The following is a 72,089-nucleotide window of genomic DNA, read 5'->3' as shown; positions in this document are numbered from 1 at the left end:
TGAATCTGCTCATTGATAGATGGAATATTCTATATATGTCTATTAAGTCTAGGTTATTGATTGTGTTATTGAGTTCTATGGTTTCTTTGGTTGGTTTTTGTTTGGAAGATCTGTCTAGTGGTGACAGTGATGTGTTGAAATCACCCAGAATTATTATGTTGTGGTCTATGTGATTCTTGAAATTGAGAAGGATTTGTTTGATGTACAGGGATGCACCATTGTTTGGGGCATAAATATTTACTGTCGTTATGTCTTCCTGATTTATGGTTCCCTTAAGCAGTATGTAATGTCCTTCTTTATCCCTTCTGACTAACTTTGGCTTGAAGTCCACTTTATCTGATATAAGGATGGAAACCCCCACATTTTTACTGAGTCCATGTGTGTGGTAGGTTTTTTCCCATCCTTTCACCTTTAGTCTGTGGATGTCTTTTTCTATGAGATGAGTCTCTTGCAGGCAGCATATTGTTGGGTCTTTCTTTTTATTCCATTCTGTCAGTCTATGTCTTTTGATTGATGAGTTTAGGCCATTAATGTTCAGGGTTATTATTGAGATGATTCGTATTCCCAGTCATTTGGGCTTATTTTTGGTTTTTAAGTTGGCTTGGTTTCTCCTTTGAGTGGTTTTTCTCTAAGGTAGTTCCTCCCTTTGCTGACCTACATTGTTGTTTTTCATTTCCTCCTCATGGAATATTTTGTTGAGAACATTCTGTAGTGCAGGCTTTCTATTTGTAAATTCTTTTAACTTTTGTTTATCATGGAAGGATTTATTTCATCTTCAAATATGAAGGTTAGTTTTGCTGGGTATAGGATTCTTGGTTGGCAACCATGTTCTTTCAGAGCTTGAAATATGTTGGTCCAGGCCCTTCTAGCTTTTAGAGTCTGGGTTGAGAAGTCGGCTGCTATCCGTATTGGTCTCCCCCTATATGTAATCTGATGCTTTTCTCTCGCGGCCTTCAAAATCCTATCTTTATTTTGAATGTTAGGCATTTTCATTATAAAGTGCCTTGGTGTGGATCTGTTGTGATTTTGTGCATTTGGTGTTCCATAAGCCTCTTGTATTTGATTTTCCATTTCATTCTTCAGATTTGGAAAATTTTCTGATATTATTTTATTGAATAGGTTGTTCATTCCTTTGGTTTGTATCTCTGTGCCTTCCTCAATCCCAATAATTCTTAAATTTGGTCTTTTCATGATGTCCCATAGTTCTTGGAGATTCTGTTCATGATTTCTTACCATCTTCTCTGTTTGGGCAACTTTATTTTCAAGATTAAATATTTTGTCTTCATTGTCTGAGGTTCTGTCTTCTAAGCCGTCTAGTCTTTTGGTGATGCTTTCCATTGAGTTTTTTATTTGGCTTATTGTTTCCTTCATTTCAAGGATTTCTGTTTGGCTTTTTTTGAGAATCTCTACCTCTTTGTCAAAATGATATTTTGCTTCCTGCAGGTGCTCTTTCAGCTTATTGGTATTATCATTCATTGCCTGCATTTGCTCTCTTATGTCATGCTTTGCTTCACGAATCATCTTAATCACGTATAATCTGAAGTTCTTTTCTGACATTTCTTCTAACATACTGTCATTGGATTCTATTACTATATAATCTAGATTTGTTTGGATCATTTTCTTCCCTTGTTTTTTCATGTTGTTTATGTATCTTCCCCTCTAGCAGTGCAGTTCTGGGGTATTGCAGATCCCCCTATAGGCTTATAGTGACCCTATAGGTTTCCAAAACCTTTTCTTTAAGGGGAGATCAATATTAGCAGTGCCCAATTCAGACACTATGCAGTCCTGGACCAAATAGCCCCTATGAGGACAATAACAAAATTGTCATAATAAACAGAATGAGTTCAAATATTATCTTCAGTAAAACAAACAGGTTTGCAATAAGGTCTGCAGTTTCTAATGGAGGACAAAGAGGATGCAGAGGGATGTAGAATGTGGCTGTTAATGGGATAAGAAAAGATTATACAGAAGTTCTAGATTAAAGAAAGGGTGAGAGTGTAATCAAAAGAAATTGGATGTTAGCATGCAACAAAGGGAGAAAGAGACGCTGAGGGAACAGGTAAGCAAAAGGAAAAGAGAGCAAGAAAAGTAAAGAAATAAAAATTTAAAATATTTCAATAGGGAGAAAAAAGAAAATCTACAGTATAACAGTCATATAGTAATAAAACCTTCCAGTCTTTAGTAGCCTGATGCAGGAGAGGTACCTGACATTGAGCTTCTAGTCTCCAGCAGGCGTCTCAGGACGCGCAATGCATGCCTTTTATAAGCTTCTGTTTTCCTTCTCATGCAGTGGGAGCCAACAATATCCTCTGACCCAGCTCACCCAACAGTCAGTAAGACAGTGAGACCCTAGAAATTGTAAACTATAACATTTGCAAATGCCAGTCATTATTTTTAATCATTAGTTAATGTGCAACCAATAATAATGGCAAACTGTGTCCTTTAGACCACACCATCGGAGACCTAATGGTAGTGGGCACAGGGGAAGAATGAAGAGAGAGATCTATGAGTTTTATGTTACAAACAGGATTCCTGACATATATATGCTGTTTCTCTTTCTCTCTTTCTCTCTCTCTCTCTCTCTCTCTCTCTCTCTCTCTCTCTCTCTCTTTTTCATAGCAGACATACCTAATTCATCATAGAGCTCTCTTGAGGTCACAAGGATCATTGCCATTGTAATGGTAGAGAAGACAGAGGTGGGAAAAGCCATCACTAGAATAGGGAATAATATAAGCTCAGAGAGGGGACCATGGTCCAGATTCATATGATGCTAAGTCATCAGTCTGTTGACATGGGCAGAGCCACTTATATTTCCTGGTTCTGGTTCAGAGACAGAATTTTTCCCTAAACCTAAATTGACATCAGTGCTAAGCCATGGAGTAGAAGCTAAGAAGCCCCAGACTATACCTTTTAAAATCTTTTCTGGACCAAGATGATAAGTATACATCATCCCCAGACAAGAAATTTACAATGAGATTAGGTCAAGCTCTAGGTAACGACTATTCCCCCGCGGCCATCACTAACAATAGCAACCCCCACTAATGGATTAGTTATCTATTGCTATATGAAAGATTACCCTCAAATTTACATCATAAAATACAAATACTTATCATCTCACACAGTTTCTAAAAGTCAGGAAGGCAGGAGCAGCTTGTCCTGGTTCAGGGTCTCTCCTTAGGGTGCAATCAAGATGTCCATTTGGGCTATAATCTGAAGGCTCCATCGGGGCTGGGACTATGCTTCCAAGGTAGCTCCCCCACATAGCTGTTGACAGATGGCCTGAACATGCAGTCCTCTTCTTAAGGCTGCTTGAGTCTCCACTCAGCATGGCAGCTGCCTTCCCCAGAGGAAGTAGTACAAGACCAAGAGGAGGCAGAAGTGCCTTCTTCAACCTCACCTTGGAAGTCACACAAGGATAGGACTTAAGCTCCACCTAACTGAGGGAAGACTGTCGAGGAATTTATGAATCTATTTTAAAAACACCACCCAAACTACCATTGGAAATGCCTATGAAGCACAGTGGAAATTTGAGGTAGGGGAATTATGTAAGGTAAGATGTTCCACCTCAGTTTACGCTTCTATCTTCTAGATTTGTTTGACACTGCACAGGTACTACCAATGTATGGATGCAGCACTGCAGTGGGGGCAAACCAGAAGGGAATTGCTCTGTCATCTGTCTTTACAGAAGGGAAAACTGAGTACCATTGAAGAGCAAGTGGTTGGCCCTACCTGATAGGATGCTGGTTTCCTGACTCTGGAGCCAGAACATTTCCCAGTATTCCATGCAGGGCTGCTTGTAATGGGGCCATTACAGTTTGGATCTGGAATGCTTCTCAAAGACTCAGGTGCTAAAAGCTTGGTCCTCAGCCTGTGATTCTGTTGGGAGTTGGCAGAACCGTTAGAGGTGGGGCCTGGTGGGAGGTCTCAAGGAGCACGAACTTGAAGTGGATATTTTTTAATTTTCTTTTTTATTTTTTTATTGTAAACAAATGGGATACATTTTGATTCTCTGTACATGGAGTAAAGGCATACCATTCGTGTAATCATAAATTTACACAGGGCAATGTTGTTTGATTCATTCTGCCATTTTTTCCCCCTTATCCCACCCACCCCTCTTTTCCCTCTATACAGCCCTTCCTTCCTCCATTCTTGCCTCCCTCCTGAAACCTAACCCTAACCCTAACGCTAACCCCTCCCATCCCCTCATTATATGTCATCATCCGCTTATCAGCGAGATTGGTTTTTTTGAGATTGGCTTATTTCACTTAGCATGATATTCTCCAATTTCATCTATTTGCCTGCAAATGCCATAATTTTATCATTCTTTATGGCAGAGTAATATTCCATTGTATATATATATGCCACAGTTTCTTTATCCATTCATTAATTGAAAGACATCTAGGTTGGTTCCACAATCTGGCTATGGTGAATTGAGCAGCATTGAACATTGATGTGGCTGTATCTCTGTGGTATGCTGATTTTAAGTCCTTTGGGGATAGGCCAAGGAGTGGAATAGCTGGGTCAAGTGGTGGTTCCATTCCAAGCTTTCTGAGGAATCTCCATTGAACCCCAACTCCTTTCACTCTTTCTTTCCTTCCCAGCCACAATGAGGTGAGCAGTTTCCATCTGCCCATGTCTACACTCTGATGCATGGCCTCACCACAAGCCCAGAGCAACAGAGTCCACCAACAATGGACTGAAATCTCTGAAATTGTGAGCCAGAATAAGTCTTTCCTCTTTTTAAGTTATTTATCTCAAGTATTTTGTCACAGTGACAGGAAGCAGAACAACACAGGGCTTTCCCAAGATCAGATTGAAATTCCTATGAAGAAAATGAGCTCTGTGTGGGGGTGATTTGGGGGGAAACTGGGACAAAATGAAAGGGGGTAGAGATTCTTTGGAACTAGTATGACCAGTTTGGGCCCAGAGCCAGCTGCCTCCCTCTAGGGCAGGGCTGAGAGCACAGAGGCCTGGAGGAGCAGAGACGGCAGCAAGTCTCCAGCCATCTATGAACCCTCACTGCAGCCAGGTGGTAACTGTGTTGATGTTGGAAAACATTGACCAGAAATCCTGCTATGTGTCTATCCTTCTCAGCAACTCAGGACACAAAATGGGCTCAATCCAAGGACATAAATTAATTTTTTTTAAAAAGGGAGATATCTAAGAGGACATTTTATATTGTTTTCCAGGTTGTTTATCATGTATTTTATACATTTTATGCATCTTATGCTCCAAAGCATTTTCACATGCCAGTAGCACTTTGTGGATTTTAATTGCATATGTTGTGTAGGAGATGCAATTATAGAACCAAGATCATCTCTAACCTTCCTAAGACAGAACAGTAACAATAGTGGTAGATATTCTTCGATTGCTCCAGTGGGCTCTCAGTCCGCGGCTCCAGAGTGAGACTGCCGTGAATCCAAGCCTACTCCTACCACGCATCAGTGGGTGCCTTTGGGGAAAGCATTCGGTCCATCGATGCCTCGGTTTCCTACTGGGTAAATCAGAAATGATGATAGCACCTGCCTCACGAGATTGTTGGGAGAGAGGAACAAGTTACTGGTTGAAATCTCATGGGGCTTGGCGCATCGTAAGCACTCAGTGTGGCCATCCATCACTCCTGCTTCAGGGAACATTATGCAAACACATTGTCTCCAGGGTATCACAGGGCAGGGAATGCAATGAGGTGATCTTCCCAAGGTCACCCAGTAATCTAACCAACTTTCCAAACCCAGGAAGAAGAACTTAGAAGGTCTCTGAGATTTCATTCAAATAATTATTCCATGTGCTTCAGAAAGTTGGTCATGGACTATAAATGCATATAGAAAGCAGCCATGCTTTTATAGCATCCAATATAGAAGACCTGGATAGGAGGATGGCATTGCTTAGAATGAACTCAAGCTGCATCTTTACAACAGTCCTAGCTTAGTGCTATCGCCATCCCTGTTTTGCAAATGGAGAAAGTGAGGCGCAGAGAGTTTAAGTGACAGAGCCAGGAGTTCAGAGCCTGCTTCACCTCACCACCTTGCTGCATCCCAACGGATGGCTTTCTGGACAATGATGCTGGTTAAAGCGTGGAACGAGAAATGCTGGACGGATCTCTACCAGCAGCAAAGTACTTGATTCTCCACTGTACATCCAGGCATCCACATTCAATTACTATCTCTGTTGGCAGTCTGTGCTGTGTTCCCAGCAGAGAGCTAGGCACACAGGCATTAGTCAGAATGGCCATATTGCATGTTCTTTCTCACACCTGGCTGCCACTGTCACCTAAACTCGCTATGCACACTCTTGCCTTGTCCCCTGCCCAGCTCACATCTGTATTTGAAGAACACCTTCTTCCTCTTTCCAGGTCCTTCTCATGTCACCTCCTCTGTGAAGCCTTCTCTGATTTCCCCAGAGTTGTCCCATACCTCTATGATCCTTCTGATTTTTCACTTCTGGAATCAACATCCACACAGTACTCCATGGTTCCACCTATCCCTCTTCCTGCAATCTTTCAACAATGTGGGGCCACAGGGTAGAAACTGGGTTTGGTTCAAATTTGAACACACAGTGCCCAGGACAGAAATGACTCATGGCAAAGATTCAGTAAGCATGAATTGACTGAATGAATGAATGAAAGACCTTGTTTTGTTTTCTCCCCACCAAGAGTTTCTGTGATTCCATATGATATTTTTCTCCAGAACATGTGGTTCTCGGGCCAGAGAGAGGGTGGCTTTCCTGCCACTTCCGTTGTAAACAGCTCTGTAAGAGTTTGGCTTCCTGGAATGTTGCCTATCCTTTCCTCATAATTCCCTCCCTTCCTCCTTGTCTAATCGTTACAGGCTGTTACCACTTCATCCTTGTTGTCGTACTGTTCTGGCCGGGTAGACTCCCTCGCCTCAGACGAGGCCCTGAGCAACTGTCTGTGTTTGGGGCAGGTTTCTGAAATGGCAGCAAAGGCCAGATGGTGGGTTTTGGATGCTGGATGAACCTACAACTTCACGTGCTCAAGCCTCAGTCTCTTCGTCTGTAGAATGGAAAACCCAGGGCTTCCTCTGGAGGATGCTGTGGATTCAGTAAGTTGTAACTGTGTGACAAACTAGAACACAGGGGGACACAATCGACGCTCTAGTACCTTTCCCGGCACGTAGAAGATCTGCTTTTTCCTGGGATGCAATTCATCAGCCATAAAGCAGGGAAAAGAATACTTCCCGTATTCCAGTATGAAAAGTAAAGTATCTAGAAACTGCTCCAGTACTGCTAGATGCTTCCCCACCCAACCCTCTCCCTTGGCAGCACGTTGTTGGGTAGAAACCCACAGAGTAGATGTGCTTCCCCTGTGGCTCAAACCGCACTGTGCTGCACCTACTCGCTCCACAGAAGCACTCTGGACGGGACAGTGCTGGGGAACCCCTGTGGGCAGGGGCGAAGAGTCTCCTGGGGAGGCAGCCAGGCAGGCCTCAGGGCTGACACCTGCAGGGACAGAAAACCTCCAGACCGAGAGCAGAGGGGAGGGTAAGAGGAGGGACTCAAGACCCAGTCCTGCCTGGGGAAGTCAATGCAAGACCATTAAAAAGAAAAGACAAAAAAGACCTTAGAGTAGGAAAACCCAGGTTAAGTCCTGGCAGTGCAATTAGCAAGCTGATCGGCCTTGGACGAATTACCGAGCCCCTTTTTCTCATCCGTAAAACGGTGTGGATTATCCAGGTCATACGGTGTCAGCATCTTGAACAAAAATCTCACGAGATAGCATAGGTAGACACCGTTCATATCGCAACGTGGCATGCTGTTCAGAGGGGCTCTTTCAATAAGAGACTCGTAGCTTGATTTCACTCTCTAAGCCTCCTGGTTCTCTGCCAATCCACTTTGAAAGAGTCCCTTAAGATTTCATCTCAAAGGCTTTGCCCAAATCCAGAACTCTAGAGGCTGCAGGAAGATGATCAGCAACAAGGGAATTCTCTAGTGCTCATCCCGGAGAGTTTAATCCTTCGTCACCCTTATGGTCCCCTACAAAAGGTTGAACATGTAAGGACAGAAAGGAAAGAACCGTAGAATAATTAATAAGCTACTCCATTATTCTTTCTATCATAAATTATTATTTCAAGTCCTATTTTTAATCAAATTGTTATTACCATTCCATTTTCTTTAAAGTTTAATCATTTGTATTTTTTCCTTGGATGTGGCCCTTGACAGGTGGTGTCATGAGTAAATGAAATTGTATTTGAATATCCACACATGTTTTACACAGAACCTTGGACCAGTGCCCAGGCAACTCTTTCATGTGCTGCCATCCAAGAGGAGGTCTCATTTGAAAGCTAACAACTGATATTCCTTCACCAACCAAGTGTAAACAGAACTCTGATCCAAGAATTTGCTATTGTGCATCTCTGGTGGGCATTAACTGGTGTTGAATAATCCTGACTGATGGTCAGTGTTAGAGGATTCTTTTTCTTCTGTCCCCAAACCTTCACAATAAGAGTAGATGTTCCTTCATTGAAATCAATAGTTATAGGATACATACTTTGTAGACTTCTCTCCAATTCTTATACCAACATCACAAAGCAGTGTCTTTTTACAGATTATTCCCACTTTACAGATGAGAATGGTGGTAGAGTTACCTTGAAGTGACCTTGGACATCCATGGTGGTAGAACCAAGATTGAGGTAGATGTCTGTCATGGCTACTCAGCAAATCTTTTTTTTTTTTTTTTTTTTTTTTTTTTTTTTTCAATTGCCTACCATGTAAAGACACTTTATAAAGATCAGTGAACCAAATAGGTTTAGTCTTTGCTTCTACGGAGCTTATCACTTGGAGGTGAAAGAAATGCATCAGATTTACAGTTACTTCTTTCCAGTGTAGGGAAACATATGTTTGTGAGGTAACCCAGAGCTAGAGGATTTGGGTTTGGGGTGCTTGGGCAAAGGCAGGGTGATCACAGTAGATGTTCCCAGGGAAAGTTGTACATAACTGGAGTCTTAAGAGATGAGTGGTAGTAAACAAAGCATCAGGGAAGTTTAGAAGGGAGAGAGTCTTCCAAGCTAGGAAAGCAGAAAAGGCCATATTCACAGCAAGGGACAGGAAGAGGAGAAGCTATAGATGTGGGTCTTGATGGTGTGGGGCCAAGCAGAACTATTCAGGCACTCAGATTTTATCCTGAGAGTTCCATGGGGTCTCCTTAAACTCTTGCATGGTATCAGCCACATCAATGTCCATAGCTGCTTGATACACAATAGCTAGATTGTGGAACCAACCTAGATGCCCTTCAATTGATGAATGGATAAAGAAACTGTGGTATAAATACACAATGAAATATTACTCAGTCATAAAAAAGAATAAAATTATGGCATTTACTGGTAAATGGATGGAGTTGGAGAATATCATGCTAAGTGAAATAGACCAAGCCCAAAAAACCAAAGGCCAAATGTTTTCTCTGATAAGTGGATAATGACACATAATAAGGGGAGAGTGGCAGGGTCGGGGAAGAGAAGAATGGAGGAACTTTGGATGGTGTAGAGGAAAATGGGGTGAGATGGGTGGGGGAAGGAAAGATAGTAGACTGAGACAGACAATATTACCCTATGTATATGTATGTTTACATGAATGGTATGAATCTACATTGTGTACAACCATAGAAATGAAAACTTGCATCCCATTTGTGTACAATGAATCAAAATGCAATCAGTAAAAAATTTTTTTTGTAAAATCTTGCATGGTAAAAGACAGAATAGATCTGTGTGCACCAGCAAACTTCCCACCCCACCTGGCCTCCTCACTGCAACCTCCTCTGGCAGGGCGATTCATTGCAAGGTGGTCCATGGTCCAGGACAGGGATGCTGGAGACCGGGATGCAGGCTGTGACCATGGAGATGGGGAAGGATGAGCAAACCAGCACATCCTGAGCAGGCATCAGCTTTCCGGAGCCAGCAAAAGCCCAGTGCCTTGCGGTAAGGACACCGGAGTAGATGCTGTAAAGACGAAGGATGAGGAGTAAGAAACGGTCCCGCGGGCTTTGTTGGCAAGGGTGTGGGCTGAATTCCAGTGTTTGCCAATCTGGCCTTTTTTCTTTTCTTGTTCTTTCCTTTTCTTTTTCCAATCACATGCTTGAAGATATAAACTAAAGTATTCTCTTTTAAAAGTTTATATGGGATCGTAACCCTGTTTTATACATGGGAAAAGGCTGACTCCCTGTGGGTTTTCTGTATTTTCATATTGCCATAATTCAAACAACGTGATGAATCAACTCGCTGTAAATTCTAAAGCTGGGCTCAGGGAAGCTGAATTTTATGGGGACTTTATTGAGCTGTGCCCCCAGGCTGGGTGGTGTTCCTTGGGGGAAAAGGGTATTTGGGGGGTGGGATAGAGGCGGCAACTAACGTTTATTGGGTGTTCATTGTGTGCCAGGTCATTTGCCCCTCAAGAAATTAACATGAATGGTGTTTGGTGCTTGAGGAAAGCTTAGGGGTGAAGTGACTTGACCACAGATGGACACCAACTGTCAAGTGTCGACCTGGCTCACCTAGCCAGGGCTCTTTCCCTGATGGTGCACACCCTGCAGGCAGAGAGCAGAGACTGTGGTGTTTTCCACTGTCTTGGGGTGTTTTCCCTGTCTCTTCAGCTTTCCCAACTTTATTGTTCAACCTGAGCAAGTTTCTTCTAGGAGCCTGAGCACGCCCTCCCCCAGGTACATAAGGGAGTGAGTGGGGGGTTCCCGTGAAGTCAGTTCAAAACCTCTCCAAGTTCAGAGCCAACAGAGCTCTGGCTACTAGCTCTAACTCCAGGTCCAGGGCTCATTCCCCACCGCCCAATGCTTTAGTTATAACTCAACCAAGGAATTGTGCATTCCATCCAGAAGTCTCTGCCAAATCTGAGCAGGTGAGGGAATAGTCAAATCTTGGACTCTCAAAGGCAGCCAGAGCGCTACTTCTTCAGAGAAGGTCAGCATTACTATCCATCCCACATGAGAAACCAAGACTTGGAAACTTGGAGTACTGTGCAGAATATTTAGCAACACAGTCAGATTTGAAAGCAGATTTCAAAAGCACAAACCCCCAGCACAATCTTCAGCAATAGTAGATGTTCGGAACACACCTGTGTCCTTTTTTGCTTCCAGCTCTGCGATGGCCCTGGTCTCTATTCCTGAGAAGAGGACATCTATTGGCTCTTTGGCAGAGTGAAAGCAGCGGCTCCCTGGGAATTGGTGCCCACATCTCTAAGGTGTTCTGTGAGCGGACCCTTTAAGGAATTAACAAGCCCACATGTGGTGCAGGGTAGACTGGGAGCCTGCACCAAGGAGCCATAAAGACTTTTAAAAGAACTTTATGGAAGTGAGCCCTCCGGCGGGGTGGAGTCGGGTGGGGTGGGGTGGGGCAGGGTGGAGAGCTGAGCAGATCTGAGAGGTGAGAAGCAGCCCTGATGGAGGAAGAGGACCTCAGAAGAGGCCGTGGCCTCCAAGGGACAGCACTGAACTTGACATTTAGCTGTGCATGAGAGAATCTGAGCATCACAAACACTCAGAAAGCAAAAATGAGAAAGGGAGCAGGGAGGACAAGAGAGAAGAAAGGACTGGTCCATCAGCCCATCCCCACACAGCCCTCCCTCTGCCCTGCATCCTGTGACCAGTCCTCTCGTCCCCTAACTGTCCATGCACTTTAGGTAGTTGTGCTGTTCCCACAGCAGGGTGTGTTTCCCTCTCTTCTCTGCCTGGGAAATTCATCATCCATTTTTCGGGTCTCAGGTCATGTCTTCTCCTCTGTGAAGTCTCTCCTGCCTCCTCTCCCACCTCCACCGCCCTCAGACGTTCACACCTCTCAGCTTTTACAGCAGTCTATGTGCCCCAAGGAAGCATTTTATGACATGTTACGATCGCGGTAGCACAAGTAGCATAGCTGTTATTTAAGGAAGTTCTTCTTTTTCTCTTTCTTCTGTTTTTCTGGGCTTGGGGAGGGTGGGGGCAGGGTTGTTTGTTTGTTTGTTGCCAGACATAGTGCTAGGGTCATTTTATAAATATGTCATTTATATTTCATTGCTATGACATAAACCGAGTTTTGTTTTCACAACCTTAAAACTGAGGGAATTAAGACTCCAAGAAGGTGGGATCTCATTGCTGTGTCAGGGACAGGGCCTGCATTGAGGGCAAGGTCTGGTTCCCGCTGCTCCACCAGAAGGAGGAAGTCATAATAGGCAATGAACTCACCAGCAACTGAATGTCACCGCTGAGTGAGGAGGCCCAAGTGTGAGTGACACGGGACTTGAAGCCACCTTTTGGTTTTACTGCAGCCACCTCAGAACATCACTACCCAGGTGCCCAAGTGAACCCTCAGGATGATGTGAGCTACTACACACAGGGACACAAAGGCCTGGAGGAGCATGAGCTGCCTGGGCATCTACCTGCACTACTTCCCAACCCCTGGAGGACCTGCCTGTCCCTGCTTGCCAGAGTTGGGTGACTGGCTCACGGTTTACCCCTGCTACAAGGACAGCCTTTCTGTGCCTGCCTTTGGAGACAGAGGGGTACCTAACCTCTGTATTTCTTGGTCACACTCTCCCAATTAAGCAAAGAAGCCAACCGGAGACTCCTTGAGCCAAACTAATTGCATCCTAGCGGGCGCTGTGCCTGCCAGCCTCAGCCTGGAGTCAGGTTTTATAGGCCACTCAGCCCCACACCCAGGGTTTATGATGGAAATACTGACAAAGCTTCACTGATAAGGCTGCAGAGGACCCAGGAGACCAGAAAACTGAGCAACTTTCCGGAATCCAAACCTGGCCTCCACTCCAGGGGCCCCTCGCCAGCCCGGATTCTGAAGCAGTCACCAACAGGACCCTGGCATGGGGCTGTTTGTTTCCACTTCATTGCGCTCCGGAAATTCAGTACGATCCCTTGCCGGGATTGTTAATGACAAGTTTCTCCTTCAGCCTCACCTGGTATCCAATTAGTTTTTCCGATCTTTGGACTACTCAACCGTGCATTCATTTGTTCAATCATTTATTAAATTCTGAGCTCCTGCACAGGCCCATGCTGAACACGAAGAAGGACAACTTGGCTGATTATTTTGTAAACTCTACTGTTGGGCTCAGTTTGCTCCTCCTGGTGTTGATGGAGTGACTCCCTTGCCCTCAAGCCTGCCGCATAGCGTGTACATGACTCTGGGGGTGCCCCTCCCATGGACCATGATCACATGCAGGGCCTCTGCTAGATACTCATGGAATGGGGAAGAGGAAAAACCAAAGGGAAAAAGGAAAACACTATACTCAGTCTAGTACAGAAGGAAGAACAGTCAGAATAAATAAGGCAGCTGGGTCATTCAGCAATTCCCCAGACCTTAGAGCCATTTTTAATCTGTCTTTCTGTAACCAAACACAATGTACTTGTCCCTTGGAGAGCACAAAGCCAATAAGCACAACCAGGAGACAGAAGAGTGAAGAAAGGGCTATTTCTGGCACAGAGCAAGGAGGGCACTTGTGATACCCCCAAAGCAGTGTCTCCCGGAACATAGGAAGCAAGGGGACTTTACTGGGGAAACTTACAATGTTTGTGTTGGGAAGACTCGTCATCACATGCCAAGACGACATGTAACAGAACATGCTCAGTTTGAGATCATGCTTCTTCATGTATCACATGTTCAAAAACGGTGGATGGGAAGGCCCCAGAGCAGAGAATTTAGAAGTATAATGAGATTATAATGAGCAAGTTTACTCTAGGTCACCCAGAGGAATGATTCAGCTATTTTGGCTGATTTGGTTCAAACCAATTCCTTGTGGTTGAAGAGCCTTATCTGAAACAAACAAACAAACAATAAAAAAAACTTGAAGGCATGTTAGCAATTACTTAAAGGAGAAGAAGCTTGTTTTCCTTGCAAACCCAGGTTCTTGCCCCTAAAATTCCTACCTAGCAGCTCACATTTCCAAAACAGGACAATACATAAATAAATAAACAAACAAACAAACAAATCATTCCCTTACTTAAAAGAGGGTTTCTCATACTTGGCCCTGTTGACACTTCAGTCAGATAATTCTTTGCTGTAGGAGGCTGCTCTGTGCACTCTAGAATGTTCAGCAGTCTTCTTGGCCTCTACACACAAGATGCCAGGAGCAACTCCTTCCTCACCATTGTAAGACCCCAAAACATCCCCAGATACTGTCAAAAATCCCAGGGGAGGGAGGAGAGGAGAAAAGAGGACACATCATGCCCGGCTGAGAGTCACTGGTTTAGAACAATCTCCTCCCTCCATTTCCTCCTATCACTTTCCAAATGAAGACTCAGACAGAGATTTTTAGTGAAGATTCTCATAACCTGACTGCTGTTTACCCATTTGACCCCGTACACCCCCACTCCTCCATGTCCCCGCCAGGCACTTTCCCCTGCATGCAAACACCATCCTATCCCACCTCGCATCTTGCCTGGTTTATTCTCTCTGTCCTTTGAGACTCCGCATGGGTCCCCTACCTCGGGAAGGCTGTACTGACCCCTCCTGGCTCTCTTAGCAGTTCATTCAGCCCCCCCGCCCCCCGTGGGAACTGTGGCATCCAGGCATCACTCCACCCCCACACTTAAACCTGCAGGCGTATCAGTTCTGATGAAATGATCGGTTCATGCGTTTGTGAGCCACGGGGGGCGTAACGAGGCATCCAGGCACTTAGAAAGTCTGGCTCAAAGCTGTTTATTTAGCAATTGCTCTATCTTATTTAAAAGAAAAATTTAAAAACTAAAATAAGGAAAAGCCCACACCCTCCATCCCATGCCCTGCAGAAGTAGTTATAATTTTTGCCCAGACCCCCAATGCTCTCCACTCCACTGCCAACCAGTCATCTGGTCTTGGACAAGTCAATCCATCTGCCCATCTCCTCAGTATCCCAACACGGAGGGTCTCTTTGGTCTTCCTCTCTCACTATTGTGTTAAGGCACAAATGTGCTATTCCGTGGTAGTGCTTAGTAAACTATTAATTCTGTGAATCTGAAGGGTTTTTATTCTACTAAATAACAAGATCCTTGAAGAATTAAACTGAAACATTAGAAGAATCCCTTTTACCTTATATGGAAACTTGACCATATACTGGATGGGAACAGCATTTTATTTATTTGATTCTTTTTTCTTGTTTCTAAAAATAAGATTTTCTGTTTGTTAATTCCTATCCTACCTGGACTCTTTGTATTTCAATTCAGGAATTTTGAATTTCTACCTGGGCTAGAATTCAAAGAGTTTCTTTGATTTTTTTTTTTTTTTTTTTTTTTTTTTGAAGCAGATCACACCTACGACTCCTATGACTGAAGGATATTTTTCTAATAGCATAGCCTGTAGAATCTTGAATTTTAAAAGTCGTACGATGTGGTAAGAATGTGGATCGAAAAGTTTAGGAGAGGAGCTGCTTCTAAAATGCACTCTCCATTTCAGAGAAGAGATAAGTTGCATTAGGTTTAAGAAATGAAGTTGGAAGAAATCACCTAATAATTTAGCCCTGATATGGGTGAAACCCCCAGTGCCTGTGAATGTGCCCTTATTTGGAATGAATGTCTTTGCACATATCATCAAGTGGAGATGAGGTCACACTGGATTATAGTGCAAGCTAACATAGCTGCATCCTTTTAAGAGAAGAGGAGACACAGACACAGGGAGATACCACTGAGAAGACAGAAGCAGGGTCTGGAGTGTACAGCTGTAAACCAGAGAACATCAGGGATTATGGCAGCCACTAGAAGCTGGGAGAGAGGCAGGGTTGGGGCACCTCCAAGGGGAAGCAGCCCTGCCAACAAAGCTGGATTTTCAACTTCCAGCCTCCAGAACTATGAAAGAATAAACTTCTGTTGTCTTAAGACACCATCTGTGGCACTGTTAGGACAGTCCTAAGAAATTAACACAGGCACCCTATTAGAAATCATGACTGTTTCCTTGCACAAAATCCTCCTCTGCTCATCTGATGCTCTTCCATTGTAACACCCCAATGCACAGAGATTGACAATGGTGGGTGAAATCAGACTCCAGGTGGAAAACACTTAGAGAGTAGGGCCTACTTTCCATCCACTGTTTCCTCGGCCCAATCATCAGGAAAGCACAAATTAAATGCTGGGAAGATCCAGACTGCTCTGAGGGCAAGCCCTGATGAGATCCAAGGAGCTCTGGGTGGAGGTTGAGCAGGGGAATCCATTTTTCTGCAGTACCAGAAAGACAAAGTCAAAATCTCATCTGGAGCATAAGCCAGAAGATGGGGCTGCTGATCAATGGGCCAGGTGCTAAGACAGAGGAGCGAGGAGGAACCAGGGTCTGACCTGACTATCACAGATGAGGTACCCCACCTGGAGTGTATGGGCATGCACACACTAGGGAGGACAGTTGCAGTTATAATCACTCGGGTCAGTGGTGGATCACATATATGACAGCAGTCCCATAAAATTTACAGCAGAGCTGAAAATTTTCTATCACCTAATGTCCTAGTTAGTTTTTTATCACTGTGGCAAAATGCTAGAGAAAATCAATTAAAAGAGAAAAGAGTTATGTTGGCTCACAGGTTGAGAGGTTTCAGTCCACGATCCCATGGCCCCATCACTCTGGGCCTTTGATGAGGTGGGACACCATGGTGGGGAGCACAGAGTGGAGCCCAGCAGCTCGTTTTATGGGGGCTAGGGAGCAAAGAGAGAAAGGGGCCATGGACGAGGTATACCCTTCAAGGACACACCTCCAGTGACCTACTTCTTCCAATAGTGACAACCTCCCCCATCTCCTAAAGTCTCCGCCACTTCCCAATGGTACCTTTGCAGACCTTTTTTTTTTTTTTTTTTTTTAACCAGGAATTGAACCCAGGGTCACTCAATCACCGAGTCACAACCCCAGACCTTTTAATTTTCATTTTGAGACGGGGTCTCACTACGTTGCTTAGTGCCTTGTTAAATTGCTCAGGCTGCTTTTGAACTCCTGATCCTCCTACCTCAGCCTCCAGAGCCCCTAGGATTACAGACTTGCATGATCATGCCTGGCTCATGCCACCAGCTGGGACCTGAGCCTTTAACACACGAGCTTTGGGAGACATCCCAGATCCAAACTTTTAACAGGCATTAATCACGTGTTTGTGGTGATGCTGGTATAAAACCTACTGCACTGCCCATCATATGAAAATATAGCACAGAAAATTATTTACAGGACTTAATAATGATAATAAACACTGGTGTCATTGGTTTATGTATTTACCATAGTACACTTTAATTATTATTTTAAAGAGTACTCCTATTTTAAAAAAATGTTCACTGAAAAACAATCTGCTGTGTTAACTGTGTCAGCAAAGCTCTCAAACATCTTGCATTTACTGCATCTCAATTGCACAAGAGGCCCCACCAGGTGATGGACCTATGCCACCCTGGCTTGTGTAAGTTCACTCTGCAATGTTGACACAATGGCAAAGTCACCCAATGATGCACTTCTCAAAACGCATCCCCATTGTTAAGCAACACAACTACACTTAGCCTTCTGGCTATTCACTAACTAATTCCCATTCCTAGCTCCTTCTGTATGTAGACACAGACACCTCCTTTTGCTACCACAACTGAAGATGAGAGATGCTCTATCAGGACATGCCTTGGAAGCTGAAGCTCAATCACGGATGCCTCTGCAGCAGGAGAGCAAGTCGTGAAAAGCTGAAGTCAGATTCCTTCAATCTGATCTAGCAATAGGGAGTCACAGTGAGAGCAGAGGGCGGGCAGGGCCACTGGATCCCCCAGCCCATGTCTCTGGGGGAAGGCACTTTAATCAGAGCAAGGCTACTGGCCTCTTCCTCTCTTGCCCGCTAGCTTTTCCACGTGGGAAGAAGTGTAACATATGTCATTATCAGGTTTAAGAAAGGAATTAAACATGCTCAATTAAACTAGCCCTTCCCCCCTTTTCAAACCAGTTCTGCTTAGAAGAGCACACAGTATTTCTCTGTGCCATTAATTTTCTGTGGCTGGTTCTGGTTCAGGGTAAGACCTGTAGTGTGTCTGCTATGCCAGTGGTAACAAGAGAGCCAGAATTCAGGAGTGAAATCAAGCAAACCCATTTGGCCTCAGATCTAAAGCCACATTCTCCAATCGGTTTTATCAATAATGAATGCAATTTTTTTTAATGATACGTGATTATCATCTATCTCTCAATAAGCTTTGAATTAAAAGAGGAAGAAGAATGTCAATTTATTAGGTTCCAGAGAACTCAGTGGGGGAATTCTAAGCACTAATGTCATCATTGTTTGACAGTTGAAGATGATGTTGATTTTGGAGAAAGAATCTGCTGCTGTCCTCGAGTTGCTCCTTACTGAAGTAAATCATTAACATCTGACTGAGTATGCAGTGACCAAGTTTTCCATACTAAGTACTGACAAGTAGCAGAAGATGTTTGCTTTCACCTGGTAGACACAGCAGCACACTTGTTTTGTCTTAAGGAAATAGCAAAACTCCTGGTCTGTGTCACAATTTAAGCCACAAAGACCTTGAACACAGTCACCCCCAGTAGCAGAATTTTAACCTGATACATTAATTGCATCACTGTTTAGACCAAACAGAAACAGCAAGTATGATGATACCTTTGGCATGATATGATACAAGCAAGCCAGGGTGTGGAGATAACCTACAAAACTGCAGACTTCACTTCTGTGAATTCCATGAGCACCAGCATTTTAGGCATATTACAACATTTTCTCAAAGATGAATGTTAGGCTGCTGTGCCTTCTACTTCCTACCATGCAAAAAGGAGCACAATAATTGGTCGTCCTTGGAATTTTGGAGGCAACATTACTTAGACATGCTGTATTAGACCATTTTGATTGTCATCTACCAGCTTCAAGTTCAGATCTGACATGTCCCCCAAAGACCCATGTACTAAAGGTTTGATCCCCAGCCTGTGACACTTCTGAAAAGTGGTGGAGCCTTTAAGAGGTGGGGCCTGGTGAGGGGAGCATCTTGCTCCCCAACACACTCCCCACCGTGGTGTTCCACCTCGCCACAGAACCAAAGGCAATAGGTCCAGGCAACCATGGACAGAAACCTCTAAAACCAGGAGCCAAAACAAACTCTCCTCCTTAAAAATTGTTTTAACTCAGATATTTGTTATAAGAAACAGAATAATGCAATCAGAACTGTGATTCCTCCACAGCGACTTGGTGGATCCAATAGTACTCACGATGTTTGTGCCAGATTTGGATGCTCTGTGACCCTTGTAACAAGTCTCCCAGTGAAAATCACAGTAAAAAGTCCTTGAAATGTGAGGGCAAATCCAGGGCCTATGTGCCAAATAATAATGCATCTTTTAAAAAGCATCATTTGAATTGATATTGAGTCCGATTGGGGACTGAATGACTGAATATGGGACATAATATAAAGCACTTCCCCAAGTTCAGAATCATGGACAAGGAGTTATCCAACCCACCCAGCCATAAAATTGATCATGCCTAAATCATGGGTCCTTAAGGCACAAGCTGAGTGCCACACACCCCAAATGCCACCCTTGCCCTAATCCCTCTTTCCCAATAATCCACACATTCAGTTTCATAGGGAGATGCCTCTGACTAGTACACCAAGATGGAAGCACTGTGGTTATTTGTAGTTCATTCAGCAGCCATCGAGACAGGAAATCGATGCAGGAAGCAAAACATTGAGCTTACCTTTGTCTCTTTTAGGAAGAAAAGATGAAAAAGCGAGGGAGGGAGAGGAGTCACGTGCACAGGATGCATTTGTTTGAGAATGCACCCCTTGCCAGAAGCTGCTATGCTCCAAGTGACGTGGGGGCAGTTGAAGAATCAGTCCCCACACAGGTTGACTAGCACCTTGCCAGGTGGGGGCACCATCCTGCAGAGAGTGATAAATACTCTGAACAGGGGAATAATCTATGGTTCTCTTGTCATCACAGCCAGAACAAGGTGTCCAGAACCAAGAGGTAGAAGAAAGGTTTGCGCTTCCGATGTCCCACTGTGACTTTTGTTCCCATTCCTACAACTGAGGGCTCTGCTAGCTCAGTGATTTTGAAGGAAGCTATGTTTTGAGGACAAATGCTTCCACGAGGGTCATAAAACCAGGGTTTAACACAGCCATCAGATGCCACTGGGAAGACAGGCCAGGAAGGAGGGTAGTCCCACCACGTCAGCATGCTTGATCCTTTTTGTGAAGGAAAAACAGGATTGCTAATTATGGGAATATGGGAGAAGTAAGAGAGAATTTAGGGATCCCCTGGGTGGCTCCAAATTCTGACATATCTAGTAGTAGACGTCAGTGGAAAAATTCTGCAGCCTCATATCAAGAGCTCATATCCCTCAAAACTAAACACTTGGGCCACCCACCAGGCAGACCAGCAAAGGACTGGCTGAAGACAAAAAGCAGAAAATCACTGGAATGAAATAATGAAAAGAAGCCACAAACAATAGTCATGCAGAAATGAAGAACACATCTTCTCTCTGTGTTTCCTCCTTCGGTGGCAAGCCTTTGTGCACTTTACTGAAGTTTCCTCTTCTTTCCTCTCCATTTTTCCTACTATTAAACATGTGGATAATAGAAATAGTGAGCTTTATAAATTAATCTGTTGGTTTCAGAACAAACGAGAGGCATAGGCTAGATGCAGTAACTGGCTAGGTTTGGGGTTTGGGTCCTTTGAGAGGAGCCGTTTCCCATTGTAAGAAGGCTCTGTGTGTGTGTGTGTGTGTGTGTGTGTGTGTGTGTGTGTGTGTGTGTGTTGGAAGAACAGTACAGAAAGGAGTGTTTGAATAGAGGTGGGCAGCCACAGAGCTAGGCATAGGGAACCTCAGTTCTGGACGGCTACCCAGCAAGGGCTCTTCTTAACTGTAAGGAAGCCCACAATGAGGAGCTGCCCATCCTCTCTGGAAGCCTAACTGGGCAGAGGGGAACCCCACCCCACTTTTTCCCACCCAGCAGAATGAGGAGGAAGGTCATGCATGGTCTCTGTGTTGTCCAGCATCTGTGACCAGGGAGCTGATGATGGTGTAAACTTCTCATCTTCCAAAAGTTAAGATCTGTTTCTTGCCCTGGTTTCCCCAACAGTGTGAGTTCCCCTGATTCCTCTCTGTTTTTGAATTTGGTCCTCCAGTATCTGCTGAATCTGGAGCTTTCATTACCCTTCCAATAGTTCTATGGGGAAGGAGTTTCCAGAGTCAATCTTCGTTGCTTGCAACTGAAAGCCCTTACTGATAGTAGTGTGGTCCTGGCTAGAACAGAGGTCAAGAGGAAGATTTAAACAGACAATGGCATATGTTCTAACCACTGTGTGGAGTGTCTCATGCCTTCTAATGCATGTGAAAATCTCATTTTGTCTTTATCACAACCTATGAAGTCAATATTATTCCTACACCCATTTTAAAGATAAGAAAACTGGACTGGGATATAGCTCAGTGGTAAAGTGCTTGCCTAGCATGGGCAAGGATATGGGTTGGCTCCCCAGCTCTGCCAAGTAATAGTAGTAGTAGTAGCAGTAGTAGTAGTAGTAGTGATAACAGAGAAACTGCAGCACAGAGATGCAAGTAACTTCTGCAAGTCACACCGCTAAAACATAAAGTATTGAGAACCTCAAGGCAAGAGTGTAGGAAAGAGCATAGACTTTAAGAAAAACTGGATCCGTGTCCCCCAGAATCTCATCTGACCCACAGTCTCCTTCCCTTCCTCTTGGAAGGATGCTTTCTCCAAGCATCAGTCCTTGTGGGAACCAGAGTATACTGACCAGCAGCAAGGTTCTACCAGGTTGTCCTGGCCTGTGGAGAAGAGCTGTCCTTTCATCCACACAGGTCTTGGGAGCTCACTGTGGCTCTGGACACCTGACCTGATAGCTGGCTTCCCTAAGACATATGACATACCATCTCCTCCTAGATTCTCTAGCCCCAAAACCACAGTATTCCACCCCACCACCCTCTTCCCCAGCAGACAAATGGGTTGACCTGTTTGCTGCATCCCCAGGAGCTTCAGGAGTGGGAGGGGCTGTAGGAGATGAGAAGTTAGGCCATGCACCACGCTCCACTCACATGCCATGGCTGAGACATGTGCAACCTATTAGGCCTGGCCGGAGGGTGGCAGTTCCCTATGTGTAAGGAGCCTGCCCAATGTTTTATAGCCCAGAGCTGTCTGTGATCCTCAAGCCTTCCTTGACTCCTGGCCCTGAAAAATCTCCAAGACTTCAAAGCTGCTTTCTTATTATAAATCTTGCAGCCTGGGGAAGTTCTGCCCACTCATGCCAAACCACTAGATCTGTGACTCATCCAGAGGTTTCCAAAGCTTCCCAGCTTTAATGGATGTTTCCTCTCCCTCAGTACCCTTTGGAGTTCTCACTAAGTGAGCTTACTTAGCCAGGTAGCAAGTTCTGTCCAAATACTATTTATCCTCTGGCACATCTCCAGGAAGCCTTCTTGCTATGGTTTGGATTAGGGTTCCTCCAAAATCCGTGCGTTGAAGGCTTGGTCACCAGCCTGTGGCACTCTTGGAAGGAGGCACCTACTGGAAGGAAGTTAGGTCATGGAGGCATGCCTATGAAGGGCTTTTGGGGACCCTCTCTCTGCTTCCCAGCCACCATGAGGTCAGAGGCTTTGCTCCACCACATGTTCCTGCCGTGATGTGTTTTCTTGCCACAGGCCCCAGAAGAGTGGACTGAAACTTTTGAAACTGAACCAAACTAAACATTTCCTCCTATAAGTTGATTATCTCAAATATTCTGTTACAGTAATGGAAAGCTGACTTACACACTCCCTCAGGCTGGTTGGGTTCCCTGTGGACCATTGCCCTTCCTCTAGCAAAGCACAAGGAAACCCAAGCACCTGCCCGGAGTGCCTGCAGTCTTCCAGCCTGTGGTTCTCAACAGGAGGGATTATTCCCTCCTATGATTATTTATGTCTAGAGACATTTTTGGTTGTCACCACTGCAGTGTGTTACTAGAATCTAATGGATAGGGGCCAAGAACATCCTACCATATACAGGAAAGTCCCTAAAACAAAGAATAGTCCTGCCCAAAATGGCTCAGTATCAGGGCTTGTCCTGTGGACAAGTAACCTGCACTGTCAACATGATCCAGCTCTCTAAAGGGCTCTGCACTCTGTTTAATGCCCTGTTGTTAGGATGTTGGAATTTCTTAGTAACCTTTGAACAAAGGACTTGATATTTTTTCATCTTTCCCTGAACCCCACAAGTTACGCAGTCAAGAGTGTCAAGATTAAGAAACCCTGGGTAGGTGCTGCAAAAGGGATGTAGAAACGAAAATGCCACTCCTGCATTCAAGGAGCCAAGACCAGTGATGGAGAGAGATCTCGTGCTTCCCTGGCCATGTTCTGTGACAGGGTAAGCTTGAAGAAGGAAGTGCCTGGACCACCTTGGAGCATCAGGGAAGGCTGCTAGGCCAAAGGGTCACTTCAAGAGTTACCCACGAGGTGCACAGAGGAAGGAAAGTGGTTCCACATGGTACATTCAAAGACATCAGGCTCTAAGAAATTGGGAGCTTTTTCAGGGACTCTAGGCAGTTCTGTGGCCAGCAGACAAAGTGTGATGAAATAAGAGGTAAGAGATGAGTCTGGTAGGTTAGCAGTACCCAGGTCCCAATCACAACAATGAGTTCTTGAAGGCTTTTAAATGAAGACATGATCAGATTTCATTTCAGGAAGGTGATCAGACATAGCATGGTAAATGGATTGGAGAGATGGGACGTTGAACAAGGACACCAGGTGGGGCTGGAGCAGTAAAGGGCTCAGGATAGTAGGAGCTGGGTGAAGTAAGGCAGCAGCAATAAGGTGAGGAGGAAGAAACAGACTCAAAAGATGACAAGGTAAAATGGGATTCCATGACTGTTGAATGAATATCATCCATAAGATGCCTTCCTTTACTATCTCTTTGCTAATAAAGGACGTGGCATTTCCTCATTGTACAGTTGAGGAAATCAATACTGAAGAGAGTAAATAACTTGACAAGGTCCTACAACCAGTGAGGGGTAGAATCAACCTGGAAGGTTGGCCCATCTGGTACCAAAGTCACTGTCTCTTCACAAGGCCACATAGCACTCTTGCAAGTGTACTGAAGGTCCACCAGGCAGCCAAGGACACATCCAGGCCAGGTGCCCTTCTTATCTCATAGTGGCAACTCTGTTTCTCAAACCATGTGGTCCATTATCTACAACACAGGGATTAAAGACCAAGCTCCTCTCTTCTTTTTTTAATTTATATTTATTTTGATTCATTGTACACAAATGGGGTACAACTGTTGTTTTTCTCTGGTTGTACATGAAGTAGAGTCGCACCACTTGTGTAATCATACAAGTACATAGGGTAATGATGTTTGTCTCATTCTGTTATTTTTTCTTCCCCCCAGCCTCTCCCCATCCCTCATTTTCCTCTATACAATCCCTCCTTCCTCCATTCTTGTCTCCCTCCCTCCTCCCATTATGTATATGTCAAGTTTATCTCTTGGTACATAGTAGAAACTCATAATTATAACATAATAATAAAATAATTAGTTATGAGAAAGTCTCAGTAGAAATGTGAAAGACCAAAAAACTATTTTTAATCAATATCACTAAGAAATGCAAATTAGAATCCAAATGAGATTCCATCTCTGTCTATCAAATTAACTGGTGTTGAATATCTTGGTCCACTCTTTCTGAAAAGCAATGTGACATTATTTACCAAGTGACTTTTTAAAAGTATACCTTTTGCTGAATACTTGATTATTTCCATAAGAATCTGGGTCAAGATTTATGGGCAAATATATACGGCTCAACTATTTTTTTTTTTTTAATTTGAGAAAAACAGAGAGAGAATGGGGCAATTTTCCAAAAACTGGCAAATGAGTAATGATATAAATTCAAATGTTGGACTATTAATTCTGCAGGACTTTAAATGACATGAAAAATTTATCACAATATGACACTAAGTGAAAAAAGAATTCAATAAATACATACCATTGTGTATACAGTAAAATCCTCATTTTTTTTGTACACAGAGTTCCTAGTTGGGGCTTAAGCCATATTTACCCTTGGGATTGGGATATGTCTAGAAATGGCAGGTGGAATGATGGGATGGATCCGGAGGAATTATCCTGGGAAGGAAGTCATCATCTGGAGGGAAGAGGCCAGGCTGACAAGCTTACCCCAGACACAGAGCTTCTTAAGTCAGAGGGTGGGGTTGTTCTGAGGAAGGCAGGGTGCTCGTCACTCAGCTCACAGGGGCCTCAGGACTTTACTGAGCTTGAAGAAAAGAGGGTTTTCTGCTCTATGTAACAAACAACCTGAACATTTAGTGGCTTAAAACACCAGTTTGTCACTTGTACTCATGGTTCTGTGAACTGACTGTGCTTAGCAGGCTCCCTTCTATGGTTGTCCCCTGAGATAGGGCTGTCAACCAGAGCACTGAGATATGGACTCTCTGTGGATCTTCTCATAATGTGGTGGCTGGATTCTGAAATGAAATGGCCCAAGACTGAACAATACAAAGGACCAGGTAGCAGTAGCAAGCTTTCTCATGACCAAGCCTTGGAAGGCTCAGAATACCCTTTTGGATGCATCCTGTTGGGAAGTAGGTCACTAAAAGCAGCCCAGATTCAAAGGGCAGGGGAAAAGTTTCTACCTCTCCATGGGAAGAGTAGCAGGCACTTGCAGGAGGGAAGACAGGAGGAAGATTTTGATGGTGGCCATCATTCAAGATCTGTATTACAAATTTTTTTCAGTAAAGAGCTCTGCAGGGCTTTGCTACATAAGACCAAAAGCAGGCGTTCACACTCCAAAGCATAAGCCAAAAGGAGGTAAGATTCCCCAGCCTGGCTTTGGTGCCCTGTAGCTCCAGAGGGCATGAGTGTGATTCTGCACCTGGAGAAAGGCTGCAGGGCAACAGAGGGGCAGGAGTGCCTGGCTGCTGAGGACTTATGACTCTGCCCAGGAGATAAAGTTCAATGGTGGGCCCTGGAAGAAGTCAGGTACATTCCTGGAGGCCTCCACAATGCCACCACAAGGGCCACAGTTCTGAAAGTGCAGAAAGTGGAGAAGTAGTTCCTGAGTTATTTGAGAAACCTGTTAGCATCCTAGAAATAATTTAGGTGGCTATTGCAAGAGGGACAGGATGGGGGTCCTGTAATTCCAAAAAGAGGTAAAATATAATAAAATACAAGTATTACTATTAATACCAGACCCATTTTTTTTTAAATCCCAGCATATGTGGTACAGGTTATATGCCTCAAATATATGAATATTTATGTTGTAGGAACACACATGTTAACATACATATGGACACAAACAAAATGTACTTAGAGTAGAAGACTGGAAGTTGTATTCCAAAATTCTAACTGTATTTTCTCTGATATCAGGTACCTTCGAAATCAGGTTGGTGTTTTTAATTCTTTTCTTTATTTTTCTGTATGTTCCCAATTTTCTGTGATGAACACATTGCTTGTAGAACTAGAAATAAGTAGAATTCTAAAAGAAAAGCATTCATCTTTGGTGAGGGTACTTACTTAAATGAGATTATAGGAGAAAGAGGTGTACCCCTGGCCAGGCCCTCATTCTGGACACACCAAACTTGACAGCCCATGGCATCTGCCAGAGATTCAACCTTCAGTGAGAACAGAGAGCCACAAGCATAGTAGGTAGGAGTTACTAGAAAAGATGTCTGGGATGACCCCAGGAGAATGTCCACCAAGCAGGTCATCCTGGGGCATCCTTTCCAGACCCTTGGAAGATGTGTTTTGTTGATGCATATCCACAGGCATCTCATTTCCATAACTTTCTTCCATTCACCTCCATCAGCATAGACCCCAGGAATCCTCTTAGTTCAGCCCTAATCTTCCAAAAGTCTGATGGCATCACTTCTGTCTTCCAACAGCAAGTTCCTCACTGTCCCGTGGTTCTCTCTGCTGAAGTGCCCTATCCTCCACTCATTCTGGTAAACTCCCCACACCTCTGAGGGCTGGGTACCTGCAACAGCAACACCTCCTCTAGAAGCCCCTTCAGACCTCTGCCCTCAATAGCCTGGAATGACTCCAAGTCCAAGCTGGTTCCTGTTCACACTCCCCTTTCTTGGGCACTTTCCATGCTGAATCCTCAGGGTCTCAGTTATCTTCTAGCCCCATGCCAAGCATCCATAAAGGCAAAGCCAATGCCTGACTCATCCTCATGCCCCAGTACCAGGTCTGCATGCAGGCTTGCTTCCACATCCCCAGGTACCCTGCCCCTTGAGGAAGCCACTCTGTCTAGATTCAGACTCACAGATAGGAGTTGTGTTTGTCAGTGGTATAAAAAGCTGAAGGTTGCCAGACAGAAAATTATTAGGACAGTTGCAATGATTTATGAACTGTCTAAAAAATAGCAGTTGGAAGAGATTCTCCTGACAGTTTTTTTTTTTCCAAAAATATCTCTAGAGGGACAGAAGTTTGCTCAAGGCACTCCTATAGCTTACCTCATTTACTCACCCAATAACCCAATCAAGGGAGGGAACAAGGGTTCAGGAAAGTGAAGTGGTTGTCCTAAAATGCACAGCATGTAAAAGCAGGCTAGTACTTTCTGGATGGATTTGAAGCCCAGGCTTTTCCCTCTAGCCCACAGAAAGATGAACAGTTAGCCTAGGACAGATTTGTGGGTTTCAATAAGACCAAAGCTATCTATCCACACAGGAAATGGCAGAAGGAAGGCACTGATCCTCCTAAAATGTCTGACCTGGTATGTCTGCTTCTTCTTGCTTTTCATTACTGCTGCTATGGACTGACTGATGTCCCTCCAAAATTCACATGTTGAAGCCCTAACCCCAACATGACTACATTTGGAGATGGGGCCTTTAAGATAATTGAGGTTAAATGAGGTCATAAGGGTTGGCCCTAATCCAATTGGACTGGTATCCTTAAAGAAAGGAGGAGACACCAAAGGTCAAAGGTCAGTCTCTCTCCTCTCTCTCTCCCTCCCTCCTCCTTCCCTCTCCCTCTCTCTCTCTCTCTCTCTCTCTCTCTCTCTCTCTCTCTCTCTCTCTCTCTCTCTGTATGTGCACACAGAGAAGAAGCTATGTGAGAAAACAATAAGAAGGAGGCCATCTGCAAGCCAAGAAAAGAGATGTCAGAGGAAACCAAACCTGCCAGCACCTTGGTCTAGGACTTCCAGCCCCCAGAATTGTGAGAAATAAAGTTCTGTTTGTCAAATCACCTAGTCTGCATTATGTTATTACAGCAGTCCTAGCAGACTAAGACTCCACCCAAACAGGAAGAAGAATGTGTCCTTCAATCTGTCTCTAACCTTTATTACCCCTATGGAGCCAGGTAATAGGAATCAAAATTGGAGTTGGTCAGTAAACCTAAGGATAAGACCCCTTTGCTTTTCCTGTTGGAGATGCTCAGATATTCCTCCAACACAAAAGCTGGGGCAGCCAGAACTGTAAGCAAGTAAAAGGCCCAGCACTGACCACTAATCAGTCCTATTCACAGTGCAGCAAGTTCCTCCCTAAACTGGTCACAGGATCTCAGCTGATCCCACTGCAGTAGGAAGAGGCAAACAAAATTTGGGTGCCTGCACAACAGCCCTGTTAGAAAACTGTATCCATCAGAGAAGTCAATTTAACCACAGATAGTTTAAAAGAAAAAAAAATTAAAGCTTTAGTAAAGAATTACTTAGAGAGGACTAAGGTCCACAGGAAACAAATAAGAAATCATGAGACACCCAGACACTAGCAACAACAGGGGATGTTACCAACCCTAGATTGAAGGGACAGGAGCAAGGGAGAAGACAGCATTGGTGAAGCTGAGAAAACCAGTGCCCACACAGGAAGGCCACACAGGAAGGTCCATGGAAGGGCCACCCATGGACATGAATGGACAAAATACTGCCAGAAACATGGTGCTGGGGAAGAACAGAAAAACCACAAACCTCTCTCTCTCCACTACCTACCTCCTGCCCTACCTCCTGTCAGTGCCTCCTATGAACCAAACAAGAAAATTGTCAACAAGGGAGCCCTAGAAATGCAGTTCACAGGGTTGACCTCCCAGAACAAAGAGCAAGGCAAAGAGCATCAAAAATAGATCCAGGACCAAATGGAAAATTACCCACATGCATAGGTACAATTATTGTCACAATTTTTCAGATAAGAAAAGGGAAGTGGAGAAGTTAGGTATTTGGTCAACATCATCCAAACACCAAATTATGCTTTCTAGAAGTCACTTAGACAGAGGAAGTCTGTTAACTGCAATAGGCAAGTCAATAGCATGGTAAGCACCAGGAGGCGTGTATGTACCTTGAGAGCACATGACTGCGGATAGAAAAATGGTGGTGGGGAGGATGGTCAGGGAGACTTCCCATAAAAGGCAACTCTTGAGCAAACTCTTCATTATGGTTTAGATCCCCCAAAGTTCATGGGTAAGACAATGGAAGAAAGTTTAAAGCTGAAATGGTTTGGTTATGAGAGCTTCAACCTAATCAGTGAATCACTGCCCTGATGGGATTAACTGGGTGGTAACCAAAGGCAGGTAGGGTGTGGATGGAGGAGGTGGGCTACTGGGGGCATGCCTTTGGGATGTACACTTCGTGAGCTCAGCTTAGTCTTTCTGCTTCCTGGTGGCCTTGTCCTCTATTCTCCCACCTCTGAATCTTAATAATTCTCTGATTCTGAACTGTACAACCCAATACCTAATTATTTTTGCCGATAGTATTAGTCTCATAATCATTTTGTGCAGTATTTTTCTCTCTGGCAATCTTTATTTATTGATTTATGTTTTAACTGACACACACACAAAATATTCTCTCTAGATTTTTAATTATTCTCTATCACTCCTAACAAACAGCAGTTAATACAGATTAACTCTGTATTGTTTAGAGTTCCCTTTGGGGAATGATAGACTCTTCCAGAGCACTTCTAAGTGATCTCTGTAGCTCCAGGGTCCTGGTGGCCAAGTTAAGATGTGAGTAGGCTGGTTTATCTGTATCCCACACAGACTGCCCCCTGTTTTGACTTCTTTGGACAAGGACCCAAATAACGTGTCTATCCACCAGGAAAGCACACAGTAAACACCATGAACAGCAGCCAATACTATTTTCATTTTTATTAGCAACTGCTTCACTGTCAGTTCCTTGAGACATCAATCAGTCTGTAACAGCATTTCCTGACCTTTATCGTTTTTAAAAACCATAATGGAGGAAAAATAAAGCTATAGATTCTTTTTCCTCTGAAGATTTGAAAAGTAGAAGAGTGCTCTGTGCTGGGAATTTGTTGCTGGGTGGCCCATCCAGAAGACAGGGAAGGGGAGAGCTACAACTCTTGATTTCTCCCACTCAACTTCATGATTCCGAGCAAAGCCATTCTTCACTGACAGTCATTCCAATAGGCCTCTCCCAAGCCTTTAAGTCAACTGAATGGCCACCAGAATGAAGGAGAACCTAGTTTCCTCAACTGAAAATAAGTTCCCCCAATGGAAGGTCAAGTGCCTTGCCTTAGTTACTTATTACAGTCGGAGGAGAAGCCACAGTTTTTTCCAAGAAAGTACTGGTATTGAGAAGGAACAAACTGGAATTAGAACATATAAGCAAAATGTCACTATTTACAAAATCCCATGACACTGAACAGCTGTTCACTAAGGGTCAACACTTTCTGGGAAACAAGAGTTCAAAGATAGTTTACTTTAAATAGTCTTAATAGAATGAAAGGAATTATCTATTAGTATATTGATTGATTCTTTCACTCATAGATTCATAAGAGTAGCAGATTCTGAACGAAATATTCTTATTTTCCACTTATTAAACAACAGTCCGGACTGTAAAAGTCAACTCCGATAAGCTGGAGAGCTCAGAATTCTGGATAGGTATTCATTTCAGGATGTCATTTCCAAGCCCCCTCTCTCCAGGATCCAGGCCACAAGCTCTATGTGTTCCATTGAATTCAACCTTGTGGCCCAGATAACCTGCATGGTGCTTTTTACACATAGTATTTGCCTGACAAATATTTGTCAAATGATTGGATGAAAGAGATCTAGAGTGAGAGTCATTCATGCATGCATGTGTTCATTCATTTATTCAATCTCTAACAATATCTGGAAAGGCCCTTTATGTGGGGCTTTATAAGGAGACCGAAATAATAAACTAAGCATGACTGATCTCATCCATGGGAATGGGAACTGGCTCTGCCAGGGTGGATGGGTCATAGACACCAGAGAGTATATCCCAGTGTGTGGGTGATTGGAAACTGGATGAAAGTTCAGGTGAGCAGACAAAACAAACCATAAAGACGGGCAAGAGAAACCCAAGACTAAACTAAAGTCTTAGCCTGACAGGTATGGCTGAAGGAATTATCTCAACTGTTTTCTGATTTAGGTCCTCTTCCCTCTCCTCCCCCTCCTCCTCCTCCCCCTCCTCCTCCTTCTCCTCCTCCTCCTCCTTCTTCTTCTTCTCTCTCTCTTCCTCTCTCTCTCTCTCTCTCTCTCTCTCTCTCTCTCTCTCTCTCTCTCTCTCTCTCTGTCCCCTTCACCCCTCTTTTTAATTTAATTATCTTGGGATGAAAGTGCCTCTCAGGTAAAGATCACCTCCATTTCCTGCAATTCACCTGCCACCACAGGCCTATTGATGTCTGCTCTCCATCTTGGATCTACAACCTCTTCCTCTTTATTCATTCTGCTTTCATAAAGGTGACCCAGATTCTCTGTTCTTAAATTTAGAATGCCTCACTTAATTCCGTACTCTGGAGTTATTTCCTGATTTCTACCTGCCTTCACCCTCAAGGTGCCTACTACAGCATCTTCACTTGCTGCCTTTGCTTCTCTACCTCTTAATCACTCCTCAAACCACTAAAATGGGGTCTCTATACCAGCACCTCAAGGACTCAGATTTTACCGATGTAATTTACTAAGATCAATACATACATCTCAGTCCTTGTTTTTCCTGACATTGAAGCTGATGAGCGGATTCACTAGTTCCTAACACTAGCAGGCTTGTTTTCCACTGTTTCTGTTTTGCCTCATTCTCCAAATAATTAACCAATAAAGTCAGTCTTGCCTGAAATGAAGAATAAGAAAAACATCAAAGGACAATGTCAGTCATAATACCTTCTAATCAGTGATCTTCTTTGGGGGTTATAGGAACCAGGAACAGCCGGGCACGTGGTGACCTGTGGACAACATTGAAGCCAACATCAAGAGAATTGATTCCTACAAAAATTAATGAACATTCTGGTGCCCACCAGGCTATGGCTAAAGTTAGACTCCCCAGAAATCCCATATAAGCTCTGCACCTGGGACTCCTGGCAAGATGGAATGTGAGTGGAAGACTTCCATCTTCCAACCACCAGCTTGCTGCCAATAAAGCTGTTTCCCCATCACCCTGTCTCTCATTACTGGTTTCATCAGGTGGCACTGGGACCTGAACTTTCACATTACAACCTTAAGTCTTTGCCACTGTTGACCAAACCTTCTTAAAGTTTTCTCCCCTGGGATTAGATGATGTCATTCTCAAAGGAATTTTTCTCCCACTGTTTTTCAGGTCTTGATTCTTAATTGCTGAGATTCTCAAAGTTCTCCCTCCAACTCTTCTTTCTTCAAACACTAGGTTTGAAGGTTTCCTAGAAGGACTCATTCGCATCCATGACTTTGAACAACATCTGTATGCTTGTGCCTTGGAAGCATTGTCTCTCTAGCCCAGAGCTTTCTCCTAAACACCAAACCATGCACCGAGCCGCCTGCTGGACAGTTTCACCTGGATGCACCAGAAGCAGTTTAAATTTGTATGTTCAAAACTGAACTTGTCATCTCCTAACTCTGCTTCTACACCCTAGCAAATGTCACCTCCATCTACTCAGGTACTCAAAACTGGCATCATTGATGGTTCCTTCAACTCCACTCGGCACCAAGATCCATTCATTCTACTTCCTTAAAGACTTCCAGTTCCATCCAGTTCGCCCAGTCCCAATATCTGCTGCCTTTTCTTCAGTTTTTTGACTTCTTCCCTTGGAACTACAGGGAAGAGAGAGTAATTTTCTCTCCAGTCTTCCTACTTCTTAGTTATGAGGGGCACCTGTAAGATTAACAAGAAAAGAACAAACAGAAGTTTAATAACATATATACATAACATATATACCTCATGCATTCATGGGAGAGACCTGGAGAAATGAATCCTTCTCAAACAGACAGCTTTGAATTCGGTTTAAATACCATTATCTCCTGAAACAAAGAAGGGTGTGGGGAAGACTGCTTATGGGGGATTCCCAAGAAAACAAGTAAAAAGGATAAGATTTCATAAGGTATGCTATTGTTTTAGTCCGCTTTTATGTTGCTGTGACTGAATCATCTGACCAGAACAACCCTACAGAAGAAAAAGTTTATTTGGGGTCTCCCAATTTCAGAGGTCTCAGTGCATCGACAGCAGGCTCCATTCCTCAGGGCTCGAGGTGAAGCAGAACATCATAGCAGAGAGTGTGGCAGAGGGAAGCAGCTCATATGATGATCAGGAAACAGAGAGAGAGAGAGAAAGATTCCACTCACCAGATACAAAATATATATCCCAAAGGCACACCCCCATGACCCACCTCTCCAGCCACACTCTTTCCACCTTCAGATACTGCTTAGCTAATCCCATCAGGGGATTAATTCACTGATTGGGCTAAGGCTTTATAACCCAATCATTTAACCTCTGAATGTTCTTGCATTGTCTCACACATGAGCTTTTGTGGGACAGTTATGCAGATTTGAGTCAATGCCCTCTCCATGGATGAGTCTCTAATGATTTGGAATCATCTTTCTCTTCTTGAAACAAAGAGGGAGACACCCTTCTGAATGAGGATTTCTTTTTTAGCTGTAAATTTCCCTTGCAAAGAAGTGACTTCTACTTTGTTTATATAGCTTCTCCCATATCTGCAGTTTCTCAAAAATAAGCATTTCAACATCTCAAAAATAATCAGTTCAAAATAATCTTTATGCCAAAGAGGCATTATTTTAGAGTGGCAGATTCTGGTCTCCTGCAGTAATATTTTGGGGCACCATATTCTAATCCCCTGTTCAACCAAAGTGATCTAAGAGCCATAATAGACCATAAAAGGAATTTCTTCTCTCTCCCATCTTCAATTTGCTTAAATTCTTCCGCAGACTTCTCTGAAGAGGGGAAATTTCAAAGTCCTCAACCAGCATCTCAAGGCCTGCCAGCCCCACCTCCTGCCCTTTACCCATTTGTTTGCAGTCCCCAGACCTTGTGGCATCTTTTCTGGGCTTTGCTTCAGCTAGCCCTTCTGTCTACAGTACCTGTCTCTCTCCCCTTCTACGCTCAGCAATCTTTAACTCACTTCTTTAACCTAGCTCAGATATTGCCTCTTCAGAGCAGGCTCCCCTGACTCTTGGGCTGACTGAAGGACCATCCGTGTGTCCTTAGGATCTAACCCATTGAGGTCTTTCCCACATAGAGGGCCAAAAACAGTGAGCAACTAGAAGGGGTTTAATCTCAATGTCTCTAGCCTAGAGTCTTGTACACATGAAGTGTCAATGATTTTTATATGTGAATGACAGATGGCAGGGAAGGGAGGAGAAAGGGAAGGAGAGAGGAAGGAAGGACAAGCTGAGTGAATGAAATCATCTATAACTCTTCGTTTTGCTCATATTATATATCCATAATGCCCTCTAGTGCCTGTTGGTAGGTTTTAGAGGATGCTGGGCAATTGGCAAACATGTATTGAGAGCTAGACATGGAACACCAGTATTGGATGCTAACTGAACTCACGTCTAGCTTACAGTCTAGTAGAGCAATAACATATACACCAAAGAATCACTCTACTCCATGTGCTAAAGAAAGCGAAGGGCCAGTTAAAGCAGCAATGGGAGGAGTTAAAGAGTTAATGAGCCAGTTAAAGAGTATGGGAGGAGTAACAGATCAAAGCCCTGGCAGCCACTGGCTGGCACATTTGTCTAGGCTTTCTAGGTCTCAGTTCTCATCTCTGAACAGGGGTGATGATGCCTACCTCTCAGGATTGTCAGGAGTTCAAAGAGAAAATGTTCGCCCCAGGCATAGGTATTAGGAACTCAGCAAATCTACCTGCTTTCCTCTCCACCCTACCCTGTGCTCTCATGACTCTCACACCCTCAAACCCACTAAAACCAAGTTAAAATGGGAAGCCAGGTCCATCCACACCTAGGGAGCTGGTGCTTTCATGGGGTAGTAAACGCATGCCCTTGGTTTTAAAGACTGGTAAATCCCAGGAAGTCTACATGACCCCAGGGAAGAAGCTCCTGTGAACTATAGGTCATCTCCTCTGCAGATGGTGACAAGTTGGATGTGTATGTAGCTGAAGCATTGTTCCCCTTCTTCATCTCACCAGAATTATGAGCCCTAGATTACTGTCTTATAGCATCTGGAAGTAACCATGGCACTGTCTCTTTCTACATCTTCAATTATTGCCCATAAGCTACAGGATACAACCCAGCTCCCTAGCAGGACATCAGAGTCCCCTGAGTCCTAGATTGTTCTCTCCCCCTACAGCCCTTCTGCACTCTCTACTCCAACCACACTGAGTCTTTACAGAACTATGTTCCCAAAATACCTTGCTCCCTAACATCTCTGGAGCTACTTCCTGTCAATCTCTCTTCTTAAAACTCTGTCCTCAGTTCAGTGCCTGGCAAAGTCAACTGTGTTTGCCAAGGACCAGCTCAAGCATTGACTCCCTTGAGTGACTCCCCCAGGCCAGGTTGGTTGCCCATCCTGGGTGGTCCCTTCAGATCACTCAGTCCATTCTATTGCTACTTCTGATTACCTTTTTGTCTCCCATTTGACCTGAATTTACCAAGAGCAAAACCTTGGTATTATCCAGGGTCGAACCCTCCAGCCCCACACAGGGCTCCAAATGCAGCTCAAGTTCACTGGACTGAACAGAACTGCTGGCCACCAGGTAGTCACCTTCGCAGGCTCCCTGAACTGCTGGCACAGTCAGGTTTGCCTGAACCACGTCTGGGATCATTGCCATTCTGGTCACCAAGTGGTACTTACACAACCGATCCATCTTTTGGGTTGACCTGTGCCCACTGTGAGGTCATGTGCTCTGAGAAGAGCAGCGTCAAAGCCAAAGGGGTGTGACCAGAGGAAACGGAGTCTGAGCAAAGACCCAAACTGAACTTTAGTTGGAGGCAATGCATACAGTACAGGGAATATGTTCTTTTAAAATTTTATGCAGGATCTACCCTGAGCCAGGGCCCTTCTGAGTACCTTGATCCTCTAGCTCACTTAATCTGCACAAATGCTCTGTGAGGCTGGTTTTATTGTCACCTTCATGGCACATATGGGAGAACTGAGGCACAAAGATATCTACTACAGGGGGTTGGTGAGCAGGGTGTGTGAGGAGTGGGGCCTGGCTCTGTGATCGGCTCTGGAACTACCGTAGTGAACAAGCAAGGGTCAATCCCTGGTTTTATGGTTTTATAATGCAGTGGAGAATTGAAATAACCTCACATAGTAATAAATGGGTATACGCCATGGAAAGTGCGAGAAGGGAAATGCCCTTGGTGCCATGAGCCTAAAGAGAAAAGATTGTCTAATAAACATCCAGGGTCAGGAAGTCCCATTCTAGCTGGGATAGACAAAGTTATCCAGACAAAGGACAGAGGGGAGAGGGCTCCAGGCAGAAGGAGCAGCATGCACACCATTCCTAGGTGGGACGTTTCAGAAGCTGGAAGAGGCCAGTGTGGCAGAGGAACACAAAATAAGCCTGGAGAGGTAGGCGCAAGTCAAATCACTGAGGACTTTAGGGCAAAGCAGGTGGAAAGGAAAGCAATGGGAGCTAGAAAGTATAGTCAGAGGCAGATCCTGAATGCAGCACTTAAAAGTTTGAGATTTATCTTTGTTGTACAAGGAAACCAAGATAGGACCTTGGGCACATCACTTTAAAGATTAAAAATAAAAGCAACCTAAAGTGCATGTGTTTGGTGGTGGGAGGTTGTGGGGCAGGGTGGGGGAGTGTGAAATGATTAGAAAGAGAGTGAAAACAATCATCCAAATGGTCCCAGCCTGGAAAGAGTTAACCCCTTCTTGCCCTTGATATCTTCATCAGTCCCAAATAATAAGCTATCATTTCTCAGTGTTCTGCAAGGTAGCATTTAAAACTGAAGCAGGGCAATAAATCAGGCACATATAATTTGAGCCCTGAAGTATAGTAATTCTTCTTTTAATGCAACATCTGGTATAGATAATGCAACGTGCAGGGGGAGGGAAGTGAGGGCTGCAGGCCCCTGTCGCTTTGCAAGCAGGGCTGGGAGCCCGGTTTCCCTGCCATCTTCCCAGCACCACTGTGGACTTGAAAAGGACTGTTATTATTACTCCCTTGGCTGGTCCAAAGGGGAGTCAAGTTAATTATAGACTTGTTTGTCGGTTATTAATTAAACCACAGCTAAACATAAAATCACAGGGGAAGTGCCATTTCCCGCCCTGAGCTTCCAGCTCTGGGAGCTAACGCCCCTGCCTCTGCTGTCCACCCAGTGTCCTGTTTCCTCTGCAGATTTTCTCAGGAGGGTCCCAGGGCCTTTGCCCTGTGTGCAAGCAAAATCTTATTTTTAGATAGGGAGGGAGGCAAGATTGAAAGCTCTGAAATGGCAGGGGACAATAAGAGGAAGCTTGCAGACACGGACTGGTCAAGACACGCAAGGCTTGGGGGGTGTGAGGGGTGCCACATCCTCCTGTAACTGCAGCTTCCAGGTCCTCCTGGGCCCTCAGTGGGATGTCCCCAGCTTCTCCAGCATATGTTCTGTGAGGCAGCACTACAGAGAGGGTGATTAGATGGACAAGTTTTGTGGCGCATGGACCAGATCTCCAAACTTTCCCCCGCTTACTGGATCCATGGCATTGGACAGGTTACATCTCTGTGCTTCCATTATCTCCTTTCTAAGTGGAGATGCTAATAGCAGCCACCCCAGGTGTGCAACGAGCATAAATGAGACAAGATTTGTCCAGAACTCAGCAAGGTGCTTGGTATATAGTTGCCAATACACGCTAGTTTCCTTTTTCTTATTCCTCTATTCCTCTATGGAAACAGATTTTGTGTCTTGTATCTATCACAAAAATATCCAATTGTAGACGTTGCATCTCGGACCTCTCATCTCTAAAACAGAGTTCCAATGAATTAAATTACATAACGGGAGCATCCCAGTGCCTAGCTCCAACATATGGTAGTTACCTAATTACTATGTTAGTTACTGCCCGTTACAGCAGGAATGGATGGCATGGTGGAGCCTGCACTGGCATCAGCTTTGAAAACAACCCTCAGTATAATTAAAGAAGGGATTATCAAACTGGTGTCTGTGGCATAAGAAAAAAAGAGAGATGCTAATTAAAGCATCGCACCAAACCAGCCTCACTTCCTCTTGAAGTTGAGACACTGAACAATCAAATCAAGAGCATTTCATAGATGTGGTGCAAAGACGGAGAATTTGCCAGATTCCTTTGCAAGATCTAGACAATCAACTTAGCCTCCTCAAAATCCTCCAGTGAGCATGTTCTTTCCTTGCCCAGAGAGAGCATGGGCCATCACTGTCTGATTAACCTCACCTATGCTGTTTCTTGGACAGGAAGAACCAAGGACAGAGCTCCGACCACCAGCAATTTCCCAAATAGACACCTTTCAGGGAAATGTGCAGCTTCAACAAAACTCAAGGGAATTACGACTTGACTTATAAACTCCAAACATGGTGCCCTTTGCACCTCCATGTATTGCAAACTAAAAACTGTTCATTCAGCACCAAGGTTTCCCAATCTACCCATGAGAGCAGGTGTAGACAGCATGGTGGAGCCTGCACTGGTAGCGACCTTGCAACTTGAGTCGATGGGTCTTTGTAACATCATTCAATTCCATTCCATTTTTCTTTTCATTTGTTATTGCTTTAGAGACATTGTTTTCACTTTCCACTCATCTAGTAGCAGTCATGAGACTTGGGTTCAAGTCCTAGTTCTTCTGTTAAGATTCCTATACTAGAGATGCTGATGATACACAGTGAACAAGACCTATGAGCTCTCCATTTAAAAAAATGTATAACTATTTAATTGCAATTTTGCCAAACATTGAGAGTTAAGAAAACATACAACAGAGGAATTCACTCTGGTGGCTTAGTTAAAATCTCCCAAAAACCTTCTTGCGAGTAATGCACAAATTGTTATGCCCGTTTGAGAGGTAAAAGCAAAGCCAGAGAGATCATATAATAGACACAACAACACCACTTTTGTAAGAGAGCAGAAAGAGGGAGGGAGAAAATAAGGGAAGGGAGAAATAAGCGAGAGAGGGAGGACAAAACATTTGTAAATTTCCCAGTGCTATATGTATGAAAAGGTTATGACAACTGTCATTTCTGTGCTCTGGCATGCCAAGCTAGAGTTTCCATCAAAAATCCAAGGCATGGCTTACCTTAGAGTTTCCATATTGCTTTTCTTTCTGTAGCCTTCTGTAGGATAGGAAGGGAGAAAGACATGGGAGCTGCATGTCTCATGGTAGAAATAAAATTCTTCTTATATGAACTGCTAACATGAACAAATTATTCAACCTCTCCAACTGTACTCCAAGTTTGCAAGAAGTGAACAATAGGTGGGAATATTGTTGGTATTAAATGAAACAACATATATACAGCCTGATACATACCAGGTGCTTCAAATATAGCAATTTCCCTTCCCTTCTCTTCCCTTCCTTTCCATCTCAAGGGGTCTTCATTTCACAAGAAAGGCCAGCATCCTAGGATCCTGGGCAGGATGTTGCTATTAGAGGTGTGCCCTGCCTTATCAGTATGTGGCTCTGGTCTTGGCTCCAGGGACTTAAAAATCTAAAAAAAAAAAAAGAACTGTAAACAGCACACCATCACTCCTAAAGTCCCACTTGCTGTTCAAGCCTTACCACTTGTATGAAATTACAGTTGTTTACTTCTAAGAAAAAGGAAGATGGGGGTGGGGAAGGGCAGTATGGAAAGGTTTTGTGGTTTTCATTTGCAGCTCTGAGAGTTTATGACTAGCCTAAGAAGAAAATACCTTCCCCATCCTCCAAGAGTTGAGCACGATGCATTTGCAGTTGCCCTTAAACACAGAAAAGCTTGAGGCAGGCATCCAATGTGGAGCTGACAGTTGCATGCCAACATTGTAAAGATCCAGTGACTATGGAATTGTTGCATCTCCTAGGATCCCATAGGAAAAACTGATTCAACCCTTTTCCCTGAAAAGCTGGCGTGTGTCTTCCTGATAATGAGAAAAACATGTCCCAATCCCTAGCCTCTGCCTAATTTGTGCTAGGTGCCATTTGGCTGTGATTGGGCAAATAACACAGTAACAACCTTGCACTTGAAATGCACAGATAAACCCTCACAAACTAGACGTTTAGAGAGGTACAGAGTTAACACATTCAGTGGGAAGTAATGTTTATGATTAAGCAAGTACAATGTGCTGGGGGCCTTCACGGTACTGGAGCTACCCTTTAATTTTGTATTTGACCCTTCCAATGACACTGAGTGGTATAACTTTCCAGACACCTGGTCAGAGACAGACTATTTATACAAGGACACTAGAATCCAGAGAACATACATGCTAGAGCAAACTCACCTCTGATTCCAGATCCCAATCTTATCTGTCACGTAGTCACCAAAGAACATGAAAAACAAAATTACTACAGAAGGAAGAAGAACTCAAAATTCACAGCATGGCTGGTAAAATTCATTATTGGGGCAAATCACACTTTATTTTTCTTAAATTATAACCTGGTGACTTAACGGTCCCCATGTCCTCAAGAAAAGGTTATAATATGGGCAGGATACTCCACTGAAACAGGCAAGGAAGCATGTAATTAGTTTTAGAAAGACTTCCATCCAAGATGATTAAGTCAAGTTTGGCACATGAAAGGGTAAGCTTCAGTTATTGGAAAATTTTCTTAGGTGACACAGCTCATTTCCTGATGAAGCCAGATTAATGGAACATTACTGAACCTAATTCCTCTAGAAGTAAATGACTCACCTCTCCTCCTGCTGGGCCGCCTGGAGCTTTCCCCTGTGCTTGGCCTTCTTCCCTTTCTCAAAATCCAAGTGCCAGGATGGGGAATTCAGCTGGTAGAGAGAAGTAAACAAATCAATCCTTTTGCCTTCCTGGTTCTCCACTAATTAGGTCTTAAACTAAGTTGTATCTGAATAGCCATAATATATCCCCTTCCCACTGAGTTGCAGAGAGAGAGATTTGGAGCTTATTGAGGGAAGTCATCCAGATGGCCAGATGGGCAGGGAGTTGGAAAGAACAAGACTAAAAGGTGGCGTCAGGGAGGTCTGGGGTAAACCTTTCAGGATGTTCAGAAAGCATGAGGATGTATGTGTATGTGTATGTGTTAAACGATAAGCAATTCAGTGCAAGGAACACTCAAGGGTTGGGTGGTCAAGAGTTCGATTCCGTGCTTCCTGGTTTCTTTCCCAGACCCCCCTCACACTTGCTCAATAGGCTCATGAACGAAATGGTCACAGTCACAAAGAAGGTTGGCACTGCTATAGCAAGATCAACTTTGGTGAGAAGTCTATGTTACGGAGCAAGTGTCCAACCCATCACCAGCAAACTCCATAGCTGAGCTTAGGGTATGGCATCATTTCCAGTCATCACACAGGCACTGGTGTGATCAAACCCTCAAATCCTGGAGGAGGCAATGATATATCCTCACTGGAATAGATTCCAATATGTCTGTGGACATCCCTGACCACTATGTTTCTAGAAACACCATTTATAGATGGTAGCATAAGAATACCTTATTCTTTCATCATGGAACCCTACATGTATTTCTTGTGACCCAGGAATAATTTTACAAGAAATAAATGAGACCATGGGTTCATGACCATGAGTCTTACTATGAACTTCAAGAACAGTCTACTAGAATAACAGAATGATCTATTAAACTTGATAATATGGTGTTTTCTAGATGACAGTTCTCACAAGGTTGAAGTACTGTGCTACACAATGCAGTGTATGTTCTGAACGACCAGTTCATAGTCAAAACCATTTGCTGACAGACAGAATTCTCAGGTGTAAGAGCCAAGCAGTGGAAGGAGCTTCTTTCACCATTATCTCTAATGACCCATTTACAAAAATTGTACTCCCATTCTGCCAAATTTGACTCTGATGGTTTAGCAGTCTTAGTTTCCAAGGAAAGAATGTTTCTGCTAGGGGACACAACAATGGCTCCATGAACTGAAGTCAAAACTGCCACTTGGCTGGTTGGTGCTTCTCACACCACTGAACCAAATTGACTAGTGGTAAGAGTTATTGGAAGATTTAGGAATCCAGTACATTCATATCTGCTATGAGTTTAGATCTTCTACCACTGGAGGTTAAGGTCACATGATTAGCTAAAGAATCTTGACCAACTGAAGTTTCTGATTGAGAGCAAAAAAGAACATAAATTTAGAGGGGAATACAGACAGATTTAATATAATATGTCCTTGCAGTCACTGGCAGAAATGAAGAAAGTTGCAACTGTGCAATTTCTCATCTTCAGTAGTCCCAATTTCTTTCTAGCTTCTGAATAAAATCTAGGTGCACTCTTCTGGCTAGCAAAACCTAGGTGCAAGAGACGCCAGGAAAGAGAATGTCTTATCTTTCCACCTTCTTTAGTGCAAGACAAGTCTGCCTATTGAGATTCATATAATAGAAACTTTAGGTATAAGGAGGCTCTGAGCAGCCAAAAAAAAAAAAAAATGACAAATCTACAAAGAAATATATATTGAACATCTTCCATGGATCAGGCAACATTTCAAATGAGATTTGAAGACTATGTGGGGAGTGAGGCACATGGCTAGGAGGAAATGGCATTCCATACAGCACAGCATGCGCAATGGTTCCGAGCAATCTTGGGAATGCCAATCATTCCATGAAATCGGGATGTTGACCAGGTGTTGTTTATAGTAACAAAGTAACAAAGTGGCCAATATTCATATGGTAGGACTATAACTCAAATAAGTGTCACTCTTGGGCCATGCCCAGTTCCACCAACACAGGTGCTCCCCTTCCTCCTTGCTGGTGGAGTTAGATGCTCAACCAGAGGGCAAGAGACTGAACTTCTGAGCCCGAGTCATCATATACATGAATAAGTAGTGTGGTCAATCCAGGGTTCGACACCAAGGCTTGTCTCTGACATGGCAGTGTGGAGCCCGAGGCGATCCCAGAGTATTCACCTGAAGGACATTCTTAGTTAGCAGCAGGTCTTGCAAAATATTCAGTCCCACTTTTTAGACCCAAGCAAACCCTGGCTACAGCTCTATTTTAAACCCAAAACCAAAACTTCAATTTCCTTTATGGGAATAAAGAATGGTCCATGAAAGAATAAAATGCTACTGACCACAGGGAAGGGGAAGAAAAGAAATCTGGGGAGCAAAGCCCACAGCTGCTTCCCCAGGAAGTCCCATTAATGAGGACAATGGTCAAATTGTTCTCCCTGCAGAAAGAAACCTTGCAGTCCCCAACCTGGAAGTCACTCGCTGTCTTTTTCTATTTCTTTCCTTGAAATACAATTTATTGGGAATTCTGCCAGATCTCCAGGGGGGAAACAAAGGGCTGGCAGTAAAATGAAACACCTAATTAATGAAGAGGACTGTTCCAGCGTTGCCAGAGAGCTTTTTTGCAAGACTCTGGCTCCTCGAAGAAAGGAGTTAGGGGAGGGAGGCCCTAGGAACACTGAGCACCTGTAGCTATTGTGCTTCTTAAGGCTATTGTGAAGCTCGAGTTCATTCATCTAAGTGCTTGGGAAAGTACACAGGGTGTCACAGGAGTCTCAGCTGTCCTCGGCGTGCGCCAGGCAGTCAGCTCGCACACATCATCTCCGGTCATCCCTGACAGAACGATGGGATCATCACATCCAACTTGCAGGCGGTAACATAGAGGAGCCGAAGAGCTTTCCACACACTAGTCTACCTTACCAAACGACATGGTGGAGACGAGACTCGTCTTGATAGTTCTGCAACTTTAAACCTGAGATATTTCCAGAATATCATTCCCTGTGATGAAAGGGCTTCTCATCATTTTGTCCATCCGTAGCCTCAGGTGCCTCACCATTGGCCTCTATCTACGTAGGGCCCACAATTCCCTGCGTCTGTGCCGGTCAACACATGTAGCTCAGGCGGTGCGGACAGTGGGAGAGGACCCTGGAGCAAGTAATCCTGTGCAGGCAGTGTCTACAAGGTAACAAGCAAGAGAGAGAAGATCAAAAGAGGGGTGGACATGAGGGAAAGGAGATTAGGAAGAGAGTGAGAGGAGCCGAAACCAGCTCCAGTTGCATTTATGGATCTGTGTATACATTAGTATCCAGCCTTGATTTTAAGAAATAAAACCACAAGATCACTTGTGAGTGTGGTTTGGAGAAGCAAAATTTCCAGCAAGTCCCCTTACATCTCACCCTGGCGACTTTTTCAACTTATTTATCATTTTTTTTGGAACAATAGAAGGACTTGGCAATCCACCTGCTTCTTCCTCCACCACTTGCCTCCTAGGACACTATACAAGCCAGCAGGTTCCAAAATGCTTCACATACAGTGGGTGTTCAAAATGCCCAGGGGGCCAGGGGACCAGCAGGTCACCCCAGGACTCCCTGTAGATTGAGTCAACTTCCAAAAGTAGCTACCACCCTGGGGACTGGGAACAGTCTGTGCCCTTCCTTCCCCTAGGAAGGCCCTCCGCAGCCGCGAAGGTCAGGCTGCAGGCTCCTCCCAGTTGCATCGCGTGCATGGTGTGTCTGTGAGTGTCTTCCCGCGGGGACGCGTGCATATGAAGTCCGTCCCCTCACCCCCAGGCCCTAAATTGAAACAAGCTGGCTGCAATCGTGAGCGAGCCCAGCTCACACCAGCTGGCCCCCACTCGCAGCTTCCAAACCGCTGTTTCATGTTCAGATGCAAATGACCATTTCCGCTCTAGAGCAAGCCCGAACTGTGTTCCAGTCTGCACGGCAGGGGAGGGGAGCAGGGGCTCTGGAGAGACATTTGGCCCAGGCTGTCAGGATGAATTATGCCACCCTGAAGATTTCCCTGAATTCAGAAACTGGTCAGTGCTCAATGAGAGGGGCTGTTCCCCAAGTCTCCAAGCAGCTGTTCCTCTACCCCACCCCTCGGTCAACCCCCAGGACCAGCATTCACAGCCTGATCCCAGGATTGCCCAGCCTCTGAACCCACCCTCTTGTCCCCAGGTATACTCTCTCCAATCCATCCTAAATGCCTGCTGTCAAGAGATTTCAATCATCACTTGAAAATCAGTTACTGGATACCTGTTCTGTGCCAGAAAGTGTTTAGTCAGAGGGTACAGCAGGACAAAGGGGGAAAAACACCTAGCCTACTGATATCACGTCACTCCCCTGCTCTCACTCAGAAGTCCTCAATGGCTCCCCATGGCCAACTGAATAACAACTAGACTTCCTAATGCATGCTAGGCCCTCCAGACTCAGACAAAAGCCTACCAATCCAGCCTTAGGTTCCTTTCTTCACTGTTTGCGATCAATCATAAGCCTGCTGAAAACCTACCCACTCTGCAAGGTCCAACGCAGTGCCTCCTTGGAATCAGCCAGGACTCCCCCTTCCTTTGTGTTCTCAAGGTGCTATTTATAGTGAGGAGAAAAAGCAAAGGTCACCCCAAAATCCAAATTTACCCTTTAACAGTTCCATTCTTCTCAGCCTAAATCTATGCTGAAGCAGGTTGTGGTAAACACAAGTCAGGTTCCTTGTGGGGATTTAACTAAAGTCTATTAAGGGCCCATTATGTACTGTACCACATACTCATATAGTTTGTCTCTACCCATTCTCTATCTTCTCCTGTTTACAGATAAAGAAACCAAACTCAGAGAGGTATGTTCATTTATCCGAGGTCACACAGCTAGAAGGTAAAGGATTCTTGCAAAACCAGACCTGATGACTTCTGTTGCTCGTTCCCTAGTCATTTCCACCTGGAGCACGAATTCTCATGTACAGAGTTGTAGGATAAACACTGGGCAACTACGTGGAGCATCCTTTTCATTTACTGGTAAGAGACTTAAATGCAATGTGATGTCAAGAATATCTACATTAAAACAAGCCCCAGATGTTGCACATTATGGAGTGGAATTTTAAGAGTGCATAAATTTTAAAGATGAATGCAGGTCTTGCAACCCATTTCACACCAGAGGAAGGCTGCTCTGGGCCACACTCCAGGGCCCCCAGATGGTACCCATTCAGTCTCCTGTGCCATGAGGCCAACTTGTATAGAAAAGCATTTTTTTTAATATTGTCATTCCTGAGCAAACTGGGCATGCTCTTCCCTCCTGAGAGCCAAGCCCTGCATGTGGCAGGTGACTGACGGATGTTGTTGGCTGAATGATGTGTTAATGATGAGTTGATTCCTCGTCTCTTGTAACATCTTTGGTCCTCTAGGGACCTCAGCTGTCCCACCCCAAAGAAATGAATAAGGGTAGAATGTTGGCCAGGAGGGGTTTGCATTGTAAGGGACCTGAAAGAGAGACTCCATGCCCCTCAAATGACTCCAGGCCACATGATTTGGAATAGATTCTAGTTGGTATAGACTAGGATCGAATAGACTCTGGAGAACATGTGGTTTTGTTTTGTTTTTTGTTTTTGTTTTGATTATCTGGCAGAAGTAACTCAAATATAATATGTAGCACATGAGCCACTGCGCCTGTCCGCTCCTTACCTCCCCTGCCCAGAGCAGAGCCCTTCACAACACTGCACACAGGCAGCTGGCACCCGTACGTCAGCGTGGGCACAAGAAGCAAGTCTGTTCACCCTGCCTGGTCTGCACCCAGTCCTTTGATCAGGAGACCACTGCAGTTTTTTGCAGATAAGTTCAACAGGGGCTGACGAGGACCTGCTTTGCATATGCCCCCGGGACCTGGCACTGAGTGACCGCTAATGAGAAATCAGGGCTTGTCATTTCCTCTGTAACACCCTTCCGTGGCTCCACGTTCTTTACAGGATGGAGGCCACATTCCTTTCCTGATGCTTGGGCTTCTTCGTGTTCTGCCCCTGCTGGACTCCCAGGCTCTTCTTGTAGCACACCTACACTATGAGCCTGGCCATCTGTCCTTCACGTTCCTGCCCGTGGTCTGGAACCAGTGCTGCCCTCCCTTGTCTAGATCAGTGGTTCTCAAACTCAAGCATGCAACACAGAGGACTTGTTACAGATCACTGGCTCCCAGGTCCAGAGCTTCTGATTTAGTAGGTCTGGGTTGGACCTCAAGAATTTACACTTCTCCCAATTTCCCAGGTGACTCTGGTGCTCCTGGTCTGAGGTCCACACTCTGAGAACTATAGCTCTGGGTGACTCTGGCCCACTGTCATGTTCAACTCAGGCTTCACTTCCTACAGGAAGCCCACCCATGGAACCAGCTCTCTCCCTGCCTGCCATGGAACCCCTTTTTCCCCAACCCCATCATTTCCTCTGTCCTAGCATAGAACGGATTATGCAGGATGCAGGAGTTACCTGCCAATGCGCCTATAGACCCTCTGGATTTTAAACTCCTTGAGAATTCCAACTCAACCTTTTTTTTTCCTTTGTGATACCAACTGTATTTATTTATTGGAAAATTCTTGTTTTTCTATCTCTTTATCTGTGCATTAGAATTATACAAAATAGTGGGACTCTTTGTTTCATATTCTTACATGCAATACAATATGACCATATAATTTGGCCAATATCATTCCCCAGTATTTCCCCTTTCCTTCCCCTTTTCTCTCCTCTGGTTCCTTTCTTCTACTCTACTGGTCTCCCTTTGATTTTCATGAGATTTCCACCTACCTTTCTTTTCCTTTTTCCTTTCTGGCTACCACATATGAGAGAAAACATGCAACCTTTAACTTCCTGATTTTGACTTATTTTGCTTAATGTAATGCTCTCAAATGCCATCCATTTTCCTGCAAATGATATAATTTCATTTGTATTTATGGCTGAATAAAACTCCATTGTTCATATATACCACATTTTCTTCCCTCATCTGTTGACAGACACCTACTCTGATTCCATAATTTGGCTTTTGTGAATTATGCTACTATAAACACAGGTACACATGTATTGCTACAGTATGACTTTAATTCCTTAGGATAAATACTGAGGACCGGTATAGCCGGGTCATGTGGTGGTCCTATTCCCAGTCTTTTGAGGAACCTCCATACTGATTTTCACAAGAGAGTACTCATTTACAGTCCTACCAACACTGTAAAAGTATTCCTCTTTTCCCACATCCTCTCCAGCATTTATTATTGTTAGTACTTTTGTTGTCTGCCATTCTAATTGTGAGATGAAATCTCAGTGTAGTTTTGATGTGCATTTTCCTCATTTCTAACAATGTTGAATATTTTTCATGTTTTTTTGGATATTTGAATTTATTCTTTTGAAAAGTGTATGTCTGGTTCATTTACCCATTTATAAGTGGGGGTTTTTTTGGTGGTAATTTTTTTTCATTCTTTATGTATTCTGGATATTTATCTTCTGTCAGAAAAGTAGCTAGCGAAGATGTTCTCCCATTCTGTAGGTTCTTAATCATTTCCTGTGCTGTGCAGAAGTTTTTTTGATTTGATGCCATCCCATTTCTTAATTCCTGGTATTACTTCCTGAGCTTTCGTCAACGATGTCTTCCTTGTCTTCCTGCCCCAAATCTCACAAGGGCCTGGTAAGAGTCAGGGTTTGTTAGACCCTGCTGCCTGAGTACCAAGTCTCCTGTAAGCACAGGGCAGATGCAACCTAACTTAAGGAAAGGCAGTGACGGATAAGAGGAGGCTTTCGCCACACGCCACACACCGGCCTCCCCTACCTGAGCGCTGCTGCCTCTCCGCCCAGGTCTCCAGTCAGAAACTCCCTTCCACTGCCCTGCCCACTGCCACACTCTTAACTCTTCTATGACCTCCTGTGGTCGTCAGGAAAAAGAGGCACATTCCTCATCCAAGTGCTGAAAGCCCCAGCATAACTTTCCAGCCTCATCTTCTTAACTCAAATTGCTTGATGCTCCTGGAATCCCCCACACACACACCCAAAATGTCCTTCATCCTTTTATTTATGGAAAACTTTTGTTTGTGCTTTAAGGTCCAGATCTGGTAGCCCCATCTTCTTGAAGCTTTTCCTAATCACTCCAGGCTTAATGACTTCATCTCATGACATGCCGTGCTTCCCTTTGTATTAACACTTTGTCAAGTGAAGGAACTTTTCTGTTGCCCAGGAAACTCTCCACGAGGCCGTGCTCCCGAAACACTATGAGTCTTGTCTGTATCTCTGGCCCCTACCTGATGGCCTGGTACACCGGAAGTTCTCACTGACCATTTTGTCAATCTGGCTTTCATCCTGAAGCATATAAAAGCAAACTCAGGTTTGATGTGCGCCGATCTCCTCTAGAATCCCCACCTCAAAGAGACCATTTCACTTATATTAAAAGTAGTGCAAGTTTCATTACAACCTGAAGGAAAGTCTTCCCCCTGCTTGTCCATTCCACAAGCCAGTGAGTTCCCCAACTCCTGTTCAGTAGAACCAAACTGTGTTTGCATGAACCCCATGAGAAGGGGAAAATTTTAAATCTGCCTAACAACTGGGGTGGCCTCCATGTCTTCCCACAGACTTGGGTGAATTGCAGAAATTCAAGAGGCCTTTGCAGCCTCCACACCTCCATTACTTTGTGCACAAATATTCTGTAAGCAGAGCTGGGGAGCTGGGGAGACAGACTCAGCAACACAGACCAGAGAATGAGACAGAGAGAGATGAAAAGCCAGATGGAACATGAGAGAAGGGGGAAAGAAAGAGAAAGATGGAAACAGAGCAGATACATCTGGAAACACAAAAATAGAGAAAGAGAGGGAAAGAGGCCAAAAAGGAAAGGGAGAAGGAAAAGAGAAAGAATAGAGACAATGATCCCAAAAATGGAAAAAAAAAAAAAAAAAGATATACATTTGTATAGATAAGAGACATAATTAGAAACAGGGAGGCAGAGACAGTGAAACAGACTAAAGACAAAGGCAGACCTTGTCTCTAAGCCACGGCCCTTTGGTAACTGGTTCACAGCAGGTGCTAATGAAGGCTTCTGAGTGAATGTGAAATAAAGACAAAAGGAAGAGTTGCACAGATGGACAGAGAGGGAACTAGGCTCAAATTTGATGTCGGCTATTTTCTCACCAGATAACCTTATTGCTTATAGCAGTGAAAACTACCAGCCAAGAGCATACAGGGCGTGAGATCTCCAGTTTTGGCAATGTCCTCCAAGCCCTTAATGGCTCATCAGGAACACAATGTCTCTGAACCCACCAAAGGTCAGACCAACTCTGGCAAGAGGCTGAACAGATCATAAAAATCTTCTCTAGGACCAACACAGTAATAAACAGTTTATCCCATCATTGTTTAGCACTTGGCTTCTGCTCCAGGCCTGTAGCTCACTGGCTCACACAATAGTTGGATGGGTACCTGTCCCTCCTGAGACCCCACTATTCCCAATTACCAAGAGGGCCTGAGGTGGCAGGGAGGTAATTGCACCTGATCTCTTTTTTTACTCTAATTCTAGTAAAATAATTATTTTTTTTATTCTTCCTTGGCAAAATTATGGCCTGAAGTCCAATATATAAAATGAATTAAAATTTTTAAATGGGACTTCTCTGGTTTAAGTTAGATGAGAATTAGGGGCGATACCCACTCCACTTTCCCTGCTGAAGATAGCTCACCTAGGCACCAGATACTAAGGAACAGTTAGGGATCACCTAGTTTAGAGGCTTTGAAAGAAGCCCTAACTTTTGCTGTGTTTCTGCCTGATTCTTCTCTGCAGAGCCCAGATGGCTACTGCTCAGGGGGCCTCAATTGCTTACTTGCCTGATGCCACCCTTAGTCCTGGGGGAGAGGGGAAACTGCCAGAATGCACACTGTGCTGAGACAAGCAGTTTCCCATCATGAAAAGAAGAAGCCATTTCTTTACTTTGTTCCCCACCAAGCAAAACCACCAGGAACCAGGGCCTGTGGATTATAGAGTCCTACCTATCACAAACACACACACAACATAGGCTTACTGAAGAACATAGGGACACCTCCATGATTCCATAATTCTGAAGGCATTTGCAAATGAGCACAATGTGCACAGCATCAAGAAACACTTTGTGACCTGAAATAATGCAATTGCTTAGAAGCATGTACATATACAGGTCCAGATGAGGCACAAGGGAAGTGTGAGAAGTGTCCACAGGCAACTAGATGGCCATTGACTGTTGAAATTTTGAATAGTTTCATTTTAATTTTTTAATATTTTTTAGATGTTGATAGACCTTTATTTTATTCATTTATTTATATGTGATACTGAAAATTGAACCCAGTGCCTCACACATGCTAGGCAAGCCCTCTACCACTAAGCCACAACCCCAGCCCAACAGTTTTATTTTCATAAAAATCTCTAAAGATCCTTCATTAAAATTTCAGAAGAATTAAAGAAAATTTCAGCTGTAAGCATTTTTAAGTTTTTGTATTCATTTAGTATAATCTGTATTTAGCCTTTTGACTTGAGTGTCTTTTTGAAAAGCATATGAACAACATTAGTTTTTATTTTTATATTTATTGACAAAATATCCAAACTATATATACTTTGAATACAGTTGCATTTTATTTTTAATCCTATAGAATAAATCATTGACAATGAGTACAGATTGAGATCATGATGGAAATAGAAGACATAAAGTAAAATTCAGAAAAGAAAAAAGGCTAAAAATAACAATGAAATAGACTTAAACGGGTAGTCGTCCAAAATATATAGATGGGAATAAATACATATAATACAATAATATATAGTATAACAACACCATATATAATATGATGTATTATATATCTATGAAACTTTGAAAATGTGCAGACTTCACTTGCATGCAAAAAAAAATCCTTGCAATTCTTATTACTAAAATTAAGGCTAAAAGATAATAGCAAAACTTTTCATACTTTACATGATACTAAAAGCATAATATTTACAGACCATAATGGAAAATCTTTAATTTTAGTTAATATAATTTCAATGTTTGATTCTATAATATCAAAAATTGTAAAATTGATTTCTAAAATAATAATAACTACTCTCTAGGATGAAGAATTCAAAATGAAATTCTGAATTTAATGGGGGATAAAGAAAGAATAATATTTAAATTGCAAAAAAAATTAAATAACATTAACATTTTAATATTAATATCTTAGTTCAACTTGTTTATAGCAGATATAAATGCCATGTTGAACAACTAGAAAACAATTTGAAATTAATGAATACTAGGTTCATGTCACAACTCTTGTAAAAAATACAGGCTTTTCCTTCATTGGAGAACTGAAAAAGATCAATTTTAATTTTAGTGACTGATTTAAAAGATTGTTGAGGGTAAGCCTATGATGAAGATGGTGGAAAGGAGCAAGTACACAGCCAGAATCTAGAAATCTTCTCTATAGTTTGCATGTCACATAGTAATTACTGTAATTTATTACTAGCAGATTTGGCTTCAATTGAACTAATGTTAATATCATTCTTTGAGGCAATTCAAAGACCATATGCAATACTTTCAAGGTGTGCTCAAAGTTCTAAGACCTTAATGAAACACACAGCATACTTGACTTGTCAACTGTCTCCATCATAAGATAGGAATGTCAGCTAAATGCATTCAATAATTTGATTTGATTTATTTTAATTTTTGAATCAGTTTTATCAGTGTATCTTTACTCCAAATGTAACTGTTCTGCACATACAGATGAGTTGTGGCGAATGCACACACCAGTGTGACCACCACCACAATCAAGGTATCAAAATTTCCATCACCCCAGAGAGTGCTCCCCTGTGCATTTGCTATGAGTCCTGCCTCCCACTCTCTGCTCCAGGCCCTAGGCAACCACTGACCTCCATTAGGCACTAGGGGCTTGGTAAGCCTTCTCTAGAATGCCACATCAGTGGAATCATATAGTGTGTGCCCTCTGGTATCTGGCTTTTTTTTTTTTTTTTTTTTGGGGGGGGGGGAGGGGGGTGCTGGGGATCGAACCCAGGGTCTTGTGCTTGCAAGGCAAGCACTCTACTGACTGAGCTATCTTCCCCAGCCCGGTATCTGGCTTCTTTCACTCAGCATTTCTTCTTTCAATTGGTTTGTAAGACACACCCATGTTGCTGTATGTATCAATAATTCATTTCTTTTTATTATTGAGTAATATCCTTTCTATGGATATGCCACAATTTTTGCTCATCCATTCACCTGCTGATAAACATTAGTTTCCAGTTCGAGATTAGAATAAAAATGCTACGAATGTTTGTCCATGTGTATATATGTGTTCATTCCTGTTGGAGAAATGCCTAGGAGTAGAACAGCCAGGTTGTGTGCTGTGTGTTATTAACATTATAAGAAACTGCCAAACTCCTTGTATCATTTTACATTCTCACCAATGGTCTAGGTAAGATACTTTTGGTTGCTCCACATCTTAACCAACCCTCAGTGTGGCAGATATTTTAATTTTATCCAATCTGGTTGGTACACAGTGGGATCACATTGTGGTATTAACCCCTAATTTCTAACTGACTAATGATGCTGAATGTATTTCCATGCTTATTGTACATTCATTTATCTTCTTTTGTATAATGTCTTTCAAATTTTTTGCCTGATTTTTATTGCATTTTTTTGTGTTGTCATTGGTTAGTTGTTGAATTGATTGTTGAAGTTTTTTTTTTAATATAGCCTTGATACTAGTCTTTATAGCTAGTGCAAATACCTTTTCCCTGACTGTGGCATTAGTTTTAATTTGAACATTTTACTTTAGCAGAAGTATTAACAATGAATAAAGCACAATGAATCAACTATCTGATTTTATGATTCATGTTTTTGTGTCCTAAGAAGTTTTGTCCTATTCCCAAGACCACATATTTTTTCAGTTTTAGCTTTTACATTTAGACCTATGTTTGATATCTAGCTAATTTTTGAGGGGGTGCTACCGAGAATTGAACTCAGTGGCACTCGACCACTGAGCCACAGCCCCAGCACTATTTTGTATTTTATTTAAAGACAGGGTCTCACTGAGTTAGTTGCTCAGCGCCTTGCTTTTGCTGAGTCTGGCTTTGGAAGTCGTGATCCTCCTGCCTCAGCCTCCCAAGTGGCTGGGTTTACAGGTGTGTGCCACCAATTTTTGTGTATGGTGTGAGGTGTGAGTCAAGGCTCATACTATTTCAAATGGATATCCAGTTCCAGCATCATTTGTTGTGAACACAATCCTGTTCCCATTGGACTTCATCTTGGCACCTTGTCAAAAGCAATTGGCCTTATACTTATCGGTCTTTTTCTGGACTCTACTGCTCCATAATTTCTGAGTCTTTCTTTAAACCATTTCATTGTCTTGGTTACTGTAGTGTTTATAGTAAACTCTAATATTGGATTAGAGAAGTCCCTCATTCTTAAAAGTATTTTGGCTAAATTAGGTTATATATGTTTCCATGTAAATTTGATGATCATGTCACTGTCATTTCCATATAAATTTGAGAATCATGAGTGTAGAATTACTCATCAGTTTCTACAAAAAAAAATTTAGAATTTCATTACATTTATGATCAGTTTAGGAAAAAAATGACATCTTAAAAACATTGAATCTTCTGATCTTGACTGTAGTATATTACACTACTAATTTAAGTCTCAATTTCTTTTCACTGATGCTTTGTAGATTTCACTGTTTGTGTGTGTGTGTGTGTGTGTGTGTGTGTGTGTGTGTGAGAGAGAGAGAGAGAGAGAGAGAGAGAGAGAGAGAGAGAGAAAGAGAGAAAGAGAGAGAGCACTCTACCACTAAGCTCCACCCCCAGCCCAGATTTCACATATTTTAATAAATTATTTCATATTTTATACTACTTTGCATTGTGTTCAATTCAGTTTCCAATTGTTCCTTGTTATAAATATAATTACAGTTGACTTTGGTTCATTGAACTTACATCCAATGGCCTTGCTAAATTTACTTAGTTCCAGCAGCTTTTTGTTTCCTTGAGATTTTCTGCACATATAATCATGTCATCCACAAATAATACAGTTTTGCTTCTTCCTTTTCAATCTAAGCGCCTTTTCTTCTCTCATTTTATTAACCATCCAGGACAGCATATAATCAAACAAAAGTGGTGAAAATGGACATGTTGAACATAGAGAGAAAGGATCAACACTAAGTTGAGGTCAATTATAGGTTTTATTATAAACACTCTTTACCAAATTAGGCAGTTCCCTTTCATTCCTAGTTTTTGAGGAATCATATAATGAATGAATGTTTCATATTGTCAAATGCTTTCTATTGAGATGATGATATTGTTTTCTCCTTTATTAATATCGTTTTATTACATAACTGAATTTCAGATGTTAAACCAAACTTACATTCCTGGGAAAAACACAGGATATTACTAGATATTACTTGATAATGTTGTGCCAATATTTTGCATCTATATTCATGAGGGATATTAATATTGGATTTTCTTTTAATATTTAGGATCTAGAGTAATGTTGGACTCATAAAAGGAATTGGAAAATATCCTCTCTTCCTCTAAGAAGATTTTGTACAAGATTGGTATTATTTCTTTCTTAGATTTTTTGGTAGAAATCACCAGTGAAGCCATCTGGGTATTAAAATGTTTTATTTTGTTTCATAAGGAAATTATTTTTAAATTTTTTTGAGATTATTTTAGACCTCCAGGACGATTGCAAAAAATAGCACAAAGACTTCTCACTTAACCTTCACCCACATCTCATAGGGTTGACATTTCACATAACCTTAGTACAACTATCAAAATCTTTTTAAAAATAATATTGTTATGATACTGTTAACTGAACTGCAGACTTTATTAGGACTCAGTACTTTTCACTAATGCCCTATATATGTTCTAGAAGCTAATCTGTGCTGCTTAGTTGTCATATCTTAATCACATATCACAACCCAATCTGGGCCAGTTCTTCAGCCTTGCCTTGTCTCTCATTAATCATGACCTTGAGACTTTATAAGAGTTGGTCAATGACTTTGTTGAATGACCCTCATTTAGGACTTCTGTAATGTCTCCCAACTGGATTGAAGTTTTGCATTCCTGGGAAGACAGACCTTCTCAGCACATCTTATCAGGGTTCATGATGTTAACATGTCTCATTGCCTTGTTAACCTTGATTACTTTGTTAAGGAGGTTTGTCCCTGCATCTCCACCATAAAGTTTCCAACTTTTACTTTAATAAGTATTCATTTTAAGGAAAGTATATTGAGATGGTACTAATAGCCTGTACCACTTAAGCTTTAAACTTTTATTATCTCTTTTAGTCAGCTTTTTCGCTGCTGTTACCAAAAGACCTAACAAGAATAATTTTAGAGAACGAAAAGTTTATTTGGTACTCGTGGTTTCAGAGGTATCAGTCCATAGGTGACCAACTCTGTTGTGCTGGGCCCAAGGTGAGGCAGAACATTATGGCAGAAGAGTGTGACAGATGAAAGCATCTCCAGACATGACTCCAGGAAGCAGAGAGAGAGAGAAAGCTCTGCTCAACAAGGACAAAATATATACCCCACAGAACATACCTCCTCCAGGAACACACCTCCTCCAGCCACACCCCTACCACTACCACCTGGTTAATCTCTATCAAGGATTAATTCACTGATTAAGTTAAAACTCTCATAGCCCAATCATTTCACCTCCAAACTTTTTTGCATTGTCTCACACATGAGTTTTTGGGGGATACCTAACATCTAAACTACAACACTATTTATTAATCTTGCCCACATAAATTATTACTGTCTTTATATAACATGTCTTTTTTCTCCCTTTAGCTACCTTTAGGATTTTCTCTTTATCATTGGCTCACTTGTTTACAATAATTTGATTAGAATATGTTTTTAGATGGGTGTGTGCATTTCCTACTTGGAATTCATTGGCTTTCCTGAATTTGTGAGTTTGTAGTTTTTAATCACATTTAGAAGATGTTTCAGATATTATTTCTTCAAATATTCTTTCTATTCTCTCCCCATATTTTTCTGAGACTTCAACTACACTGATATCAGGTTGTCTGTTTAAGACCAGGGGCCACTGAAGTTCTGTGTTTTTTCTTTTAAGTTTTCTTTTTTCTCACAATGCTTTGATTTTGATAGTGTTATAGACTGATTTGTGTCCTCCCAAAATTTGTATGTTGAAGCCTTAACCTTGATGTGACTGTATTTGGAAATATGACATTAGATACGAAGTTAGGGTTAAATAAGGTAATAAGGAATCTAATCAGTCTAATTCAATAAGACTGATGTCCTTATAAAGAGAGGAAGAAACACTATAGACTTGAATGTGTGCACAGAGAAGAGGGTGTGTGACCACACAGTGAAAAGGTGGCCATGCATACACTGGGAAAGTAACAGTAACTTTATAGTAACTTGACAGTAACTTGATCTTGAACTTCTAGCCTTCAGGCTGTGAGGAAGTAAATTTCTGTTGTGTAAGCCACCCAGCCTGTGATACTTCATCATGGCAGCCTGAGCAGACTAACACATACAGCTTACTGCTTCACTAGTGTTATCATCTGCAATATCTCATCTGTTTTAACTCCATTAAATATGAATATTTTATTTAAAATTGTATTTTCATGTATAAAAATTACATTTCACTTTTTTCATATCTTGGATTTTCATATTAATTATGCCCATATTTTCTTTTACACACTTGAATATATTTGCAACTATTTTAAAGTTCCTGTCCATTAATATCATTATCTGTCATCTCTGGATCATTTTAATTGGCTGATTTTTCTCTTTTTAAATCTCATTTTCCTACTTCTTAATGTGTCTAGTAATTTCTAACCAGTTCCTGGACATTGTGGTGCTCTTGATTATAGTTTCTTCCCTTAGTGAGTCTTATATTTGTTCTAACAGCACTTAAAACTACCTGTGGACTAATCCTTTCAAGACTGTTTTAAGCTTCATAGGGTAGCCTTTAATTTAGGACTCATTTACTACTTCTAATATGTCTTGCCCTTCGTGTATCTACTGAATGACCTTGGTGCTCGGTGAAGTCTCTCCACTCTTGATGATCAAAATGAAAACATCTCCCAGCACTTGTGAGCTTTGGAGATGGTTCTTAGTCACTCTTTTCTTGGCTGCATAGGGTTTTACACTGCGTGCTTGCAGCTTAATATTCAATTGCAGACTCAAGCAAATATCTTACATTTTTCTCTGTGTAGCTCTCTTCTCTCTGATACTCTGATCTGACAATCTCAGCAAAGTTTACCTCCCTGAATTCTGATATCAAACTCCCCAACACAGCAAGACTGCCTCCCAACACCACAGCATCAAAACTGTCTCTGGGCAGAAAGCAAAGTGATCACTGGATTCAATTCATTTGTTTTCCTTTTATAACACTTGTTTGCATGTATTTTGTCCATTTTTATAATTATTTCAGAGAAAGAATGAGTTTGAACCAAGTTAGTTTACAAAATTAGAAGCAAAAAACTCAGATTTTTTTTCTAACTCAATTTAATAAAGGCAAGATATGAAATCCAAAAGAAACAATAGAAAATATATTCTGTTAGTAAAAATCAACATATAAATTATAGTGATTTGTATGATACAATTAAATATTTCATAATATTTTATGATAAGGATAATTAATCATATAATGCCCTATCAAAATATCTGAATATGATATTTGATCTTGAATTTCACATTTATTTAAAAGTCTAAATTTCGACTTAAAATTTGTATTGATGATTACAAGTCTTGCTACAGGGAAGCAAAGTTTCTCCAACTTGAAATTAGTAAAAACAACCAATTTACTCAATATGATGACTCAATCAGGCTTATATAGTTTGGTGTTACTGTCAATAGACTATGAATTATGTGATAACATTGATAATAACAACGTATTTGCTCATTTTTCAGAGATAAAGGAGAAAATTTAATCTGGTAGATAATTACCTAAAAATTAACAAATTATGTATGTTCTAGATTTATCTCTCATCCAAAAATTATGGGCTTATCAGTAGAACACTCAGATATGTTCAATCATCATTAAATTCAGTCATCATTATACTTTGCCAACTTTAACTCATCTGAAAACTTCCACCATCCATCTTCCACCACATTGAATGTGATAATAATTACCCTCAAGAATAAAGTAGTTTTGAGGAAGGGGAAAGGGGTTCTCGCCCCAGTTTCGCCACTAGCTAGTGGTGCAACCCGAAAAGATCACTCCACCTTCCAGGCCTGCCTTTCCTCACTGGCCACATGTGGATACAACTACCAGCTGCTCAGGACTTGTAGGGGAATCAAAGCAACCAGGCACAAAAAGAGTTGTGTATAATAGAGTCGTGCGGGTGTTGGCTATTTTCATTCTCAATAATGCTATGAAATGGATAGTATTGTCACCAATTTTGAAAAGAGGTAAAGGGGCATGACATCCCAAATCACTCTGCTAGTAAGTGGCAGGGCCAATTTTTGAACACACAATCTAGCTTTGATCCTCCCCTCAACAGCAAAATATCCCTGAAAACCTTTTAGGATCTGGGGGTTAGAAACAGGCATACTTTTTCCTTTTATTAATCTACTTCTGCTCTGCCGTCTGTACCCTGAATGCCGAACGTATTAAAACTCTGTGCAACCTAAGAAAAAAAACAGCCTGTGAACAAGAGCCTCAAAGGACATAAATTTTTTTTAATTTGCTTTCCATTAACAGATCTTTTTTGGCTTAGTTCCCAATTTCCACATATTCATTCCAAAATATTTATGGGATAATAAAATAATAATAGTAATCATAACAACAATAATTATTATTTTAACTTATACCACTCTCATACTATTTAGAACAATTCCCAGCTAATCACTGGGAGGTTGGGCACGTTTTCGTTTGTTTGTTCTAGTAATCTCCAGCATTTGGAGAGCTTCTAACTGTTTACGAAGCACTTTCCTTCTCATCCTCCCAGTTAAGCCTCACATCAACATCCCGCTGCAGAAAAGGAAAATGAACTCTAGGGGTCCTGGGACTTGCCCAAGTTCATGCAGTTTGTAAGAAGGGGGACCCAGGTTCCGACATTTAACCCTCTGAAACTTCCCAGGATTAAAAAGAAGCAAATAGGCTTACTTAAGACCTACCGAACTGGACAGAAGTTTTCCAGTGACAATATTCTTAAAAATCACCAGGAAAAAAATGATTATTATAGAACAGGGGCATTACCAAAGGTAAGAAGAGACACAGGAAGATTCTGGAATTTGAAGTCATCCATATCTGGGTTCGAATCCCAGCTTTTCCATGAGTTATGCAAAGTTGCACTGCTTAGATGTGGGGGTTTTCATCTGATTCCTTTCTGCCTTACTAGGATAAGGCAGGAGCCGCACTAAATTCTCAGCTCTCAGCCTCATAACTGTTGAACACGTATCTCAGCCAAAGCAAGCTCCTTCTACCCTCTGAGCCATAGCCTAAGCATTTGCAAAATGGTCATAGTGAGAACTAGTTTGAAGCCTAGCAAGGCCTTCAGTAAAACAAAGATATTAACTACTCTATAAAAGGTGGCACCCTGTAGGTCTGTAGGGGCTTTGTAGGAAACAGGTTCTCTGAAAGGCAGGCTGTGATACAGATGGGCATGGTGTTTGGATGGTGCTATCATTTCTGAGCTGCACAGACACTAGGCGACACAGGGATGAAAAACAGCATTGCTATGCAAACTTTAAACCATTTTCAATTTTCTGCCAATTGAAATCTCAGCCTCTTCAAAGGACTGTGTGTCCCATTGATATTACCCCAGTTAGCACAAGTTTGAAGGAACAAACATTTCTGCCTGCAGAGCAAAAACAAAAAGAGATTTTGCAAATATATAATCATTTGATCAGAATCCATGCTGACTGCTCAAGACAGATTTATCATGGACAAAACACAGCATTTAGTCCCTCCCTGACCTGGCCACTCTTTATCTGTCCAATGTAAAGAAGCAGCAGATTGGCATGGAAGTGCCTAGAGAGTAAAAGACAGTCCTCACTCCAATTCTAATTCCATCACTTATAGATACACAACTTAGAAAACATCCTACACAAACCTCAGTGGCTTCATCCACAGATGAAATTCACATGAAATGCCAAGAAAAGTGCCTGACTTAAAGCTGGTACCAAGCAAATGCTGTGCTGAAGACATTCATAAACATTGGATGGACATCTACCATGTGCCAGGCACTCTTGCAGATCCTGGAGAAGCAGAGATGAACATGACCTTGCCCTTGAGGAGGCTGTTGTTGACAGAGGGAAACAAATGCATCTGCTCTCTACTATTGACAACATGAGTCCAAAGGACATGGATCCAGTGCAGCCGGGAGAGACGAGGAAGGGCTCTTGGAGAAAGCAGCACCTGGCCTGAATCTAGGCAGGTGGAAAAGATGTAGACAAGTCCTGAAAAGTAAAAGAAGCATTCCAGGCAGCAACAAAAACACAGCCACAGACTTGGAAATATGAGAAAACACAGTGTATGTAGGAACCAAAGGAATAAGGGTCAACCAGGGAGGGATGGGAGATGGAGGCAGGAAGGTAGGCACCGCCACACTACGAGGCACCTCGATGTCAAGGTGTACTCATTCCCTAGGACTGTTGCAACAAATTATCACAAGTGGGGTGGGCTTAGAACAATGGCAATTTTTCCTGCCATGGTTCTAGAGACTAGAATCCAAAATCAGGGTGTCTGTGGTGTTGGTTCCTTCTAGAGTTTCTGCAGGAGGATCTGGTCCAGGCCTCTGTGTGAACTTCTGGTTGTGCATCATTCCAGTCCCCTCCTGTATCTTCATGTGGCATCTACCTGAGTGTGTCCCTATGTCACAGTTTCTGCCTTCTATAAGTCCTTGGAAGAGAGCCCAATGTCCTAGCCCTTTGTGACCTCATTTTAACATGGTGACATCCACAAAGACCCTATTTCTAAACAAGGTCACAGTCACAAGTACTAGGCATTAGAACCTGAATTGATCATTTGTGGGCACAGTTTGATCCAAAACACAAGGTCATGGGGAGAGATTGTAAGAGTTTTCTTTAGGTCCCTCAGGTTCTGCTGGGAAAACAGATGAGGACAGCTGTCTTCCTATAGTTCTGCAGGTTGGGTCACTAGGAAGCTTACAGTCCTACATGCACCTTCCCCATGCACACACTCACACACTGATTTATTTATATTATCATGCACATGTACAGGACACTACAATTTCTATCTCATTTATAAGCCTTACTTCTGACTACCTCTCATTTTTCCCATCCTCATGTGTCAGTCAGAATCCTAACAGGAGATAGATGTTGCACTCCAACTAGGGAAGTTCAAGGTGTGCCATTTACAACGGGGCCATTTATAGAGATGCATTCTGGGGGAAGTATGACCCACTGCAGTGACCAGAAACCAGTCACTGGGAGATTCACCAGTCCCAGATGATGGAGCAGTTACCTAACAAGAAAGAGTTCTGTTGAGAAAGTCACCTTTAGAGGAGTAGTGTCCACTGTGGAAGGACACACCCCTCTCCCCATGATCCCCTGCTGGTGCCCTTGGTTCAAATACACCAGGGATCAGAAGCAGGCTGCACAGTCAGTGCCACTGGGCAAACAGCAAGACCAGAGGAAGATGGTGGGTCTGGAAGCAAAAACAGAAAGCTCAGCAAGTCTTATTTTCCCTCCTGGGGGCACAGAATTTGATACCCTAAATATGGCACCTTGTCCTACTGAGTGTTAAAAGCTGAAGGAAATCGAGAAAACTGAAGGAGTAAGAATATCACCCTGTGGCCTTTTCTGGCCTTCCTCTCCTAAAGCAGGCCATAAAAGAATTCTCTGACCTACCTCCCCTGAAATCAGGTCATAAGACTCTCATCTCAAAGGGGTCCTGCCTGAACCCTGGAGGCCAAGAAGAACCTGAACAAACAAGATCAAGTCCCGCCTGGTTTCTCACTATTCCATCAGGCCCTCGTGTTCTCCAGTCACACATCTGCATGGCTATCCACAAAAAGAGGCTTCCTTGAGTCTTTGGGTCTTCAATTCTGTGGTCTCCTGCGTCATGTACAACTTACATTAAATAAATAAAATGGTCATGGTTTTCCCTTGTTCATCTGTCTTTGTAATGAGGTGTCGGAAGGAAGCTTGCAATGGGTGAGAAAATCGTTTCTCCCCCCACCCTTCATCCTGGTTTCCTTGTTTATTTTCCTTGCTTTCATTTCCCCTACTCTCTGCATTCAGGACAGCCATCTCAGATCTTTCTTTTTTAGAATAAAAAGGGGAATGAATAGCACCCAAAAAAAAAGAAAAAAATACATAAATGAAGAAGGAATTTCCCATCCCTTTCACCACCATGCTCTCTGTCCTCTGGAGTCTATAAACTGCATGTGACAATCAGCTGAGTCACCTGAACCCCTGAGCAGTCACAGCAGCTGATCCATCGTGGAATCAGAACCCTTGCACACAGTCCACCGGCCACTCAGCATGTTCCATGAACTTCCGCAGGCTCCCTGTCTCCAGGGCTTTGGAAGGACATGCTTGAAGCCAGAGTCATCCTGGCACCACGTGCTTCTGACAGATGTTGCAGACTGCCATGAGAGAGAGAGCCCAGAAGGAGTACTGGAGGGGGCAGAGCACACCCTGGAAGGGACACAGCCTCTTGTCTGAAACACATCAAGTTGTTCTGCACACATGATGAGAAGATTGTCTTTCCTCCCTGGGCCCCAGCTCACTGCAGGAGTACGTAGGCACAGGCACAGATGTCAGAGCTGGAAGGGACACACGATTCCACAGGCCCAAACCCTTTGTAATGCAGATGAAGGACCAGGGAGCAACAGGGTCCTGGTGCATCATGACCGGGGTGTAATGAGTGCCCGCTCCCCTCCTGGCAGCGTGCTACCTGCTGTGTCCATCCACTCATTTACCATCACCAAAGACCTGCTCAGTCTCCATAAGGCACCTTGCCAAGCAATGAAGGTGGGGCCAAGGTTGGCATTACCCTGACTTCATGGAGTCTTCAGAACAGCAGGCTTTCAACACTGTCACTAATCCCTACCACAGCCCTGCAGGGTGTCATCAGGTCTTGACAAAGTGACCCAGCCCACATAGCACTCTCCTTCAAGAGCCAGAAAGATAAGAAAAATAAGATAGTTCTCTGAATTAATGGCATCCTGGTTATCTCCAAACATGGAGGCCTTGACTGTGACCTGCATGAAGACACTAATATTTCTGCAGAAGAAAGATGCACCCGTCTGCTGGGATTTGCGTGGGGGCAGAGACAATGAGTAAGAGAAACTTTGTTTAGGAAAAACTCAGCAGAGGGCACCTCAGCTCTGTGGGGTTTTCCCTGTCACCATTAAAGGCAAGAAGGAAACAATCCAGTTTTCCTCAACTTCAAGGAAAGTGAGTTTCTTTTTCACATTGGTCCTCTGAAAATTAGTTGATTCTAACTACTAGCAGGTTGAACTCAGCTTCTGGCAGACCCTAGGCTGGACCCACATTACCTTCTGAGGCAGACTCACTCTGGAAGGGCTGGCCCATGAAACGTCTCCAGCCATTCATGAGAGCAGTGTGTTCACCAGCAAACACCAGGTGGGAAGAACAGGGGCCTTGATGGCAGACCATCCCAGATCAGGTCCTGGCTCCAACAGTTAAAGCTCTGTGACTGTGAGCTAGCCACTTATCGGTTAAAAGTTGCTATTTTCTCATCTGTACAGTGGGAATGATGATAACCCTTGCTATAATCCTATGAAGCAGGCAGCAGTTGATAGTAAAATGAAAAGTGTTTAACTAAATGCCTTGCTTATAGTAAGCAGTCAGTAATTGCTGTTGTTAGTATTATTACGTATGCTAAGTACTAAATTATTAATATTAATAATAAACAGCCAGTTATACTGCTCATTTGATCCACAGCAATGAAGACTGAAGTTATGAAATTTTTTTGCTGAATATCATTATTTTAAATCAACTTTTGCATTGTATTTTTTTTAATTCTAAAGGTGAATATATGTTCCTCAGCAATAAAGAAGAAAATATAGAAAAGACTAAAGAGAAAAATTTAAAAGACCCATAATAGCACAATCTAAAGATTACCGCTATTACATGGTATCTTTCTCACCAATGTCTGTCTGTCTCTGTCTCTATCTCTCTGTCTGTGTGTGTGTGTCTGTGCGTGTGTGTGCAAAGAAGTAAATTGTAAATTTTACATAAATGAGGTCATACCTCACATACATGACCATTTTTCAAAGAAAATGAACCTGTAGTCTTCTGTCTAGGCACCCTAACTTACACAAGCATTCACTTATTGCCAGACTTTTGGGGGTTTCCCCCCAATGTTCTTGTCTTTACAAATCATGCTATTGTGGGAATCTTGTATAGAAATTTTTCCATGCCTCTCACAATTTCCTTAAGGAGAAAATTTTCTTAGTAGTATTTTTGGATCAAAGGATAAGCTTCTTTAAGTCCATAGTACATTTAGTCAAACTAATTTCAAAAAAGGTATTCTAAATTACCTTTTTCTGCCTTCAGCAGAATATGAATGCTCACTTTAAAAATCTTTAATTTCAAAGGTGAAAATAGCTATTATGGATTTTTGTTTTCTTGATTACTAGTAAGTTGGGCAGTCATTGTTGGGTCCTTTTCTAGGAACTGTATGTTCATACCTTTGATTCTCCTGAATTTAATGATTTTTTTATCAGTATGTTTGAGTTCTTTATATAAAAAGAATATTTTTAAATATCCCATCTAGGACAAATAAATATCATGGTTTATTGTTTGACTTTTAATTTTCAATAATATTTTGAACATATAGATTTTTAATTTTATAGAGCTTGAAAACAATATAAATTATGATTATTATTGTTTTCATATATACAGCCAACTCAAACTCCAAAGTCTTGAACCTCACAATATTCAAGGAAACTTAGCTAAGTTAGCTCTCTCCTACATGCTGAAACAAACAGGATAGTTTTAGGTAGAATGGCGTAGCCTTAAGACATAAACTATTGTGGACACTAATGATCTGCAAAACAGGGTTGGTAGATGCACAAAGGTTCACTAAATTTTATCTCTTTTGTGGATTTTTTTAATAACCCATAATAAAAAAATCTGAAACATTCTTTTTGTAGTCTTGACTCCCTAATTAGGCATGTATGATCTCTGACTTTTTTCTGCTGTCTCTCTGGTTCTTGGCCATGAATTACTTACTACTTTATGAACTGGGACAAATTTCTATAAACTCCAGTTACCTCTTCTGTTAAAGAGCAATGCAGATGTAAAAACTGTTAAAATATGTGTGACATGGGGAAGTACTGGACAACAAAATTGACCAAATTATCCTACATCCACATGCAAATATGTCACAATGAATCCCACTTATGTGTGTAATCAGAATGCACAAACTGAAATGATAATAATAATAATATAAGTGAGATCAGTGCAGTACAGGATGTATATCAGGGAGAGGGAGAAGGGGAGGAAAAGGATTGGAACTGGGGAATGATATTTATCACTTTATGTTATGTACATACACAAATATGACATCATGAATCCCACTATTATGTACAATTCAAGTGCACCAATAAAAATCTTTTTTAAAAAAGCAGTGAAGAACAAATAAAAATATCCCCAAACTTACAGGATTTTCAAAAAGAGGAAACGAAATAACACATATTTAGCATGTAACATGGTACCTGCCACACAGTAGATGCTCCACAAAAGATTTCTTTTATTATTATTACCATTATTTCAATTTCTATACTTTTTATTGCAAGAATCAGAAGCTGATCCTAGCTGATTAAGCAGAAGAGAAGTTGATTTGAAAGATGTTGGAAGGACTGGAAGATAAGCTCAAGACAGTCTTAGGAATGATGCCCAAAAGTCTGACGAGAGGAGAAATCTACTGTGGCTGCCACAGCTCTGGAAAGCACAGGCAGACCTCGCCCTCGCCACCATCAGCCTGACAGCACTGATTGGGCTCCAGAGCTGTATGTTCTCTAACACAACACGAAACCATAGTTAGAAAGAGTGGCACAGAAAGCAAAACTAAAGTATCGTGTTTGCTCTGCTCTCAGCCAGCCTATCAGCTGATTAGAGACCTTGACTTCATGGGGTGACCCAAACAGGTCTTCTTTCCTGAGGGATCAAAGTTTATCGATGGTGTGTTAATCAGTTGTTCACCACTGACACCAAAATACCTGACATAAACAACTTAGAAGAGGAAAAGTTAATTGGGGGCTCATGGTTTCTAATGTTCAGTCCAGGGCCAGCTGACTCCATTGCTCTAGGCCTGAGATGAGATGGAACATCATGATAGAAGGTCGTAGCAGAGGAAAGCTGCTCACTCATGGCTGCTGGGAAGCAGAGAGAGAGAGAGAGAGAGAGAGAGAGAGAGAGAGAGAGAGAGAGAGAACAAGGAGCCTGGGACAAAATATGGTCTCCCCACCCCAGCCATGGCCCACCTGTCGACAGTTACTGCCAAGAATGCATTGAAATTATTAATCCATCAAATGATGAGATTACAGCTCTCATAATCTAATTATTTTACCTCTAACCATTCCTACATTGCTTAACACGAGCTTTTTAGGAGACACCTCATATTCAACCACAACAGATGGTCTTACCAGTACAGAGACTTAGTTGGTTTCCTCTTTAAAATTCCTAACCATTAAAAAGAAATGTCGATAACCACACAGAGGAACTTCTGAATTCCATTTATACTCCCCATTGTCCAATTTTGTTAGCAATTATTTTAGCCTTTGACACTAAGGATTAATCAACTAAAAAGCATAAATAACTCCTTCTTGGCCTATTTGCCATCACCTTGAAGGAGCTTGAAATAGTCATTGTGGCAAATCAGTTTCCTGCCTGATAGAGCCATGATCAATAAACCATTTCATCATTCTTGAAGATCCCAGTCTATGTGTTTTGACCAAACTAATCCTATTGGCACTTGGACTTCTCAGTCATTTCATAAATGAGTGATTTGTTGGTCATGAATTTATTCATAATACAAATAAATACCTTATCAATTAGATTGATGGACTTGATTGTTTCAAGGCAAATTATAAATTCAGAAATCCCTCATGAGACTAAATGGAAAAGAAACCCCTTATTCATGAGAAGGCTTGAGAAACCCTGGTGTTCCGTTGTCCATGAGTTCACAGTGTCCCCAACCCTGAGGACTCCACGCAGGATAGGAAACAGCAAGAAGAAACACAATCTTCTAGCTCCCCAGTTTTACTCTTGACTATGGGATAAACAAAGCAGACAAACTGCTACCTAATAGAAGGACAAGACTCCCTAAAGTCCCATGCATAACCACATGTAATAAACATTAGATAAGTAATGGTAAGAATCAATAGCCTCTGCAGTGCCAATCATGGTGCTGCCATACCCAGGGAGCAAAGATGGCATTGCTTTAGTCTGTCATGTCTCCAGTTGCTTCCACAAGATAGCTAGCGCTGCCTGAGGGCGTCCTGGCTGAAAAGATGGCAGCCCTGTCTAACAGCTGGATCCCTGGGGAGTCCATCTCCAGGCTGCTAAGCATAAAATGGATAACTCTGGAGTGACTAGAGCCCTTCCTCAAATCCTGATAAATTTATACTGCTGGACCCCAAAGGATGCATACTACCAGAGTGAATATTCTGGTGGCCCTTCTCAATTAAGGGAATGTGGGGGGGTTAAACATACATCTTTGACCACCAAATCCATACCCACCAAACCTGGGACAGAATGTGCCAATGCATGGTTAGGGAAATGCTGGTGCATTCAAATAAAGTCAAGGCAGACTCATCTCATCTTATGAGTACACAGGGCTGGCCTGAAGATGCGATTAAATCACATACAGTGCCCATCACATGGTAGATATTCAGTGAAAATGGGTTCCCCCTACAGTTCTAAATCTTGCTAGAGGTGAGCAGTCTGGGTGTTAATGTAAACACTTTACAGATAAAGAAGGTGGGCTCAGGGAGGTTAATCCGAATGTGAATAGGAGCACAGCTAGGAAGAGGGAGCAGCCAGGGCAGGAACTGACCTCTACCTTCTGGCTCCAATTGGAATGAACTTGACTCACCATTTCCCAAGACACTCAGCTTCAATCTGGTTTTACTCACCCCACAAGCTAACATTTCATAAATACTGAGTCACAGCTTCCCTTGACCTTAGGCTGCGTCAACTTCACTGCACGCTTCATCACGGGCTTGGCAGATCCCATCCTCTTCTGGGGCCTCTTAGGGGAAGGCAGAAGGCCAAAGACTGCCAGGAACAGAGAAAGTGGGCAGGGTATCTGTGCTGACCTAGCCTGCTCCCGTCAAGAGTCAAGTGACCCAATCGGAATGAGCCGGAGGGATCAATGACACTGTGAGGACCACATCAGAAAGATAATATTTGAAGAGTGAATATTTCTCCAAAGAATGTCAAATACTTGGAAATGGGCAAGTGCCTGGCATTCTTGAGGCACGAGTCATGGCCTGCATGGGCCAGGACATGAGTTGCAGATAACAGGGAAATAGGTAGCAGGACGTCAGAGCTGAAAGGGATCTGGGAGAAGATCCCTTCCTTTAGCAATGAAGAAATTGTGACTCAAAGCAGAAGACTGACTTTTCTGAAGTCACACAGCATTGGGACCAAAACCCAAAAATTCTCTTTCATTCAATATTTATTGTGCATTTACTATGGGCCTGGAGGGAGATTGAGTACTAAGAATATAAAAGTAAGCACAAGCATCTTCCCAGAGCTGACTTTGGAGAAGAGAAGTGATTGAAGGAACAATTCTGGAAAATGATAAAGCAGGTATGAAAGAGTCAGGCTCATCTAGTTCAGAAGATCAGGAAAGGATACCTGGATTAAGCCATGGTTCTATAAAGAGACTAAGAGACATTAAGCAGGTCAAAGGAAATTGTGTGGAAGAATATTCCAGACAAAGGGAGCCTCTACATACCAGGCAGGGTTCTAGACCCTTGTTTTGAAAAGCATAAACTATGGAGGTTGCCACACACAAGAAATGGAGGGTGCTAAGGAAGCATAGGAGAGACCATCCATCTGCCAAGAGGAGGTGACATCATCTGACTTGGATCTTAAAGGACAAATAGGGCCTCAACAGGTACAGGAAAAGGAGACCACTATTCCAAGGTCAAGGAGTCAGTGTGGGAAAAGGCATAGAAGAAGAGCCCACAAGAGTTCATTCCTGACACAGGAACTAACTTTCTGGAATAAGGTCAATAAATGTTTGTCAAATACTAAATCTGAAGATTAGCAGTAATTGGTGAGGTTCAGAAAGGCACGCAGGGAGGTTGGGGGTGGCGTTTCCTGGTATCCAGCAACTACCAGTGAAATCCTTCCAGCTGCAGATTTTTAACAGCCACCGATTGGGCACAACACAAAGGGGGAAACACAGGGCCACGGTCCACACTCAGTACTCAGAGCTGTTGTATGCCCAGCATGGCCCTGGTAGCCCAACGTCCTCAGGCCCACTGCATCCCCAACCCTGAAGGGTCCAGGTAGGCTAGAAAACAGTGAGAAAGAACAATCGTCTGCTTATCAGTTTTACTCTTGACTATGGGATAAACAAAGCAGACCAACTACTGTCTCATAGAAGGACAAGAATCCTTAAAGTCCCATCCATACCCACAGGTTACAGACATTTAATAAAGCAGTGGTAAGAACCAATAGCCTCTGTAAAAATCACGGTGCTGCAAAACCCAGGGAGCAAAGATGGTGTTGTTTTAATCTGTCATGTCTCCACTTGCTTCCATAAGACAGACGGCAGAGCTGGACCAACCATATATCATCATCCAGAGCTTTGAGACTGAGCCTCAGGTGTCTCTGAAACTCCTACACAACAGCCAAGACCTCTGGAAAAGATTCCTGGAGGAAGAACAAGCATACCGTTCACCTCTTTTGGTGCATTCTTGTATGTAGCCCTCAGTAACAGCAACTTTATGGGCTGTGCCTGGTATAAAATATTGCCCAACACTGTAGTGGTAGGGTGCTGAATTTCAGACTTTCAGTAGATCTTTTCTAGATGTGTTTACATGTTCATGATGTAGTGTGTATTTTGCAGTTGAAGGCTATGCTGATGATACTGAAGAATTTGGTTTTAAATAAAAATTCATATTTTACTTAATAATAAATGCTAAGATTTCCTGAAAGCCAGGTTTGGTTGATTCAGATGAAGCACTGAAAGTGTACGGTGCCCCTGTAAGACAGCCTCCCAGTTTTACAAGTAAGACCTAGCAAGGCTTACTACTAGATATCTTTGGCCTCAAAACTATGCTCTTTGCATTAAGCAGTACAGTTCAAGGAAATGCATAGATGGACGTCTGCCTATGATACAGGGAGACATCTGGCTAAATGCATGAGGCACCAAGTGGGGAACAGAGGCATGAATCTAGAAAGGAAGTTGTAGGCCTGTCCTGGGCCTGTGCCACTCTGCAGAAGATGTCACAGAGATCACAAAGAGAAAATGCAAGACCTCTCCCCAAGAAGCCAACAGACTCAAAGAAGAACAACAAGGCATTAAAGAACCCACGTTCAAAGTCAGGGCCAAGAGCTCCCTGATGGGAATGACAAGCAGACCCTTCTTCCTCAGCCCTGCAGAGACCACCCAATGCTGATGACTGGCGGGACTCGCCAGCCCACTCCATGCTCCCACGTCATCTCCAGGCCGAGTGGACCCCACTCCTTTGTTCCTTCGCCCTGCTGCTCTCCAAGTCATAGTCAGCCCCACGCCAGAGAAGCGTGATCGTGTAGCCCTGACCACCACCTCTGCGTCAGGACGTCAGTCAAGGACTTGTGAATGCCCTGGTTCCAGCAGTCAGCACTTTGGGCCAGTTAAGCCTTAGTGTACTTTTCTGCTACGGTGGCTGAGTGGACAGAACAGCTCTGTCAGGGCAGGTGAAAGGGCAGAGAAGCTGGCCCTGCAGCTAATCATACTCACCAATGGGTAGAAAGTGATTAATAATTTTATAAGCCAATATCTCCCCAGAGGCTGATAGGTCAGGAGCTGTGTCAGAATTACAGTGTGCTCCAGCATAGGATCACTCACTCATTTCTGCCTCCATTCATTCACCCAGAGTGCTTAAAGCCCAGTGTTGAATACTGGGCACAAGGCATGAATTGACCATAGTCAAGGTTCTTCTGACTCCCCTCTCCCCTTCAAGCTGAGCCCTACAGCTTCCCACCCAGCATCACTGGCAACATCAGCACCACCTTTGCTGATTTTTACTGAGTTCTTACCATGAATGTAAGCACACATACCATGCACATAAGCACAGGAAAGTGCATGTGGACATGCAT

The 72,089-nt window shown here is 42.8% G+C and overlaps 1 long non-coding RNA gene across 1 annotated transcript; it reads right to left on the bottom strand.

The window, feature by feature from the left end:
• Positions 1-31,496: 31,496 nt before the first annotated feature.
• Positions 31,497-68,999, bottom strand: LOC306645928. The gene is made up of 4 exons (XR_013759762.1): positions 68,906-68,999; positions 40,863-40,951; positions 39,511-39,688; positions 31,497-32,930 (listed from the first exon to the last, which is right to left on the bottom strand). It is a non-coding gene; the product is annotated as an uncharacterized lncRNA (long non-coding RNA).
• Between the last annotated feature and the right edge of the window lie 3,090 nt (positions 69,000-72,089).

The sequence above is a fragment of the Sciurus vulgaris genome, assembly GCF_902686455.1.
Source record: "Sciurus vulgaris genome assembly, chromosome: 1".
In the NCBI taxonomy this organism is placed as follows: Eukaryota; Metazoa; Chordata; class Mammalia; order Rodentia; family Sciuridae; genus Sciurus; species Sciurus vulgaris.
This window is presented reverse-complemented; position numbering and strand designations above follow the sequence as displayed.